Below are 72089 nucleotides of genomic sequence, written 5' to 3'. Positions count from 1 at the left end.
ATTTTTACTGCTCTAATTACGTTGGTAACCAGTTCATAATAGCAATAAGGCACCTCTGGTTTTTGTGGTAATGGTATTGATGTGAGCCATGACCAGCCTTTCAAAGCACTTCATGGCTACAGACGTGAGTGCTACGGGTCTGTAGTCATTAAGGCAGGTTACCTTAGTGTTCTTGGGCACAGGGACTATGGTGGTCTGCTTGAAACATGTTGGTATTACAGACTCAGTCAGGGACAGGTTGAAAATGTCAGTGAAGACACTTGCAAATTAGTCAGGGCATGCTCGGATTACACCTCCTGGTAATCCATCTGGCCCTGCGGCCTTGTGAATGTTGACCTGTTTAAAGGTCTTATTCACATCGGCTACGGAGAGCATGATCACACAGTCGTCCGGAACAGCTGATGCTCTCATGCATGCTTCAGTGTTGCTTGCCTCGAAGCGAGCATATAAGTAATTTAGCTCATCTGGTAGGCTCATGTCAGTGGGCAGCTCGAGGCTGTGCTTCCCTTTGTAGTCTGTATTAGTTTGCAAGCCCTGCCACATTCGACGAGCATCGGAGCCGGTGTAGTACAATTCAATCTTAGTCCTGTATTGACGCTTTATCCCACCATTATCCCAGAAACCCTAGACCCACTGCAATTTGCATACCGCCCCAACAGATCCACAGATGATGCAATCTCTATTGCACTCCACACTGCCTTTCCCACCTGGACAAAAGGAACTCCTACGTGAGAATGCTATTCATTGACTACAGCTCAGCGTTCAACACCAAAGTGCCCTCAAAGCTCATCACAAAGCTAAGGACCCTCCCTCTGCAACTGGATCCTGGACTTCCTGACGGGCCGCCCCCAGGTGGTAAGGGTAGGTAACAACACATCTGCCACGCTGATCCTCAACACAGGGACCCCTCAGGGGTGCGTGCTCAGTCCCCTGCTGTACTCCCTGTTCACCCATGACTGCATGGCCAGGCACGACTCCAACACCATCATTAAGTTTGCCGACAACACAACAGTGGTAGGCCTGATCACCGACAACGATGAGACACCCTATAGGAAGGAGGTCAGAGACCTGGCCATGTGGTGCCAGGATAACAACCTCTCCCTCAACGTGATCAAGACAAAGGAAATGATTGTGGACTACAGGAAAAGGAGGACCGAACACGCCCCCATTCTCATCAACGGGGCTGTAGTAGAGCAGGTTGAGAGCTTCAAGTTTCTTGGTGTCCACATCACCAACAAACTGTCATGGTCCAAACACACCAAGACAGTCGTGAAGAGGGCACGACAAAGCCTATTCCCCCTCAGGAGACTGAAAAGATTTGGCATGGGTTCTCAGATCCTCAAAAAGTTATACAGCTGCACCATCGAGAGCATCCTGATTGGTTGCATCAATGCCTGGTATGGCAACTGCTCGGCCTCCGACCGCAACGCAATACAGAGGGTAGTGCGTATGGCCCCGTACAACACTGGGGCAAAGCTTCCTGCCATCCAGGACCTCTATACCAGGCGGTGTCAGAGGAAGGCCCTAAAAATGGTTCGACTCCAGCCACCCTAGCCATAGACTGTTCTCTCTTCTACCACACGGCAAGTGGTACCGGAGCGCCAAGTCTAGGTCCAAAAGGCTTCATAACAGCTTCTACCCCCAAGCCGTAAGACTCCTGAACAGCTAATCAAATGGCAACCCAGACTATTTGCATTGTTTCATTTAGCCACATATAGAATATAATAATTTTTCTTGACATATGTGGTTCCTTTCTTCAAGCTATAATGGATAATAAATACATTAATTGAGCAAGGGGGTCAGGAAAAACACAAGAATTTCAATGAACCAAAATTAACACATTTGAAAATGTCAATATTTCTCTATGATCTGATATGGTATCAGTGTGAAGTTGGCTATAGCTATCCAAAATGATTTGGACATTTCTATCTGTAGAAAATCGGAATTTCAATGCACACTGCACTGATCCTGAGCCTGCATTTACACGCATGCGCATTTAACGAGGAAGCGCTACAGTGGGCATTGCTATACTGCTGTAATTAGAAACATTCAACTATCGCCCCATTTAGTTTCGCATCATAGGACAGCACAATCTAAATTCCGGGGGAAATCACTCGTAGGAAGCATTTGGAATACAGTAACGTAAGAGTTTTGTTGTACATGTAGAATCTACAAAGGCTTGTTGAAAAAAGTATAGGCTCTGAAACAAGGTCCAGTGATGAGTTTCTTTAGTTTTGGCCAAAGTGCAGAAATCGATATAGTTTTGAATGACGCCGAGACAAGAAAAAAAGCTGAGCATAAGACCGAGGATGGGAAAAAGGACAAATATTTTCTGTTATTTGATGGCGAGACAGTATCTGGAAAAGTCAACGTAACACTTAAGAATCCAGGGAAAAGACTCGAGCACCAAGGCATCAAAATCGAGTTTATTGGGCAGATTGGTAAGTGTGTGACACAGCAGGCCTGTCTTTGGGTTGTCACTACCAAAATAACTAAATAAGCTACAGAATTATCCATGGCGCAAAAATGAATTTACTTCGATTAAGAAGTCTCTATTCATGATGTTGTCATCCTAATGAATTGTCAAGCTGATTAAATTAACTATCTGTGTCGATTGATTGATCAATGTTGCAACTGTAGCTCGACCCAGACCCAAATCGTCTGACATTTATGTGCCCGTTGAGAGATAAATGCATGTTATCACCAGCTGGCCTTTGGCTTGCTTTGAGGATGTTACAATTGATATAAAACGTTTTAGTCGATGAGTGAAGCATTAAGCCATGCCATGCTCATTTGGCTATTCACTGCACGCTGCTTGGGCACGGGTTAAAACGTAGTGACCTGTGGTTGGCTGTGATATAAGTGATCAACAGAAGCACTATTGTGCCACAGAAACTCTCCTACAGTAGATTAGTTATCTGCCTGGTCAGAAGTTCAGAGATGTGTGAGAATCATGATACTAACTTCACCTGTCAGTTACACTTGAACTTAATTGTAGGCCTATATCATAGGTCCTTTATAGTTACATTGTAATAAACGTTATTACACACTTGTAAGATGCAAATCAAATCAAATCAAATTTTATTGGTCACATGCGCCGAATACAACAGGTGCAGACATTACAGTGAAATGCTTACTTACAGCCCTTAACCAACAGTGCATTTATTTTAAACAAAAAAGTAAGAATAAAACAACAACAAAAAAGTGTTGAGAAAAAAAGAGCAGAAGTAAAAATAAAGTGACAGTAGGGAGGCTATATATACAATAGAATAAAGTGACAGTAGGGAGGCTTTATATACAGGGGGGTACCGTTGCATAGTCAATGTGCGGGGGCACCGGCTAGTTGAGGTAGTTGAGGTAATATGTACATGTGGGTAGAGTTAAAGTGACTATGCATAAATACTTAACAGAGTAGCAGCAGCGTAAAAAGTATGGGGTGGGGGGGCAGTGCAAATAGTCCGGGTAGCCATGATTAGCTGTTCAGGAGTCTTATGGCTTGGGGGTAGAAGCTGTTGAGAAGTCTTTTGGACCTAGACTTGGCACTCCGGTACCGCTTGCCGTGCGGTAGCAGAGAGAACAGTCTATGACTAGGGTGACTGGAGTCTTTGACAATTTTGAGGGCCTTCCTCTGACACCGCCTGGTATAGAGGTCCTGGATGGCAGGGAGCTTTGCCCCTGTGATGTACTGGGCCGTACGCACTACCCTCTGTAGTGCCTTGCGGTCAGAGGCCAAGCAGTTGCCATACCAGGCGGTGATGCAACCAGTCAGGATGCTCTCGATGGTGCAGCTGTAGAATTTTTTGAGGATCTGAGGACCCATGCCAAATCTTTTTAGTCTCCTGAGGGGGAATAGTAACCAGTAGTCATTTGTAGCATTACCTTGAATCTATTTACACTATATGTAATGCCTTTTAAAGGGATAGAAAGTCATCTGTAAACTGTTCTAGATTCTCTTTCACCATTGAAAACTGGTGACACTAACAACCATTTCTCTCTTGTCAGAGCTGTACTACGACAGGGGAAACCACCATGAGTTTGTGTCTCTGGTTAAAGACTTGGCCAGACCGGGAGAGCTAACGCAGTCCCAGACCTTCGACTTTGAGTTCACACACGTGGAGAAACCATATGAGTCCTACACAGGCCAGAATGTCAAATTACGGTAAGCAAGTAGCTGGCAACAAACCATGCATGAACCATTTGGTGCACAACATTATAGGTCAAAATCAATTACCCTCACACACAATTTGAGTTCCATCACTAAATGCGATTTCACTGGTATTTCTATCGCCTAGTAATAAATGCATTATAGTTGTTATCTATAAGGAAATAGAAACAGAAATAATAGAATCTGAAAATAGAGATAGATTGGAGCCCAGTCTAGAGAATTGCCATTTCCGATGTCTCCAGTAGAGTGTATATCTACAGTAGCTTAACTTCTGTACATATGTCAAATATGTTAACTTGAGAGTATAATTTGTCTTTAGAGTGAAGTGCAAATACAGTTATATCAAAGCACAGACTTCACGTGATTTCTACTATGTCTCACCAGCTATTTGTGGTCTTTATGGGTAGAATTTGACTCCTATCAGCGTTATTGGAGACTTTCTGAATTGTTCTTTGTGCATCATACATTGATACCCAATAAGTAGATGAGTTGATTTTCTGGCTCTTCTCTTTCATATTTCAGCTACTTTCTGAGGGCAACGATAAGCCGGAGACTGAACGACATCAGTAAAGAGATGGACATTGTCGTGCACACGCTCAGCACATACCCAGAACTCAACTCGTCGATCAAGATGGAAGTGGGAATCGAAGACTGTCTACACATTGAGTTTGAGTACAACAAGTCCAAGTATGACTCTGTTACCATGGTTTATCATATTTGAAAAAATTGATTGGAAGGCTTGCGATATTCCTGTTTTTGAATGGTGAGATAGCAGAGCTTTAGTGATGTCAAACTTAAGTCTCCCTGGTTCAACTTCCCTAAACCCCTATGCTAATAGCGTGTTTATATTTTGTATTTATTATGGATCCCCATTAGCTGCTGCCAAGGCAGCAGCTACTCTTCCTGGTGTCCAGCAAAATTAAGGCAGTTATACAATTTTAAAAACATTACAATACATTCACAGATTTCACAACACACTGTGTGCTCTCAGGCCCCTATTCCACCACCACCACATATCTACAGTACAAAATCCATGTGTACGTGTGTGAATAGTGCGTATGTTATCGTGTGTGTGTATGCATGTGTTTGTGCCTATGTTTGTGTTGCTTCACGGTCCCGCTGTTCCATAAGGTGTATTTTTATCTGTTTTTTAAATCTAATTGTACTGCTTGCATCAGTTATTTGATGTGGAATAGAGTTCCATGCAGTCATGGCTCTATGTACAGTGAGGGAAAAAAGTATTTGATCCCCTGCTGATTTTGTACGTTTGCCCACTGACAAAGACATGATCAGTCTATAATTTTAATGGTAGGTTTATTTGAACAGTGAGAGACAGAATAACAACAACAAAATTCAGAAAAACGCATGTCAAAAATGTTATAAATTTATTTGCATTTTAATGAGGGAAATAAGTATTTGACCCCCTCTCAATCAGAAAGATGTCTGGCTCCCAGGTGTCTTTTATACAGGTAACAAGCTGAGATTAGGAGCACACTCTCCAGACCTTAATCCCATAGAAAATCTGTGGAGGGAGCTGAAGGTTCGAGTTGCCAAACGTCAGCCTCGAAACCTTAATGACTTGGACAAGATCTGCAAAGAGGAGTGGGACAAAATCCCTCCTGAGATGTGTGCAAACCTGGTGGCCAACTACAAGAAAGTCTGACCTTTGTGATTGCCAACAAGGGTTTTGCCACCAAGTACTAAGTCATGTTTTGCAGAGGGGTCAAATACTTATTTCCCTCATTAAAATGCAAATACATTTATAACATTTTTGACATGCGTTTTTCTGGATTTTGTTGTTGTTATTCTGTCTCTCACTGTTCAAATAAACCTGCCATTAAAATTATAGATTGATCATGTCTTTGTCAGTGGGCAAACGTACAAAATCAGCAGGGGATCAAATACTTTTTTTCCCTCACTGTAGTACTGTGCGCCTCCCATAGTCTGTTCTGGACTTGGGGACTGTGAAGAGACCTCTTGTGGCATGTCTTGTGTGGTATGCATGGGTGTCCGAGCTGTGCGCCAGTAGTTCAAACAGACAGCTCGGTGCATTCAACATGTCAATACCTCTCATAAATACAAGTAGAGATAAAGTCAATCTCTCCTCCACTTTGAGCAGGAGAGATTGACATGCATATTATTGATGTTAGCTCTCTGTGTATATCCAAGGGCCAGCCGTGCTGCCCTGTTCTAAGCCAATTGCAATTTTCCTAAGTCCCTTTTTGTGGCACCTGACCACACGACTGAACAGTAGTCCAGGTGCGACAAAACTAGGGCCTGTAGGACCTGCCTTGTTGATAGTGCTGTAGTGCTGTATCATATGATTTGTGAGGAAAAACCATCTGAATGTAATAGGACATTTGAAGTAGCTTATGTCACAAATTAAACAGTGACCAGTTTGAGTGAAACATTGTCAAAGTACTTGTTATGACAACTTCTGTCATTACTGTTTATTAGCATTTGATGAAAGTGGCTAGTTAATCAAAACCAAAATGTGGATTTCGGTCTCTCCTTGTCCATAGACTGCTTTCAAGGTAAGGAAACCAATACCTAAATATGTAATCTAAACAGTCCATTTAACTGTTAACTGTCCCTTTAATGCAGATACCACCTAAAAGATGTAATCGTGGGGAAGATTTACTTCCTGTTGGTACGGATCAAGATCAGACACATGGAGATTGACATCATCAAGCGAGAAACGACTGGCACAGGCCCAAATGTGTACCATGAGAACGACACCATAGCCAAGTACGAGATTATGGACGGAGCACCAGTGAGAGGTAAGTGGCATCGACAACCAGTGGAGGCTGGTGGAAGGAGAAATCAGAGGAAGGGCTCATTCTAATGGTTGGAATGGAACTATATGTTTGATAGTTTTCCATTCACTTTATTCCAGCCATTACAATGAGCCCATCCTGTGGTTTCTCTTTTTACTAGCCTCCACACTGTATTTACACAAACAATGGGCATGGGACGTGGACTGAAAACGTCTGACAAAAACATATATTTTACAATGAACTATCACTTTAATAGTATGGCTTTTGTCTTTCAGGGGAGTCCATCCCTATCCGACTATTCCTGGCTGGCTATGAGATGACTCCTACAATGAGGGACATCAACAAGAAGTACTCTGTGCGGTACTACCTCAACCTGGTGCTCATAGACGAGGAGGAGAGGCGTTACTTCAAACAGCAGGTACATGCAGACACACAGTAGAGACAGTAAAAACAGTAAACACATGGTAGAGATAGAATGGCAGGTATGTAGGTGCTGTTGTTCTATTTGATCTAATTGGTGACTAATTTCTGGTTCATATCAATGGTCAAGGTCAGCACATTGTTCATTTCAACTCTGTGTATGAGTGCTGTGTAACAGTAGGGCTGTAACAATACATTGATTTGTATTGTGGATGTAAAGAAAGGACACCAAATAGAGGTCCTATCATACCTGTATCACACCATACTGAATTGTAACATGAGGTGTACACCACTACAAGTAGGTTGTGTGTTAGTGAGTGCAGTAGTTAAACTGGGATGTGTTCATTAGCGCAACGGAAAATAACAATGAACATTCTTATTGGACAAGTCCAGGTAGTCTCTCCCTGTTTCATTCTGTTTTTGTCAGTTTGGTGCCTAATTAACACTGCTCTGTTTTATTGCCTTGTTCTAGGAGATCACTCTGTGGAGGAAGGGGGACATAGTGAGGAAGAGCATGTCCCACCAAGCGGCCATCGCCTCGCAGCGCTTCGAGGGCTCGTCCAGTGCAGAGAAAGCCCTTGCTCAGGCCCAGGCTAAGGAACAGGAAGAGGAACAGTAAAACTCCAGAATAGCCTACACTCCATCGCTTTGTACAGGTGTGTGTGTGTACAGTATGTGTGTGAGTGTGCGATGTAGTGTACATGTCTGTGAATCTATGAATGTGAGAAAGAATGCATGTGTTTTTTCACTGCATCTATGAATGTCTGTGTGTTTGTCAGAGCATCTATGAATGTGAGCATGTGTGTGTTGATGTTCAATATGTGAACATCAGCCATCTTAGGCATATATTTCTACCCTCGCCCCTTTCAATGTCACCATCTCACCACAAACACAGATGATGGCACTTTCTCCAACAACTGCAACTGAAAAGGGATGACACATTTCACTTCATAATTCAATGTTTGAAGAAATAAGGCATTCTCGTGGTATATTTTATTAACTTTTAGCCAGGTTTTTCTGCTGTACTGATATTGATTTCTTAACTCGAAGCAATGGTGAAAACAGCTGCTGTTGAGATAGCTTCCTTTAGGCATCTCTTAATTAATATTTGTCTTTGGCGGTTGGACTCAATGGACATGCAAGACCTCTTAAGTCCTGGTTACACCTTGCATTAACATGTGGTCGTCATCCGATCAAGATGATCAAATCACTATCTGATCAAGGTCTGTTCCGTCGACACAAAAATGTGTCTCTTATCCGTCCACTGTATGTAGACACTGGATGCATGTTAGCGCAAGGTATAAAGGTGGCTTTAGAATCAGATAAAATGCTAAATGTTTTTTTATCGAGCAAAATGTCATGCAAATGTAAATGCACAACTGCTTAGGGAAAATTACGTTTGAATTGTCAACTATCAACATTGCATTCCATTCCATCATCAAAAATAACATTCCATTCCAAGCTTTGTGTCATTATCGGTAGATGTAAACATAAATGTTTTATTTTTTAACAGGATATTTTTTATGTATTTGATCTTTTACCAACATTATACATGTTCTGGGTTCATCTATCTGTTAGAAATGTAAGCCAGGTGGCTTATGTCCATTAACATAGGCCAAGTTTGTTTTGCATGGCCCAGTGTGGTGACACTGATAGTTTCTTGGAACTAATGGCTTCCACGGTTGTGGCTAGATGGAGAATTAACGTAGCAGGTTAGGATAATTAACGTAGCAGGTTAGGAGAATTAACATGGCAGGTAATAATAATTAATGTAGCAGGTTAGGAGAATTAGGTTAAGGTTAGGAAAAGGGTTAGGCTTAGCTAAAATGTACTCCATCTTACCGTAGAAGCCATCAGTTCCGAGAAATCATCAGTATACCATGCCGGTTCCCTGGGTAGGCAGGGTTTTCTCATTTTAGACCATTCAATTGGTCCTAGTGAAATCTCCACCCACTCAAATCTAACTTACCCACTGCCACTGCTGCTAATACAAGTGAGGCAGATTTTGGTGTAACCTTTCCAACCTATGAACTGGATATAAGATCAATTTAATACCATAATTATTTATTTGCACTAGATCCAAATTATGCGAAATCAGTCTGTTTTCTGTCAGTAATTGGTTTGAAAAGTACATAGAAAACATTGCCAGCATTGGATGACTTTGTGCCTAAGGGTTAATTGCCAAATGGCTCTAGTTCAATTCTAGAAACAAAATCACAGCTTGTCTTTCCTGTCATCCAACGATTTTACACCAGGTAGATGACTTCCGGTGTGAATGCACTGAAGTCCTCATAACTTGTGCCTTCACTGTAGGGGCTCAGTGTAATTTTGATTGGAAATAATATGAAGAAACAGATAATGTGTCAGAGTAAGAGTAAATACATTTGTGTCAGAGCAAATAAATTTGAAAACATTTTTAAAAAAACTGTTTTTGCTTTGTCATTATAGGGTATTGTGTAGATTGATGAGGATAAAACAAATTTAATCAATTTTAGAATAAGGCTGTAATGTAACATAATGTGGAGAAAGTGAAGGGGTCTGAATACTTTCCAAATGCACTGTATTATGCTCTTTAACTAGACTTTGGGCTAGATTCAATCAGATCGCACTAGCCGACTTCCACATAGCTGTTGTTTTGACGTGTCGGAGGTGGAACTGGGTTAGAGCTGTCAAATACACAAGCGGCTCCTGGCATTATACCTGTCGCGGAAATTGTCATTGGCTGCACAGAGTCGCATTAGTATAAATCCCATGCAGCCATGTTATGCTTTATCAATGCTAAACAAAGGTTCTTAAACATATTAGAGAATGATGGATTTAATTCAAAATGACTCAAAAGAAAGGTACATTAATCAAACATAAATATACAGTGGGGAGAACAAGTATTTGATACACTAGCCGATTTTGCAGGTTTTCCTACTTACAAAGCATGTAGAGGTCTGTAATTTTTATCATAGGTACACTTCAACTGTGAGAGACGGAAAAACAAAAATCCAGAAAATCACATTGTATGATTTTTAAGTAATTAATTTGCGTTTTATTGCATGACATAAATATTTGATACATCAGAAAAGCAGAACTTAATATTTGGTACAGAAACCTTTGTTTGCAATTACAGAGATCATACGTTTCCTGTAGGTCTTGACCAGGTTTGCACACACTGCAGCAGGGATTTTGGCCCACTCCTCCATACAGACCTTCTCCAGATCCTTCAGGTTTCGGGGCTGTCGCTGGGCAATACGGACTTTCAGCTCCCTCCAAAGATTTTCTATTGGGTTCAGGTCTGGAGACTGGCTAGGCCACTCCAGGACCTTGAGATGCTTCTTACGGAGCCACTCCTTAGTTGCCCTGGCTGTGTGTTTCGGGTTGTTGTCATGCTGGAAGACCCAGCCACGACCCATCTTCAATGCTCTTAATGAGGGAAGGAGGTTGTTGGCCAAGATCTCGACAATACATGGCCCCATCCATCCTCCCCTCAATACGGTGCAGTCGTCCTGTCCCCTTTGCAGAAAAGCATCCCCAAAGAATGATGTTTCCACCTCCATGCTTCACGGTTGGGATGGTGTTCTTGGGGTTGTACTCATCCTTCTTCTTCCTCCAAACACGGCGAGTGGAGTTTAGACCAAAAAGCTCTATTTTTGTCTCATCAGACCACATGACCTTCTCCCATTCCTCCTCTGGATCATCCAGATGGTCATTGGCAAATTTCAGACGGGCCTGGACATGCGCTGGCTTGAGCAGGGGGACCTTGCGTGCGCTGCAGGATTTTAATCCATGACGGCGTAGTGTGTTACTAATGGTTTTCTTTGAGACTGTGGTCCCAGCTCTCTTCAGGTCATTGACCAGGTCCTGCCGTGTAGTTCTGGGCTGATCCCTCACCTTCCTCATGATCATTGATGCCCCACGAGGTGAGATCTTGCATGGAGCCCCAGACCGAGGGTGATTGACTGTCATCTTGAACTTCTTCCATTTTCTAATAATTGCGGCAACAGTTGTTGCCTTCTCACCAAGCTGCTTGCCTATTGTCCTGTAGCCCATCCCAGCCTTGTGCAGGTCTACAATTTTATCCCTGATGTCCTTACACAGCTCTCTGGTCTTGGCCATTGTGGAGAGGTTGGAGTCTGTTTAATTGAGTGTGTGGACAGGTGTCTTTTATACAGGTAACAAGTTCAAACAGGTGCAGTTAATACAGGTAATGAGTGGAGGGCTTCTTAAAGAAAAACTAACAGGTCTGTGAGAGCCGGAATTCTTACTGGTTGGTAGGTGATCAAATACTTATGTCATGCAATAAAATGCAAATTAATTACTTAAAAATCATACAATGTGATTTTCTATGATTTTTGTTTTAGATTCCGTCTCTCACAGTTGAAGTGTACCTATGATAAAAATTACAGACCTCTACATGCTTTGTAAGTAGGAAAACCTGCAAAATCGGCAGTGTATCAAATACTTGTTCTCCCCACTGTATCAACATAAGTCATCATACCAACCTTTAAGACTACAGTCCGCAAGTTAAAAAAAAAGAAGAAAAAAGTCCATTCTGCCACTTATTTTAATCAATTTTATCAGCTGAGGGATGGGAAAATATAACCCCACTCGAATGCATAGACAGCGCTCCAGATGCAAAGACTGACAGTGTTGAAGCTATACATTGTTTGTTTATAATGGCATTGTTTACAATCAATTGAGTAAAACAAGCTCATTTGTATTCTCCGAAAATGTATGACTATATATTATTCATTTATAAGAAGAAAATGCATGTCCCAAAATATTTTGACCTAAAATAAATGTAATTTCATAGCAAGCTATAAGGTACTACCCCATTTGTGAAATGGAATGTTAGTATACAGATTAAGCTGTAGGATAAATGCTCATACAGGATACAAGTACACACTGTTATCTTTTACCTTTAATAGTTGTATTTTGTGTTTCTGTTTTTGAAAATGTTTTTTAATCCTATTTCTCTGATTAAAAGAGAGCCTAAAATGATATGTTCTTATTCAATGCCTGGCTTGCAGCTCTCATGATGTGAAGCACAAACATGATCACTAGGGGGCAGGCTTGCACATACTCCTGGTTAGGTTAGACCAGGGGTGTCAAACTCATTTTAGCTCAGGGGCCACATGGAGGAAAATCTATTCCCAAGTGGGCCGAACCGGAAAAATCATGGTATATATAACTTAAAAACAACAACTTCAGATTGTTTTCTTTGTTTTAATACGATCAACATACAACATAAAGCTGGAGCCTGAGGACAGTGTCCCCAAAATAGTACAAGCACAACATCACTATTAATCATAAAACACGTCAAGTTTATTTGAAAATTCTAAAGAAAAAGAACAAACAAACACACAATGCCTCAGTGATTAACAGAACTGTTTCACAGATCACAGAACTATATCAGGGTGTCATTTCTCAGGCAGAAATGTAGATAAAAATAATGAAATCCTGTTCCCCAAACAAGTGCAAGAACCAGAGTCAAGAATAGGTTAAATATACAAATAAAATAAAATCAATTAAAAACAATAGCACATCAACATAAAAACATATAAACATAAATCTGAAAGCGTTGCTCAAACTCCCGTAACAGTCCAGTTATTTTATCTTTGAACCGCTTCATGTCTGCCACATGTTGGGTCGCGCACACATTTTTCAGACAGGGGAAGTGAGCTGCATCACCACCGGCAAGTTGCGTCTCCCACAATGACAGCTTCAACTTGAAAGAACGTATGCTGTCATAATACTGCGTGACAACTTTGTTGCGCCCTTGCAGCTGTTTGTTCAAGTTATTCAGGTGCTCTGTAACATCCACCATAAATGCAAGGTCCGGCATCCATTCTGCGGAATGAAATTCTAACACTGGTTTGCCCTTTTCTTCCATGAACTGTTCAATTTCTTCTCGTAAATCAAAGAAACGCCTCAGCACAGCACCTCGGCTTAACCATCTTACCTCAGTGTGGTATGGCAGGCCATAGATGTGGTCTTTCTCTCTGAGAAGGCTGTCAAACTGACGGTGATTCAGGCTTCTGGATCGGATGAAATTAACAGTTTGGATGACCACCTTCATGACGTTATCCATCTTTAATGACTTGCAACACAATGCCTCCTGGTGCAAAATACAGTGAAAAGTCAAAAAATCACGTCCTCCATTTGCAGATTGCACTTTCTCTCTGAACTTTGTCACAACGCCTGCTTTTTTCCCGATCATTGAGGGCGCACCATCTGTAGCCAGGCTGACAGCGCGGGACCAGTCCACTCCGACCCTGTCCAGCGCGCCGACAAGTGCGGTAAAAATATCAGCTGCTGTCGTTGTATCTGTCATCAGCACCAACTCCACGAACTCCTCGGTGACGGTCAATGTGTCATCAACTCCGCGGATGAAAAAATGGCCAGTTGTGCAACATCTGTAATGTCCGTGCTTTCATCAATTGCAACCGAAAACGCAATAAATTACTTTACTTTTTGCTTCAACTGGCTGTCCAAATCCACTGAAAGATCGGAAATCCTGTCTGCAACTGTGTTTCTTGTCAGGCTGATATTTGCAAAAGCCTGCCGCTTTTCAGGGCACACAATCTCCGCTGCCTTCATCATGCATGTTTTTACAAATTCACCCTCACTAAATGGTTTTGAAGCCACTGCGATTTCATTAGCAATGAGGTAGCTAGCTTTCACTGCAGCGTCACTGATGTCTCGGCTGTGAGTAAACACAGACTGCTGTTTCTTCAGACCCGCCAACAGTTCATTCACCTTCTCTCATCTCCGCTGTCCTTGAAAGTTGTCATATTTGTCGGCATGAAGACTCACATAGTGGCGACGAAGGTTATATTCTTTCAGCACTGCAACATGCTCTGAACACACCAAACATACATCTTTCCCATTCAATTCCGTGATTAAATAGGATGACCATTTTTCTTGGAACACTCTGCACTCTGCGTCCACTTTTCTCTTTTTTGACAGAGACATATTGGGGCAATGAGGGTGCCAAAGCACATAATGTTAAAAGTAGAAGCCGTAATAAATATCGCGGGCAAAACAAAGTAGCTCATTGGCTGCACGTGCTTGACCTACTTGCTCTGCCCCGGTATAAACAGTTTGCTTGCTTAACACAATTGCTATTGCGCCATCCAGTGGACGCAATTGGAACAGCAGTTTATTTTCTATAAAAATTGCAGCGCATTTTTATACTTAAAAAAAAAAAAAAAAATCTTTTTTTCGAAATCATCTCGCGGGCCGGATTAAACCCGTTTGCGGGCCTGATCCGGCCCGCGGGCCGTACGTTTGACACCCCTGGGTTAGACCTTCAATGTCTTTGAATACCTTATTCCCATCTCTTTGTGAGGGTCCGGGATAATATCTTTCCACCCATTCAAACACTGAGGGTGCAAGTAGTCTAAGTAGCTCCCTTTCATTTCCTTAATCTGTAATGGTGAAAGATGGTGAAAGGAAATTCAGGTGAAAGGAAATCCCTGATAGGCATCGACAATATTCCCACCTATCCTGTGACTCCATAGGAGTGTAAAGTAAGAAAAGGAGACAAGGGAAGGAAGCCACTGTAGACTATTAAGATGCACCCTAAAGTGCATGCACATTGTACTGTAAGTGAGCGTCTTTAGTCCTGGCAGAGGCTGGCTGCTAGATGAGATGGACAGTTTAGTAGATGCATTCTAAAAGGTTGCTGATGGAAGAGCAGTCAGTCAGTGGCAGCCTTATACAGTAACTCATCCATGCTAAGGTTATTTGTATTGATTGATTAGATGCTGCTGACCGATGTATTTTGATCAGCTGAGGAATCGTGAAAAAGTGTGCTGTGTTCTTCAGTGTTGATTATTTTCAGGCGAAGTCCACTTATCCACTGGGGCTGTTGAGCTAAAGCCATTTCACACACTATTAGTCTCCAGCCCAGGAACATGAACTGCAGCCATATTAACAAATTCTTAACCTTGAAAACCAACAGTGGAGGTGTATGGTCTTCCCCGGATCCGATTGCACGTTAGGGTTCTCCCTATTCAATCAAAACGGGTATCCAGGTGTTGCTGGTAATGTAGAAAATGAATTTGCTCTACTAGAAAAGAGAACCGTTTAAAGGCCCAAAGCTATTGCTATTTGTTTAAACATGATTTCCTTTACGTATGTGACCTTGCATCACCTATTGTGGTCACATTAAGAGTAATGTATCCTTGTGTTTTATGGTTTGTTTGATTTTACGTTATGCAGCTGCAGTGGCGATTTTAGCATGTATAGTCTTGGTGGGGCAAACAAAAGCCACTACACAACACTAAACAATACATTAACTGCACTATAATGGTGACAAACGGTGCCCACAAACTGTTAGGGCCTACATAAAGATGTCCCAACAACAGAGCTTTCTTTTCAGCTCCATGGAGTGAATCCTTACCACCGCTACACCTGGCTATCAGTGGAGCCTTGTCTGGCAGCGAAACAGTTCATTCAGCCTCATTTTAAAAAACATAGCTGATATGGCTTACTTGCTTAAACATTAATGAGCGAGCTAAGACGGACGTAGTAAATATAACTATTTGTTCAGCGCTTTTGAAATGTGAGCGACAGAATTCAGAACATGGGCTGTTCTTACAGTATTCTTTCTCCCTGTACACCAAGTCATAACCGTAGGATAAATAAAGGGGGCATATAAGCAGACAATGAAAGCTCTTACATACAGTTGAAGTCGGAAGTTTACATACACTTAGGTTGGAGTCATTAAAACTCGTTTTTCAACCACTCCACAAATGTCTTGTTAACAAACTATAGTTTTGGCAAATCGGTTAGGACATCTACTTTGTGCATGACACAAGTAATTTTTCCAATAATTGTTTACAGACAGATTATTTCACTTATAATTCACTGTATCACAATTCCAGTGGGTCAGAGGTTTACATACACTAAGTTGACTGTGCCTTTAAACAGCTTGGAAAATTCCAGAAAATGATGTCATGGCTTTAGAAGCTTCTAATAGGCTAATTGACATAATTTGAGTCAATTGGAGGTGTACCTGTGGATGTATTTCAAGGCCTACCTTCAAACTCAGTGCCTCTTTGCTTGACATCATGGGAAAATAAAAGGAAATCAGCCAAGACCTCAGTAAAGAAATTGTAGACCTCCACAAGTCTGGTTCATCCTTGGGAGCAATGTCCAAACGCCTGAAGGTACCACGTTCATCTATACAAACAACAGTACGCAAGTATAAGCACCATGGGACCATGCAGTCGTCATACCGCTCAGGAAGGAGATGCGTTCTGTCTCCTAGAGATGAATGTACTTTGGTGCGAAAAGTGCAAATCAATCCCAGAACAACAGCAAAGGACCTTGTGAAGATACTGGAGGAAACAGGTTCAAAAGTATCTATATCCACAGTAAATCAAGTCCTATATCGACATAACCTGAAAGGTCGCTCAGCAAGGAAAAAGCCACTGCTCCAAAACCGCCATAAAAAAGCCAGACTACAGTTTGCAACTGCACATGGTGACAAAGATCGTACTTTTTGGAGAAATGTCCTCTGGTCTGATGAAACAAAAATAGAACTGTTTGGCCATAATGACCATCCTTATGTTTGGAGGAGAAAGGTGTTGGCTTGCAAGCCGTAGAACACCATCCCAACCGTGAAGCACGGGGGTGGCAGCACCATGCTGTGGGGGTGCTTTGCTGCAGGAGGGACTGGTGCACTTCACAAAATAGATGGCATCTTGAGGAAGGAAAATTATGTGGATATATTGAAGCAACATCTCAAGACATCAGTCAGGGAGTTAAAGCTTGGTCTTCCAAATGGACAATGACCCCAAGCATACTTCCAAAGTTGTGGCAAAATGGCTTAAGGACAACAAAGTCAAGGTATTGGAGTGGCCATCACAAAGCCTTGACCTCAATCCTATAGAACTGAAAAAACTTACAAACCTGACTAGGTTACACCAGCTATGTCAGGAGGAATGGGCCAAAAGTCACCCAACTTATTGTGGGAAGCTTGTGGAAGGCTACCCGAAACGTTTGACCCAAGTTAAACAATTTAAAGGCAATGCTACCAAATACTAATTGAGTGTATGTAAACTTCTGACCCACTGGGAATGTGATGAAATAAATAAAAGCTGAAATAAATAATTCTCTACTATTATTCTGACATTTCACATTCTTAAAATAAAGTGTTGATCCTAACTGACCTAAGACAGGTAATTTTTACTAGGATTAAATGTCAGGAATTGTGAAAAACTAAGTTTAAATGTATTTGGCTAAGGTGTATGTAAACTTCCGACTTCAACTGTACACTTAGTATTACTTTCTTAGCTACAGTATACATATCTCCCTGGCATATTACATCATTTATGCAACAGCATACAATAAATATTTTGACTCACCTTGTTGTGCTGTGCTCACTTGAACAGGAAGGTGGCGCGGCGGTCCTTCTTGTGGGCAAATTTTGTCATCAAACAAAATTTGCTTTCAACACAACTTGGAAAAAACAAGGTTGAATCATGACGTCAGTGATCTTCAGGTCGGAGCTCTAGAATGAGGCCAGAGTTCCCGACTTGGAATTCCGAGTTGGATGACCGTTCAAAACGTATTTTCCCAGTTGAAGCTCTTTTTTTTAGAGTTCCCAGTTGTCTTGAACTCGCTGAAGTCGAGATTTCCCAGTTTCGAGTTTCCTGTTGCTTTGAATGTGGCAGAAGTCATGCTGGATTGACAGCATGGCCAATGTATTCAACCTTTCCTTTTAAGCTTGGAAAAGAGACCCTTAAACCCAGACTTGGACCACACACACTCTCCACGGAATAGCAGGCTAGTGATTTCTTTGCAACACTTGCAGTTAGCCACTGATTCCTTCCAAACCACTCATTGATGAATTTGCGATTTCCAACTTGTTGTGTAATGTTTATGTGCACCGATAAGTTTTATCTATAATTTCTCTTCATATGAGAAGGATTGAAAAGGATTTGCCAATAGATTGTCGACGTGATTTCATGATGATGACTGCTTGTCTAGCTTGCTAGCTAAGATTTTGAAAGTATGATGTTGACAATCTAAGCTATGGTAGATATAACGTGATTTGACGTTATTTTATCTGTGGCCAGTGACCTTAAGCCTTCTTGGATGGGCACTTCTAATGTAAATATATGGCAGCACCCAAGGGGCTTGAATTTTCGAGCTCTCCCCGTAGACTTTGCGGTGACGTAGTGTCACCATGAGTGACAGAACACTGAGCCAATCACGGCGCAACTAGAGAACATTACCAACCCCTACGCTCTGTATTTTCCGCTGGCTGCCCAACCACCACAGAAAGCTGCCTTACTCAAGAAAGCAAAAAGAGACCATGTTTGTATGCAGCTTTTTTAACTCAATGATTATTATTTTGTACATTGTTTGCAAACTGATATTTGACACGTATTAATGCCAAAAGAACATGCAAAACAGGTGGGGCTCAAAACCTGCCCTGAATGACGGGTCACCACTGTGGGTCCTCTCACAATTATAACCACCTCTAGTGCAACCCAGCTAGCACATTTGGTTCCTTGGAATTTGTGGGAACATACATGTTTGTTTTCCCATTGGTTCTGGGAACGAAGCCATACGTTTTTTAAACATTCTGAGAATGGAAGTGAACATGTCTGTTCTGGGAACTTACATTTTTTAGCCTGCAGGGAGGTTCTGAGAACTTTTACTATTGTTCCCTGAAAGTTTTACTGGGAGGTTTTATTATTGTTCTGAGAACGGAAATTATATGTTATTTGCAGTTTTTTTTTATAACTTTCTTAAAGTTCAAGAGTTTTGGAGAGAAAAGAAAGAAGGGATACTGGTCTGTAGTTGTTGACATCGGAGGGATCGAGTGTAGGTTTTTTGAGGAGGGGTGCAACTCTTGCTCTCTTGAAGACGGAAGGGACACAGCCAGCGGTCAAGGATGAGTTGATGAGCGAGGTGAGGTAAGGGAGAAGGTCTCCGGAAATGGTCTGGAGAAGAGAGGAGGTGATAGGGTTAAGCGGGTAGGTTGTTGGGCGGCCGGCCGTCACAAGTTGCAAGATTTCATCTGGAGAGAGAGGGGAGAAAGAAGTCAAAGCATAGGGTAGGGCAATGTGAGCAGGTCCAGCGGTGTCATTTGACTTAATAAATGAGGATAGGATGTCGTCAACCTTCTTTTCAAAATGGTTGACGAAGTCATCCACAGAGAGGGAGGAGGAAGGGGGAGGAGGATTCAGCAGGGAGGAGGAGGTGGCAAAGAGCTTCCTAGGGTTAGAGGCAGAGGTTTGAAATTTAGAGTGGTAGAAAGTGGCTTTAGCAGCAGAAACGGAGGAAGAAAATGTAGAGAGGAGGGAGTGAAAAGATGACAGGTCCGCAGGGAGTCTAGTTTTCCTTCATTTCCGCTCGGCTGCCCGGAGCCCTGTTCTGTGAGCTCGCAATGAGTTGTCAAGCCACGGAGTAGGAGGGGAGGCCCGAGCCGGCCGGGAGGATAGGGGACATAGAGAGTCAAAAGATGAGGAGGCAAAAGGAGGAGAGGAGGATTGAGGAGGCAGAATCAGGAGATCGGAGGGAGAAGGATTTAGCAGAGGGAAGAGATGATAGGATGGAAGAGGAGAGAGTAGCGGGAGAGAGAGAGCGAAGGTTGCGACGGCACATTACCATCTGAGTAGGGGCAGAGTGAGTAGTGTTGGAGGAGAGCGAGAGAGAAAAGGATACAAAGTAGTGGTCGGAGACTTGGAGGGGAGTTGCAGTGAGATTAGTAGAAGAACAGCATCTAGTAAAGATGAGGTCAAGCGTATTGCCTCATAATGACAAAGCGAAAACAGGTTGTTTATAGTTTTTAGCAAATTTATTGAAAATAAAAAACAGAAATACCTTATTTACATGAGCATCAGACCCTTTGCTACGAGACTCTAAATTGAGCTCGGGTGCATCCTATTTCCATTGATCATCCTTGAGATGTTTCTACAACTTTATGTTTCTACAACACCTGTGGTAAATTCAATTGATTGGAAATGGTTTGGAAAGGCACACACCTGTCTATATAAGATCCCACAGTTGACAGTGCATGTCAGAGCAAAAACCAAGACATGAGGTCGAAGAAATTGTCCGTAGAGCTCAGAGACAGGATTGTGTCGAGGCACAGATCTGGGAAAGGGTACCAAAACATTTCTGCAGCATTGAAGGTCCTCAAGAACACAGTGGCCTCCATCATTCTTAAATGGATGAAGTCTGGAACCACCTAGACTCTTCCTAGAGCTGGCCGCCCGGCTAAACTGAGCAATCGGGAGAGAAGGGCATTGGTGAGGGAGGTGACCAAGAACCCGATGGTCACTCTGACATAGCTACAGAGTTCCTCTGTGGAGATAGGAAAACCTTCCAGAAGGACAACCATCTCTGCAGCACTCCACCAATCAGGACTTTATGGTAGAGTGGCCAAACGGAAGCCACTCCTCAGTAAAAGGCACATGACAGCCCGGTTGGAGTTTGCGAAAAGGCACCGAAAGGACTCCCAGACCATGAGAAACAAGACTCTCTGGTCTGATGAAACCAAGATTGAACTCTTTGGCCTGAATGCCAAGCGTCACGTCTGGAGGAAACCTGGCACCATCCCTACGGTGAAGGATGGTGGTGGCAGCATCATGCTGTGGGGAAGTTTTTCAGCAGCAGGGACTGGGAAACTAATCAGGATCGAGGGAATGATGAACGGAGCCAAGTACAGAGAGATCCTTGATGAAAACCTGCTCCAGAGCGCTCAGGACCTCCGACTGTGGCTAAGGTTCACCTTCCAACGCAGGACTGGCTTCGGGACAAGTCTCTGAATATCCTTGAGTGGCCCAGCCAGAGACCGGACTTGTACCCGGTCTAACATCTCTGGAGAGACCTGAAAATAGCTGTGCAGCAACGCTCCCTATCCAACCTGACAGAGCTTGAGAGGATCTTCAGAGAAGAATGGGAGAAACTCCCCAAATACAGGTGTGCCAAGCTTGTAGCGTCATACCCAAGAAGACCCGAGGCTGTAATCGCTGCCAAAGGTGCTTCAACAAAGTACTGAGTAAAGGGTCTGAATACTTATGTAAATGTGATATTCCCATTTTTTATTTGTGATACATTTACAAAAATGTAAAAAACCTGTTTTTGCTTTGTCATTATGGGGTATTGTGTGCATGTTGATGAGGGAAAAAACAATTTAATCCATTTTAGAATAAGACTGTAACGTAACAAAATGTGGAAAAAGTCAAGGGGTCTGAATACTTTCCGAATGCACTGTATATACTGATCAGACATTTATTTGATCATTTACAATAGGCCAGCATACATATGTAGGATCTTAATTTGAGCCAGTTTGCTACAGCAGGAAAAGAATCCTGCAGCAACAAGAAATGTGAATTATGTGGATTATAATGAATGGTCATTTTTTGTAGGGGTTGATACATTTTTTCGTTAGGGCAAATCAAGTCTGAAATTAAAAGTGGAAATGTCAAACTTTAGAAGCCTTTTTAAAAACTCCATTACACTACAAGTTTGCATTTCCTGCCGTGCAGAAAAATTCTCAGCAACAAAATAATGATAAAATGAAGATCCTACATCTGTAGCCAAAATATTGATCAACGTGTTGTTGAGACATAATTTGACAGAAAAAAAAATGATTAGAGCCATAAGCCTAATATAGGCACCCGGCCGCCCTACAGTGTGCAGGACCCTATTGATTCATACAATTTGTAACACTCATCTCCCATCCGAATGCTTGAAAAAAACAATAGAAAGTAACAAAATGTGATATCATATCACGTAAAAGTTAATTACTTAGGCTTTAGGAAATGCAACCAACTACAGAGATTGATGGGGAGGGGAATGGGAGTGGAGGGGGACCCATGTACCCCGCTTCAATCAAGCAGACTTCAGTCACCCACTTGGCTTCAGTCATCCCCAAGATTGAAGCGGGAGACTCATCCAGCTATGGCCTCCTCCTTGTCAGGCATCTCACACTGGGCAGACAGGGGTCCTAGGATGGACAGCTCGCACAGCTTCCCCATATACGGCACTGGATCAAGGGTGACCTCGTTGAAGAGGAGATCCAGGAGCCTGTCTATGTAGCCTGTAATGTTTTTGAAAAGGGAAATGTTTGTTAAATGGGTAATCAATTTAATTATTATGTTATGATGCAATCAATTCGTTTATGTAGTGATCTACTCATTCTACAATGTGTTTTCTGGTATTTTTGAAGTACTCCATTTTAAATATGCAATATTTGGTTGTGCCCTTTTTGGTCAAACTTTTAAATGTTTGTATTTGGAATGTGTGTGCCTGAAATGCTCAATTGATTTTAAATGAATAACTATGACTTACAGTAGATGTTGGGTCTGTCTTCACAGCATATCCCTCCTTCTTTGGTCTGTCTTCACAGGCTTCACAGCATACCCCCCCTTCTTTGGTCTGTCTTCACAGGCTTCACAGCATATCCACCCTTCTTTGGTCTGTCTTCACAGGCTTCACAGCATACCCCCCCTTCTTTGGTCTGTCTTCACAGGCTTCACAGCATATCCCCCCTTCTTTGGTCTGTCTTCACAGGCTTCACAGCATACCCCCCCTTCTTTGGTCTGTCTTCACAGGCTTCACAGCATATCCACCCTTCTTTGCACTGGGAAAGCTGATTTTGTATCACAGCATTCCTGCTATGGTGGTTGCCTGAAAAGCTGTGCAGATAGAGTAGATTTTCTAAAATGTCTATCATTACAGCTTGATGATAGTGGAAAGACAAAAGGAGATGGAAAGTGAAATAATAATAACCCACACCCACTAATCATCATGATTAGCTCCAATGACACAAGCTACATCAACTGTAAGACAACAACCCACACAATGTGTTATGATGAGTTTCTGGTATTGAGAAGTTCAAGATGCAATAATTTATACCAAGTATTTATTGGATCAAGAGCTTGTGGGTTCATCTAACAAACGGACATGGCTTTGCCCATCGTCAGTTGAACTAACTTGAACAAAGGAAACACTCTACCTTCTATACCTTCTATTACCCTCTTCTTGGCATACATCTGGTAAGTCTCCATGGGCACTCGCTGTCTTTGATGTTCATCACTCTTTACCCCAAGTCAGTATCCTGCCCATCACTCATGCTATCCTAAACATCACTAATCTACCTTGACATAAGGAATGTAGACTTCATGACACCAAACCACTTATCTCGTAACTCTACCTCTGTCCTCACAATACTATGACATCATTACAATCCATTTTTTTATTTTTTATTTTGTGGTAAGTGACATGACTTAACCCCAACAATTCACGTACAGTGAGGGAAAAAAGTATTTGATCCCCTGCTGATTTTGAATGTTTGCCCACTGACAAAGAAATGATCAGTCTATAATTTTAATGGTAGGTTTATTTGAACAGTGAGAGACAGAATAACAACAAAAACATCCAGAAGAACGCATGTCAAAAATGTTATAAATTGATTTGCATTTTAATGAGGGAAATAAGTATTTGAGCCCCTCTCAATCAGAAAGATTTCTGGCTCCCAGGTGTCTTTTATAGAGGTAACAAGCTGAGATTAGGAGCACACTCTTAAAGGGAGTGCTCCTAATCTCAGTTTGTTACCTGTATAAAAGACACCTGTCCACAGAAGCAATCAATCAATCAGATTCCAAACTCTCCACCATGGCCAAGACCAAAGAGCTCTCCAAGGATGTCAGGGACAAGATTGTAGACCTACACAAGGCTGGAATGGGCTACAAGACCATCGCCAAGCAGCTTGGTGAGAAGGTGACAACAGTTTGTGTGATTATTCGCAAATGGAAGAAACACAAAAGAACTGTCAATCTCCCTCGGCCTGGGGCTCCATGCAAGATCTCACCTCATGGAGTTGCAATGATCATGAGAACGGTGAGGAATCAGCCCAGAACTACACGGGAGGATCTTGTCAATGATCTCAAGGCAGCTGGGACCATAGTCACCAAGAAAACAATTGGTAACACACTACACCGTGAAGGACTGAAATCCTGCAGCGCCCGCAAGGTCCCCCTGCTCAAGAAAGCACATGTACAGGGCCGTCTGAAGTTTGCCAATGAACATCTGAATGAAAAGACTTCAACAGCATTCAAATTACCATATCCTCCTAATCTTACTATAATAGCATCCACTGCTATGTGATTATCAATTACACATTCTAATGATTAACATCTCCGACCCAATTCTTAAAAACCCATGATTGTTAAAATATACAATATTCAACTCCGACTTTGTTCTCCTATTATTCCTAATATGACATACACATTATAACACTCTATTATCACTCCCTGTTAAATCATTACATCCCTAAACTATTCCTGCTTTAATAATTCAACCAAGTTCAGATCATATGAAAATGTCATAACCCCATGATAATAACCAATTAAGTACTTGCCTATCAACATAAATATTTACCACTTTAAACATCCATATCAATATCACCCAATACTTCAAATCGATATCATTACTAATATGTTAATACTTTAACCCAATTAATCAACATATTCATGATTTAATTCACAATCCTCACCTCAACTTCCATTACAACTTTCAGAATGTATACATTATAAACATTCATAATTCAATTATGACTTTCCTCATCCTGATAATAATTACAGATAATTATCTCAATGCATTACTAATACTATTAATTTAGCAGTGTATATACCTACTACCCAAATTATCAAATTTAGATAAATCCAATTTTATTATCAACAAGCAACCCCTTTATTCCTCCCGGCACTTAAATCTTCTGGCGTCTCTTCATTATGTTCTTCAGACAGCTTCATAGTTCAAAATGACTTGCCCATGACAATGTCACAACTACAATGTCTCATTCGATTCACCACCAACTCCACAACCTCAATGTCATTTCCATTTGCCAACCATTATACCAACAACATGAGAAATGTTGCATTTGAACAGATCTTTCTCCATTCTCACTCAATGGTGAACTCCTTTCCCACTCCTTCGATATAAAAACATGAGAAAATCCTTTGATATCTTCGATTGGTTGTTGTAAACCAGTTGCATGTAGAAGTGGTATTTTACAAAAACATCTTGAATGCCTCTGATATTCATCTTCAGCTGGTTCATAATTTGTTACTTTTATTTACATATAGGTACACACCATTCTATGCCAAATTATCCCGTATTATGCATCAAGATACCATCTGTATTTACCTCACTAGAAGACAAAAACACAACAGTTTAATTGATTTCATTTCTAAACCAATACTCCATATAAACATTCACCATATGACAAATTATTATGCTTTAACAATTATTCCTAATACCAATTCCTAATATACTTCCCAATTTCTATTAGATAAACCTTTTAAATACATATAACCAAATGGAATGACAGCCAGTTGATTCCTGAAAAAATCTGGAAAATCTTGAAATTATTGGAGGTCTATAGCTCTGTTCCTCCACTGAGGTAATCAGCCATAACCCACATCTCATCAGTATCATTCCTCAAACCTCGTCCTCCATCACCTGATAATTGTCATCAACAGTATCCTCATCTCTAATCGTCAGTTTCCTCGTAGCCATCTGTTGCAGTGGTTGACCTGATACCTGTTCAATCTCCCCTCTATCCATACCTCCGTTGGTGTAGACTGTGTGATGATGCATGAACCTTCTTCCTTCGCTAGTTCTATGATCATGCAGAGTCCTTTTCCATTTATCACCATCTCTCTGTGGATTGTCTCCTATCAGCGTACCAATATTCCCTGCTTCCAAAAACACACAAACAAAACAAAACAATGCTCCGCCGAAGCGGTGCCATCTTCCTCCTCTGCGTTAGAAAAGTCCTACAATGGTACATACAGATCTAGGAATCTCTCTCTCTTACTTGCCCCTCCATCAAGGTAGACATCAACACCTACAGTGGGGAAAAAAAGTATTTAGTCAGCCACCAATTGTGCAAGTTCTCCCACTTAAAAAGATGAGAGAGGCCTGTAATTTTCATCATAGGTACACGTCAACTATGACAGACAAAATGAGAAAAAATTATCCAGAAAATCACATTGTAGGATTTTTAATGAATTTATTTGCAAATTATGGTGGAAAATAAGTATTTGGTCACCTACAAACAAGCAAGATTTCTGGCTCTCACAGACCTGTAACTTCTTCTTTAAGAGGCTCCTCTGTCCTCCACTCGTTACCTGTATTAATGGCACCTGTTTGAACTTGTTATCAGTATAAAAGACACCTGTCCACAACCTCAAACAGTCACACTCCAAACTCCACTATGGCCAAGACCAAAGAGCTGTCAAAGGACACCAGTAACAAAATTGTAGACCTGCACCAGGCTGGGAAGACTGAATCTGCAATAGGTAAGCAGCTTGGTTTGAAGAAATCAACTGTGGGAGCAATTATTAGGAAATGGAAGACATACAAGACCACTGATAATCTCCCTCGATCTGGGGCTCCACGCAAGATCTCACCCCGTGGGGTCAAAATGATCACAAGAACGGTGAGCAAAAATCCCAGAACCACACAGGGGGACCTAGTGAATGACCTGCAGAGAGCTGGGACCAAAGTAACAAAGCCTACCATCAGTAACACACTACGCCGCCAGGGACTCAAATCCTGCAGTGCCAGACGTGTCCCCCTGCTTAAGCCAGTACATGTCCAGGCCCGTCTGAAGTTTGCTAGAGTGCATTTGGATGATCCAGAAGAGGATTGGGAGAATGTCATATGGTCAGATGAAACCAAAATAGAACTTTTTGGTAAAAACTTAACTCGTCGTGTTTGGAGGACAAAGAATGCTGGGTTGCATCCAAAGAACACCATACCTACTGTGAAGCATGGGGGTGGAAACATCATGCTTTGGGGCTGTTTTTCTGCAAAGGGACCAGGACGACTGATCCGTGTAAAGGAAAGAATGAATGGGGCCATGTAACATGAGATTTTGAGTGAAAACCTCCTTCCATCAGCAAGGGCATTGAAGATGAAACGTGACTGGGTCTTTCAGCATGACAATGATCCCAAACACACCGCCCGGGCAACGAAGGAGTGGCTTCGTAAGAAGCATTTCAAGGTCCTGGAGTGGCCTAGCCAGTCTCCAGATCTCAACCCCATAGAAAATCTTTGGAGGGAGTTGAAAGTCCGTGTTGCCCAGCGACAGCCCCAAAACATCACTGCTCTAGAGGAGATCTGCATGGAGGAATGGGCCAAAATACCAGCAACAGTGTGTGAAAACCTTGTGAAGACTTACAGAAAACGTTTGACCTGTGTCATTGCCAACAAAGGGTATATAACAAAGTATTGAGAAACTTTTGTTATTGACCAAATACTTATTTTCCACCATAATTTGCAAATTAATTAATAAAAAATCCTACAATGTGATTTTCAGGATTTTTTTTTCTCATTTTGTCTGTCATAGTTGACGTGTACCTATGATGAAAATTAAAGACCTCTCTCGTCTTTTTAAGTGGGAGAACTTGCACAATTGGTGGCTGACTAAATACTTTTTTTCCCCACTGTATGTTTGGGGCAAATTCAACACATCACTGAGTACCACTCTTCATATTTTCAAGCATGATGGTGGCTGCATCATGGGTATGCTTGTCATCGGCAAGGACTAGGGAGTTTTTTATTATACAAATTAACAGAATAGAGCTATGCACAGGCAAAGTCCAAGAGGAAAACCTGGTTCAGTCTGCTTTCCACCAGATACTGAGAGATGAATTTATCTTTAAGCAGGACAATAACCTAAAATTCAAGGCCAAATCTACACTGGAGTTGCTTACCAAGAAGACAGTGAATGTTCCTGAGTGGCCGAGTTACAGTTTTGACTTAAATCTATTTGGAAATCTATGGCAAGACATGAAAATGGTTGTCTAGCAATGATGAACAACCAATTTGACAGAGCTTGAAGAATTTTGAAAAGAATAATGGGCAAATGTTGCACAATCCAACATTTAGAGACTTACCCAGAAAGACTCACAGCTGTAATTGTTGCCAAAGGTGATTCTACAAAGTATTGACTCAGGAGTGTAAGTGAGATATTTCTGTATTTCATTTTCAAAAAAATATTTAAAAAATCAAAAATATGTTTTCACTTTGTCATTATGGGGTATTGTGGGTAATAAAATAAATATTTAATACATGTTTAATTCAGGCAGTAACACAGCAAAATGTGGAATAAGTCAAGAGCACTGTATCACGTTTCTTAGAGCTTGGTGAGAGGGTGGTTGTCCTATGGTTATTTTGCATACAACCTTCCCACAACGTTATGGGAATGGTGCAGGATAGTTGCTTGGGTTTTGAAAATTCTCACCACATTTAAGGAACTTTACAAAAAAAGTTATTTTCTCTGTATTTCATTACTTTGACAGAATGTTTCCTAAAAGGTAAAACATGGTTACACTTAATTACATGTTTGGTAATGTCCAAGGAATGTTCTCCAACTGGTTTGAAATTGGGAATGTTCTCAAATAGTTCAGAGAACATTAAGAAACAACGTTCTTCTGTGGGAATTTCAGTACTTCAGCATAACGTTTCCACTAGGTTTCATCAGGGTTCTATTTAAAGTCATATTCTCAGAATGTTCAGAGAACATTAAGAAACAACGTTCTTCTGTGGGAATTTCAGTACTTCAGCATAGCGTTTCCACTAGGTTTCATCATGGTTCTATTTAAAGTCATATTCTCAGAATGTTCAGAGAACATTAAGAAACAACGTTCTTCTGTGGGAATTTAGTACTTCAGCATAACGTTTCCACTAGGTTTCATCATGGTTCTATTTAAAGAACTTGGGCTCCTGTGTGGCGCAACGGTCTAATGCACTGCATCTCAGTGCTTGAGGCGTCACTACAGAAATGGATTTTTTAAAAAGAAACATCCTCAATCTACACGCAATACCCCATAATGACAAAGTGAAAACAGGTTTTTAGAAATGTTTGCACATTTATAAAAAAACAAAAACAGAAATACCTTATTTACATAAGTATTCAGACCCTTCGCTATGAGCCTCGAAATTGAACTCAGGTGCATCCTGTTTCCATTGATCATCCTTGAGATGTTTCTACAACTTGATTGGAGTCCACCTGTGGTAAATTCAATTGATTGGACATGATTTGGAAAGGCACACACCTGTCTATATAAGGTCCCACAATTGACAGTGCATGTCAGAGCAAAAACCAAGCCATGAGGTCGAAGGAATTGTCAGTTGAGCTCCGAGACAGGATTGTGTCGAGGCACAGATCTAGGGAAGGGTACAACAAACATTCTGCAGCATTGAAGGTCCCCAAGAACACAGTGGCTTCCATCATTCTTAAATGGAAGAAGTTTGCAACCACCAAGACTCTTCCTAGAGCTGTCCGCCCGGCTAAACTGAGCAATCAGGGGGAAGGGACTTGGTCAGGGAGGTGACCAAGAACCCGATGGTCACTCTGACGGAGCTCCAGAGTTCCTCTGTGGAGATGGGAGAACCTTCCAGAAGGGCAACCATCTCTGCAGCACTCCACCAAATCAGGCCTTTATAGTGGCCAGACGGAAGCCACACCTTAGTAAAAGGCACATGACAGCCCGCTTGGAGTTTGCCAAAAGGCACCTAAAGGACTCTCAGACCATAAGAAACAAGATTCTCGGGTCTGATGAAACCAAGATTGAACTCTTTGGCCTGAATGCCAAGCGTCACGTCTAGAGGAAACCTGGCACCATCCCTACGGTGAAGCATGGTTGTGGCAGCATCATGCTGTGGGGATGTTTTTCAGCGGCAGGGACTGGGAGACTAGTCAGGATCGAGGGAAAGATGAACGGAGCAAAGTACCGAGAGATCCTTGGTGAAAACCTGCTCGAGAGCGCTCAGGACCTCAGACTGGGGTGAAGATTCACCTTCCAACAGGACGACCCTACGCACACAGCCAAGACAACGCAGGACTGGCTTCGGGACTAGTCTCTGAATGTCCTTGAGTGGCCCAATCAGAGCCCGGACTTGAACCCGATCGAACATCTCTGGAGAGACCTGAAAATAGCTGTGCAGCGGCGCTCCTCATCCAACCTGACAGAGCTTGAGAGGATCGGCAGAGAAAAATGGGAGAAATTCCCCAAATACAGGTGTGCCAAGCTTGTAGCGTCATACCCAAGAAGACTCAAGGCTATAAACGCATCCAAAGGTACTTCAACAAAGTACTGAATAAAGGGTCTGAATACTTATGTAAATGTGATATTTCCGTTTTCTATTTTTAATACATTTGCAAAATTTTCGAAAAAACAGTTTTTGCTTTTTCATTATAGGGTATTGTGTGTAGATTGATGAGGGGGGAAAACAATTTAATACATTTTCGAATAAGGCTGTAACGAAACAATATGTGGAAAAGGTCAAGGGGCCTGAATACTTTCCGAATGCATATTTTTTAATGAAACATTGAATTTGGCCTTACTGCTATTAGCTCATAGAAATGCATTGAATAACAGCTTCATACATGGATAAACAGATAGTCCCCCCCAAAAATCAAAATAAAGTTTGTTCTTTAGTGTTTGTCCTATATCTGAGAGATATCAGAAAGATCAGGAAAATATATACAGTGGGGAGAACAAGTATTTGATACACTGCCGATTTTGCAGGTTTTCCTACTTACAAAGTATGTAGAGGTCTGTAATTTTTATCATAGGTACACTTCAACTGTGAGAGACAGAATCTAAAAAATCCAGAAAATCACATTGTATGATTTTTAAGTAATTCATTTGCATTTTATTGCATGACATAAGTATTTAATCACCTACCAACCAGTAAGAATTCCAGCTCTCACAGACCTGTTAGTTTTTCTTTAAGAAGCCCTCCTGTTCTCCACTCATTACCTGTATTAACTGCACCTGTTTGAACTCGTTACCTGTACAAAAAACACTTGTCCACACACTCAATCAAACAGACTCCAAACTCTCCACAATGGCCAAGACCAGAGAGATTTGTAAGGACATCAGGGATAAAACTGTAGACCTGCACAAGGCTGGGATGGGCTACAGGACAATAGGCAAGCAGCTTGGTGAGAAGGTAACAACTGTTGGCGCAATTATTAGAAAATGGAAGAAGTTCAAGATGACGGTCAATCACCCTCAGTCTGGGGCTCCATGCAAGATCTCACCTCGTGGGGCATCAATGATCATGAGGAAGGTGAGGAATCAGCCCAGAACTACACGGCAGGACCTGGTCAATGACCTGAAGAGAGCTGGGACCACAGTCTCAACGAAAACCATTAGTAACTCACTACGCCGTCATGGATTAAAAGGTCCCCCTGCTCAAGTCAGCGCATGTCCAGGCCCGTCTGAAGTTTGCCAATGACCATCTGGATGATCCAGAGGAGGAATGGGAGAAGGTCATGTGGTCTGATGAGACAAAAATAGAGCTTTTTGGTCTAAACTCCACTCGCCGTGTTTGGAGGAAGAAGAAGGATGAGTACAACCCCAAGAACACCATCCCAACCGTGAAGCATGGAGGTGGAAACATCATTCTTTGGGGATGCTTTTCTGCAAAGGGGACAGGACGACTGCACCGTATTGAGGGGAGGATGGATGGGGCCATGTATCGCGAGATCTTGGCCAACAACCTCCTTCCCTCAGTAAGAGCATTGAAGATGGGTCGTGGCTGGGTCTTCCAGCATGACAACGACCCGAAACACACAGCCAGGGCAACTAAGGAGTGGCTCCGTAAGAAGCATCTCAAGGTCCTGGAGTGGCCTAGCCAGTCTCCAGACCTGAACCCAATAGTAAATCTTTGGAGGGAGCTGAAAGTCTACACTGGCCAAATCTACACTGGAGTTGCTTACCAAGAAGACAGTGAATGTTCCTGAGTGGCCGAGTTACAGTTTTGACTTAAATCTATTTGGAAATCTATGGCAAGACATGAAAATGGTTGTCTAGCAATGATGAACAACCAATTTGACAGAGCTTGAAGAATTTTGAAAAGAATAATGGGCAAATGTTGCACAATCCAACATTTAGAGACTTACCCAGAAAGACTCACAGCTGTAATTGTTGCCAAAGGTGATTCTACAAAGTATTGACTCAGGAGTGTAAGTGAGATATTTCTGTATTTCATTTTCAAAAAAATATTTAAAAAATCAAAAATATGTTTTCACTTTGTCATTATGGAGTATTGTGGGTAATAAAATAAATATTTAATACATGTTTAATTCAGGCAGTAACACAGCAAAATGTGGAATAAGTCAAGAGCACTGTATCACGTTTCTTAGAGCTTGGTGAGAGGGTGGTTGTCCTATGGTTATTTTGCATACAACCTTCCCACAACGTTATGGGAATGGTGCAGGATAGTTGCTTGGGTTTTGAAAATTCTCACCACATTTAAGGAACTTTACAAAAAAAGTTATTTTCTCTGTATTTCATTACTTTGACAGAATGTTTCCTAAAAGGTAAAACATGGTTACACTTAATTACATGTTTGGTAATGTCCAAGGAATGTTCTCCAACTGGTTTGAAATTGGGAATGTTCTCAAATAGTTCAGAGAACATTAAGAAACAACGTTCTTCTGTGGGAATTTCAGTACTTCAGCATAACGTTTCCACTAGGTTTCATCAGGGTTCTATTTAAAGTCATATTCTCAGAATGTTCAGAGAACATTAAGAAACAACGTTCTTCTGTGGGAATTTCAGTACTTCAGCATAGCGTTTCCACTAGGTTTCATCATGGTTCTATTTAAAGTCATATTCTCAGAATGTTCAGAGAACATTAAGAAACAACGTTCTTCTGTGGGAATTTAGTACTTCAGCATAACGTTTCCACTAGGTTTCATCATGGTTCTATTTAAAGAACTTGGGCTCCTGTGTGGCGCAACGGTCTAATGCACTGCATCTCAGTGCTTGAGGCGTCACTACAGAAATGGATTTTTTTAAAAGAAACATCCTCAATCTACACGCAATACCCCATAATGACAAAGTGAAAACAGGTTTTTAGAAATGTTTGCACATTTATAAAAAAACAAAAACAGAAATACCTTATTTACATAAGTATTCAGACCCTTCGCTATGAGCCTCGAAATTGAACTCAGGTGCATCCTGTTTCCATTGATCATCCTTGAGATGTTTCTACAACTTGATTGGAGTCCACCTGTGGTAAATTCAATTGATTGGACATGATTTGGAAAGGCACACACCTGTCTATATAAGGTCCCACAATTGACAGTGCATGTCAGAGCAAAAACCAAGCCATGAGGTCGAAGGAATTGTCAGTTGAGCTCCGAGACAGGATTGTGTCGAGGCACAGATCTAGGGAAGGGTACAACAAACATTCTGCAGCATTGAAGGTCCCCAAGAACACAGTGGCTTCCATCATTCTTAAATGGAAGAAGTTTGCAACCACCAAGACTCTTCCTAGAGCTGTCCGCCCGGCTAAACTGAGCAATCAGGGGGAAGGGACTTGGTCAGGGAGGTGACCAAGAACCCGATGGTCACTCTGACGGAGCTCCAGAGTTCCTCTGTGGAGATGGGAGAACCTTCCAGAAGGGCAACCATCTCTGCAGCACTCCACCAAATCAGGCCTTTATAGTGGCCAGACGGAAGCCACACCTTAGTAAAAGGCACATGACAGCCCGCTTGGAGTTTGCCAAAAGGCACCTAAAGGACTCTCAGACCATAAGAAACAAGATTCTCGGGTCTGATGAAACCAAGATTGAACTCTTTGGCCTGAATGCCAAGCGTCACGTCTAGAGGAAACCTGGCACCATCCCTACGGTGAAGCATGGTTGTGGCAGCATCATGCTGTGGGGATGTTTTTCAGCGGCAGGGACTGGGAGACTAGTCAGGATCGAGGGAAAGATGAACGGAGCAAAGTACCGAGAGATCCTTGGTGAAAACCTGCTCGAGAGCGCTCAGGACCTCAGACTGGGGTGAAGATTCACCTTCCAACAGGACGACCCTACGCACACAGCCAAGACAACGCAGGACTGGCTTCGGGACTAGTCTCTGAATGTCCTTGAGTGGCCCAATCAGAGCCCGGACTTGAACCCGATCGAACATCTCTGGAGAGACCTGAAAATAGCTGTGCAGCGGCGCTCCTCATCCAACCTGACAGAGCTTGAGAGGATCGGCAGAGAAAAATGGGAGAAATTCCCCAAATACAGGTGTGCCAAGCTTGTAGCGTCATACCCAAGAAGACTCAAGGCTATAAACGCATCCAAAGGTACTTCAACAAAGTACTGAATAAAGGGTCTGAATACTTATGTAAATGTGATATTTCCGTTTTCTATTTTTAATACATTTGCAAAATTTTCGAAAAAACAGTTTTTGCTTTTTCATTATAGGGTATTGTGTGTAGATTGATGAGGGGGGAAAACAATTTAATACATTTTCGAATAAGGCTGTAACGAAACAATATGTGGAAAAGGTCAAGGGGCCTGAATACTTTCCGAATGCATATTTTTTAATGAAACATTGAATTTGGCCTTACTGCTATTAGCTCATAGAAATGCATTGAATAACAGCTTCATACATGGATAAACAGATAGTCCCCCCAAAAAATCAAAATAAAGTTTGTTCTTTAGTGTTTGTCCTATATCTGAGAGATATCAGAAAGATCAGGAAAATATATACAGTGGGGAGAACAAGTATTTGATACACTGCCGATTTTGCAGGTTTTCCTACTTACAAAGTATGTAGAGGTCTGTAATTTTTATCATAGGTACACTTCAACTGTGAGAGACAGAATCTAAAAAATCCAGAAAATCACATTGTATGATTTTTAAGTAATTCATTTGCATTTTATTGCATGACATAAGTATTTAATCACCTACCAACCAGTAAGAATTCCAGCTCTCACAGACCTGTTAGTTTTTCTTTAAGAAGCCCTCCTGTTCTCCACTCATTACCTGTATTAACTGCACCTGTTTGAACTCGTTACCTGTACAAAAAACACTTGTCCACACACTCAATCAAACAGACTCCAAACTCTCCACAATGGCCAAGACCAGAGAGATTTGTAAGGACATCAGGGATAAAACTGTAGACCTGCACAAGGCTGGGATGGGCTACAGGACAATAGGCAAGCAGCTTGGTGAGAAGGTAACAACTGTTGGCGCAATTATTAGAAAATGGAAGAAGTTCAAGATGACGGTCAATCACCCTCGGTCTGGGGCTCCATGCAAGATCTCACCTCGTGGGGCATCAATGATCATGAGGAAGGTGAGGAATCAGCCCAGAACTACACGGCAGGACCTGGTCAATGACCTGAAGAGAGCTGGGACCACAGTCTCAACGAAAACCATTAGTAACTCACTACGCCGTCATGGATTAAAAGGTCCCCCTGCTCAAGTCAGCGCATGTCCAGGCCCGTCTGAAGTTTGCCAATGACCATCTGGATGATCCAGAGGAGGAATGGGAGAAGGTCATGTGGTCTGATGAGACAAAAATAGAGCTTTTTGGTCTAAACTCCACTCGCCGTGTTTGGAGGAAGAAGAAGGATGAGTACAACCCCAAGAACACCATCCCAACCGTGAAGCATGGAGGTGGAAACATCATTCTTTGGGGATGCTTTTCTGCAAAGGGGACAGGACGACTGCACCGTATTGAGGGGAGGATGGATGGGGCCATGTATCGCGAGATCTTGGCCAACAACCTCCTTCCCTCAGTAAGAGCATTGAAGATGGGTCGTGGCTGGGTCTTCCAGCATGACAACGACCCGAAACACACAGCCAGGGCAACTAAGGAGTGGCTCCGTAAGAAGCATCTCAAGGTCCTGGAGTGGCCTAGCCAGTCTCCAGACCTGAACCCAATAGTAAATCTTTGGAGGGAGCTGAAAGTCCGTATTGCCCAGTGACAGCCCCGAAACCTGAAGGATCTGGAGAAGGTCTGTATGGGGGAGTGGCCCAAAATCCCTGCTGCAGTGTGTGCAAACCTGGTCAAGACCTACAGGAAAAGTATGTTCTCTGTAATTGCAAACAAAGGTTTCTGTACCAAATATTAAGTTCTGCTTTTCTGATGTATCAAATACTCCTTTTTTTTATCTCATGCAATAAAATGCAAATTAATTACTTAAAAATCATACAATGTGATTTTCTGGATTTTTGTTTTAGATTCCGTCTCTCACAGTTGAAGTGTACCTATGATAAAAATTACAGACCTCTACATACTTTGTAAGTAGGAAAACCTGCAAAATCGGCAGTGTATCAAATACTTGTTCTCCCCACTGTATATTTGATGTATTTAACCCCTTATTTTAGGCACTATACTATCTCCATATATACTTCCATTCATTTTTTAAACTGGTAGCCGGCTACCTTCAGACTAGTCTTGTGGGGCTTGTGAGAGACTCAGCTTTCCACAGAGGGGTATTAGTGTGTAGCCCAAACGGTTCAGCCAGACAGGAATAAATATCTCACCGGGAAGCAAAAGGGCTGAGGTGTGTGTTTCATGATTAACGACTCATGGTGTAATTGTAGTAACATACAGGAACTCGAGTCCTTTTGTTCACCCGACCTAGAATATCTCACAATCAAATGCCGACCGTATTATCGGCCAAGATAATTTTCTTCGGTTATAGTCACGGCCGTGTATATCCCCCCTCAAGCCGATACCGCGACGCCCCTCAAAGAACTTCACTGGACTTTATGCAAACTGGAAACCACATATCCTGAGGCTGCATTTATTGTAGCCAGGGATTTTAACAAAGCAAATTTGAGGACTAGGCTGCCGAAGTTCTATCAACATATCGACTGTTGTACTCGCGCTGCCAAAATCCTCGACCATTGCTATTCGAACTTCCGGGATGGTTATAAGGCCCTCCCCCGCCCTCCTTTCGGCAAATCTGACCACGACTCCATTTTGCTCCTGCCTTCCTATAGGCAGAAACTCAAACAGGAAGTACCCGTGCTAAGGACTAGTCAACGCTGGTCTGACCAATCGGAATCCACGCTTCAAGATTGTTTTGATCACGCGGACTGGGATATGTTCCGGGTAGCTTCCGAAAATAATTTAGACGAATACACTGAAACGGTGACTGAGTTTATCAGGAAGTCTATAGGTGATGTTGTGCCAACTGTGACTATTAAAACCTACCCTAACCAGAAACCGTGGATAGATGGTAGCATTCGCGCCAATCTGAAAGCGCAAACCACAGCATTCAACCATGGCAAGGTGACTGGGAATATGGCAGAATACAAACAGTGTAGCTACTCACTCCGCAAGGCAATTAAACTGGCAAAACATCAGTATAGAGACAAAGTGGAGTCGCAATTCAACAGCTCAGACACAAGACGTATGTGGCAGGGTCTACAGACAATCACGGACTACAAAAGGAAAACCAGCCACGTCGCCGACACTGACGTCTCGCTTCCAGACAAGCTAAACACCATCTTCGCCCGCTTTGAGGATAACACAGTGCCACTGACGAGGCCCACTACCAAGGACTGTGGCCTCTCCTTCTCTGTGGCCGACGTGATTAAGACATTTAAGCATGTTAACCCCCGCAAGGCTGCCGGCCCAGATGGCATCCCTAGCCGCGTTCTCAGAGCATGCGCAGACCAGCTGGCTGGTGTGTTTAGGGACATATTCAATCTCTCCCTTTCCCAGTCTGCTGTTCCCACATTGTTCCTGTACCCAAGAAAGTAAAGGTAATTGAACTAAATGACTATTGCCCTGTAGCACTCACCTCTGTCATCATGAAGTGCTTTGAGAGTCAAGGATCATATCACCTCTACCTTACCTGTCACCCTAGACCCACTTCAATTTGCTTACAGCCCCAATAGATCCACAGACGATGCAATCGCCATCACACTGCACACTGCCCTATCCCATCTGGACAAGCGGAATACCAATGTAAGAATGCTGTTCATTGACTAGAGCTCAGCATTCAACACCATAGTACCCTCCAAGCTCATCATTAAGCTTGAGGCCCTGGGTCTGAACCCCGCCCTGTGCAACAGGGTCCTGGACTTCCTGACGGGCCGCCCCCAGGTGGTGAAGGTAGGAAACAACATCTCCACTTCGCTGATCCTCAACACTGGGGCCCCACAAGGGTGCATGCTCAGCCCCCTCCTGTACTCCCTGTTCACCCATGACTGCGTGGCCAAGCACGCCTCCAACTCGATCATCAAGTTTGCAGACGACACAACAGTAGTAGGCTTGATTACCAACAATGACGACACCGCCTACAGGGAGGAGGTGAGGGCTCTGGGAGTGTGGTGCCTGTCACAATCGTCTAAGGAGGAGGACCAATGCGCAGCGTTGAAGGTGAACATATTATATTTATTAGGGTATGATCACACGATCAAAATAACAGACGAAAACGTGATGTCTCTGGTTACATAAACAAACCAAATAAGAACAAGAAACCACAAACACAAAGTGAAAGACAGACAGTTAAATATGGCTCCCAATCAGAGACAACCAGCTGACACTCGTTGCCTCTGATTGGGAGTCACTCAGGCCAACATAGAAATACAAACATAGAATTACACACCCTGGCTCAACATAACAGTGTCCCCAGAGCCAGGGCGTGACAGTACCCCCCCCTAAAGGCGCGGACTCCGACCGCGCCAACTAAATACCACAGGGGAGGGACCGGGTGGGCACTCCGCCTTGGCGGCGGATCCGGCTCCGGGCCTGATCCCCACTCCCTCTCCAACCCCCCAAAGTACCCCTGGTCCGGTCTGGCCCCGCTGGCCGGAGCTGGACTGCACACTGATGGAGCGGATTGCTCTAGCTCCGGCGTAACGCATCTGACCGGTGCCGGACCAGGCACCAGTGGAACAGGCACGGGCCGTGCCGGACCGACGACGCACACCACTGGCTTGGTGTGGGGAGCAGGAGCGGACCGAGCCGGGCTGACGAAACGCACCACTGACTTGGTGCGGGGAGCAGGAGCGGGCCGGACCAGGCTGACGAAGCGCACCACTGACTTGGTGCGGGGAGCTTGGATGGGCCGGACTGGGCTGGCGACGCGCACCACAGACTTGGTGCGGAGAGCAGGAACGGGCCGGACAGGGCTGGCGACGCGCACCACAGACTTGGTGCGGAGAACAGGAACGGGCCGGACAGGGCTGACGAAACGCACCACTGACTTGGTGCGGGGAGCAGGAATGGACCGGACCGTACTGGGGACACACACCACTGGCCCTACACCGGGATCTGGAACGGGCCGGACCGGACTGGCAACACACGCCAGTACCTCTCGCCGTGCCTCTACATCTTCCACCCCCTCTTCGACCAGTGGCCCCCGTAACCTGGCGGCCTCCTCTGCCAATCCGCTGGGCCGCTCTGCCGCGGTCTCCTGTTGGCCCGTCGTCCACGGCGTTAGCCCCCCCCTAAACATTTTCTGGGGGTCTCTCTTCCCCGTGGGCCAGGCCTCTATATTTCTCGCCCAACTCTCGCTCTCCTGCTTCCAACTCCAGCCATTCTGCTCCTCCTTTGGCTTGACCCAGTCGAGACTCTTCCTCAACTGTTCCCAAGTCCATCCACTCTGCTCTTTACAAGGCTGGACCCAGTCGAGGTTGCCACAGAGATCTGCAAGCGATTCCCCTGGCGATGGCTCCTGGACACGCTGCTTGGTCCAGTTTTGGTGGGTTTTTCTGTCACGATCGTCAGGGAGAGAAGTAGACCAATGCGCAGCGTGTTGAACGAACATTGTATATTTATTATCTTCAGTGATAAAGTATACAACAAACAAAACAACAAACGACTCGTAACGTCCTTGGTAACAATGACCAACACGGAACAAAAACCCACAAACCCAAAGGGAAAACATACAGTTTAAATATGGCTCCCAATCAGAGACAACCAGCCAACAGCTGACACTCGTTGCCTCTGATTGGGAGTCACTCAGGCAAAACATAGCAATAGACGAACTAGAACCCCCAACATAGAAACACACCACATAGAACAAACACACCCTGGCTCAACAACTAGAGTCCCATAGCCAGGGTGTGACAGTGCCAGGAAAATAACCTCTCACTCAACGTCAACAAAACAAAGGAGATGATCGTGGACTTCAGGAAACAGCAGAGGGTGCACCCCCCTATCCACATCGACGGGACCGCAGTGGAGAAGGTGGAAAGCTTCAAGTTCCTTGGTGTACACATCACAGACAAACTGAAATGGTCCACCCACGCATACAGTGTGGTGAAGAAGGCGCAACAGAGCCTCTTCAAACTCAGGAGGCTGAAGAAATTTGGCTTGGCACCTAAAACCCTCACAAACTTTTACAGATGCATAATTGAGAGCATCCTGTCGGGCTGTATCACCACCTGGTATGGCAACTGCACCTACCGCAACCGCAGGGCTCTCCAGAGGGTGGTGCGGTCTTCTAAACGCATTATCAGGGGCAATCTACCCGCCCTCCAATACACATACAGCACCCGATGTCACAGGAATGGCAAAAAGATCATCAAGGACATCAACCACCCGAGCCACTGCCTGTTCACTCCGCTGTCATCCAGAAGGTGAGGTCAGTACAGGTGCATCAAAGCTGGGACAGAGAGAATGAAAAATTAACTCAAGGCCATCAGACTGTTAAATAGCCATCACTAGCACATTAGAGGCTGCTGCTGCCTATTGAAATCACTGGCCATTTTAAGAAATGGAACACTAGTCACTTTAATATTTTTTTTTACATTGTAGTCATTTAGCAGACGCTCTTATCCACAGCGACTTACAGTTAGTGAGTGCATACATTCTTTTTTTTATTTTTCATACTGGCCTCCCGTGGGAATCGAACCCACAACCCTGCCGTTGCAAACGCCATGCTCTACCAACTGAGCTACATCCCTGCTGGCCATTCCCTCCCCTACCCTGGACGACGCTGGGCCAATTGTGCGCCGCCCCATGGGTCTCCCGGTCACGGCCGGCTACGACAGAGCCTGGATTCGAACCAGGATCTCTAGTGGCACAACTAGTAAGGAATGGAATTTAAGAAAATATACATATATGGACAAGCAATGACCACTGCGCCACTCGGGAATCCAAGATATATTTACATATCTTGCACTACTCATCTCATATGTATATACTGCATTCTATTCTATAATATTCTGCTGTATCTTAGTCCATTGCGCTCTGTCATTGTCATTGCTTGTCCATATATGAATATTTTCTTAAATTCCATTCCTTACTAGTTTTGTGTGTATTAGGTATATGTTGTGAAATTTTAGATATTAGTTGTTAGATATTTGTCACGATCGTCGGATACAGAGGACCAAGGCGCAGCGTTGAAGGCGAACATACTTTTATTATTTATTAGAATGAACACACGAACAAAAACAACAAACGATAACATGACGTCCTCGGTTCTAACACAAACCTATACTGGAACAAGATCCCACACCAAACAATGCCAAACGGCTACCTAAGTATGGCTCCCAATCAGAGACAACGAGCTACAGCCATCTCCGATTGGGAGCCACCCTGGCCAACATAGAAATACTAAACTAGAACAAAACCCAATGAAAACTCACACCCTGGCTCAACATACTAGAGTCCCCAGAGCCAGGGCGTGACAATATTACTGCACTGTCGGAGCTAGAAGCACAAGCATGTCGCTACACCCGCTATAACATCTGCTAAACACATGTATGTGACAAATAAAATTTGATTTGATACAGAAGTTGGCAGATCGGATGTAACGACTTTCCATAGAGTGGTCATAATAGTTTATGGGACAAACTGTTCAGACGCAACAGACGTTTTTGTGAGAAGACCAACTTTCGGGATGTCTCATGGTCTGACAAACACCGCTCTAGCTCTGCCACCTTTCACTGCAGATGCAGAAGGGCGACATCGGCGGATGCAGTTGATAGAGACGCAGCCAATGGAAAAAAAAACATATCTCTAGTTTAAACTGACAGATTTTGATGGGGATTTTTGTATTACGCTAATTCGATTTTAGCAGGGCCACGGACATCGTTTCTAAGGTTCTTTAATAAAACCTCCCAGGAAAACATTCAGGGAACCATAGTAGTTCTCAGAACATTTAAAAAACATTCAGTTTTACTGGTCATTGGCTTCCTTCCCAGGACCAATGGGAAACCAAAATCGTACGTTCCCACAACTTCCAAGGAACCAAATGTGCTAGCTGGGAGGTCTCTGACCTCCTCCCTGTATACCGTCTCATCGCCGTCGGTGATCAGGCCTATCACTTTCATGTCGTCAGCAAACTTGATGATGGTGTTGGAGTCGTGCGTGGCCACGTAGTCGTGGGTAAACAGGGAGTACAGGAGAGGACTAAACACACACCCCTGAGGGGCCCCCGTGTTGAGGGTCAGCGTGGTGGAGGTGTTGTTGTTGACCCTCACCACCATTTGAAGCAAATGAAGTCGATTTGAGCGACTAAGATGGTGTCTCATGGGGAGATTTATGTAGACATAACATGCGCAGTTTGAGCTACTCCAGGAAGTGACATTGCAGATTAGCTCAGTGCTGCCCTCTGTCATTGAGTAACTCAAGTTGATGGCCGACCAGGGTACTGCAGACTACCAGTAGCAACTGAATTATCCTTATAACTTCTTCAGTGTGCGATTTAAAAATAATCAGTTCAAGGACATACATCTGGTGTAATAGAAGCTATTATTGGTACCATGATCTTCTTCAAAATATGTATTTACACAAAGATCGACCACGAAGATTGCCATTTTCACATTCACTATAATGGGGGAATGCTGTTTTCGGAAAACAATGGGCTCTATTTTCGGTAGGTGTTAAGGGGGGCCTAGAGTCAAATGCACATTAGTTTGCAATTTCCAGCCCTAACGTCAGGTTCTGCAATTGACCTGTCTTATATCAGCTCGTATGCGCTAATATGGGCGGGGTGGATATATTTTAGGTGTCCTTAAAAACATGATCCAAAGTGCTAATTTCAGGCAGCGCCGATAGGGATATTCAAGACCAACCAAAAGCTGGTTTTAGCAGTAACGCAGTTGGTTATGGTATGCATTTTGACAGAGGAAACGCAGCCTATCCAGCCGTGACGTACACTGCCCATATGCACATGGAACAAGAGTAGCCTAATGTGCTTTTGGTGCCTTTGTACTTCCTATTTAGAAACATAAAAAACTAATGTTTTTTTCAATTTCGTTTTATTTGATTAAAAACCAAGCATAGCCTCCCCTCCTCTCAATTAAGGCTTATTTTTTGTCTGCCCAATGCAATTGCAAAGTAGTCAAGACTGTCAATAAAGGGATAAAATGATTGTGCCTGTAAGTGTGACAGCATATTTAAAACAAGTTGTTTTGTTTAGAATTTGATTAGAATTATTCGTATCTTTTTAGGCCTTATCAATAATGAATTTAATCTTGCTTATTGACTATGTTTGGCATGTCCATGCTCAGCCATAATGCACTTTACAGTAGGCCTAGCCCCTGTATCAGTGTGAATGCTATTGAAGCCATGCAATTACTTAGAACAATGTGGACTGCAAATGGGTTCAAGTTAACGTATTTAGCAAAGATAGCTCTACATTTTGTTATTTCGTTTCTGTAAGCCATTTAACAAACTATAACGGACTAACATAAATATAGAACCATTCTATCACATCAATAATGCATGCTAACAGCTGGATATTTTATAATGACATAAGACACTATCCACTCTACAGTTTGTCCTGTAAAATTTCACCCAAGATTGGCAATATATTGACAGTAATAGACATTTTCGTACACAAAAGACACATCTTGCCCCTCAAACGGATTAAGTGTGGAGCCCTCTAATAGAAAAATTACAGGATTTATACGTGTAATGTGTCTGTCTGTCTCTGTTTGTCTGTCTGATGTCGTGCCTCACACACCCCCTTCTACCCCAGCAGGTGGGCACAGCGCCTCCTGAGTGATGATGTCATTTCTGCCATTGAGCTTGGCAAAGATCTCTGTCTCTCTCTCACACTCTCCCGTCTGCCTGGTTCCAACCACTCACACCATTTTGCACACTCTCTCTTTTGCTTTTTTCTCTCTCTCTTTTTCTCTTTCTCTCTCCCTCTCTTTCTATCTCCCTCTCCCTATCTCCCTCTATCTCCTTCTCCCTCTCTTTCTATCTCCCTCTCCCTCTCTTTCTATCTCCCTCTCCCTCTTTCTATCTCCCTCTCCCTATATCTCCCTCTCTTTCTATCGCCCTCTCCCTCTCTTTCTATCTCCCTCTCGCTCTTTCTCTCTCTCTCTCCCTCTTTCTTTCTATCTCTTATATAGCTCATTTAACTCACTAATTTACACTCGCAATTCAGCTCCCTTCACGCAAGACAGTTGTTGAAGATGAAATAAGTGCCACTCATAACTCGCTGATGTGGAAGCCAACAGAATAGCAATCATTTTGAAACGCTAACTAGATTCACTCATTGTCAAAAAAGTAGTGTTCAACAAAGCAGTTACTCACAAACCGAAACGAATAATAGTTGATTGATAATTAAGGTGATGATCTTTAACTCCACAGATGTTTAAATGATTTTCCAATTTCTTCACATTCAGGTGGATTTTCTAAAGTTTCTTATCTGATTATAAAGCAATGTCCATAATCTTCTGGCTAGCATTTTTGGAGAATGTGGAAACAGATTGTATCAGCTATCAGTTAGCGATGCATTCAACAAGTGAACTATCCATTTAAAGGCGGGGAACCAAGGCCCCTGGAAGCCATTGAGACTGAGTCCAAACATTTGTGGTAGGCAACATTTTAAGGAAACTCAACTATCAACTGTCATACCATTATCCCATATTTTCATAGAAAAGTAAAACATCTAAATCTAAACTTTCACAGAAATTGCATAATGGAAGAATCCCAAAGAATGAAAAAAAATTGAGGGTATTCTTTGGATATGTCAAATCCTCCAAAAACAATATCCAATCACAGGACTGTAGGAGAACAATCAACATTATGATCAAAAGAAGTGTTGAGTCAAGAGACACCTTAGTTTAGGGAGAATCTCAATTGGATTCACTTGATTCTCGTAGGGTTGCAAAATTCCAGTAACTTTCCCTAAATTCCCTTGTTTTCCACAAATCCCGGTTGGAAGATTCCCGGAATCGTGAGGGAATAAGCAAGGAAATCCAGCATCCTCCAACCAGGATTTCTGGAAAATCTGTGAATTTTGGGAAAGTTAATAGAATTTTCCAACCCTTATTCCTTGTGTCCTATCCTCCGTTCTCTCCTCGCCTCCTTTTGAAAAAGGTAAAAGGTAAATGAGGAGACGAGGCGAGGAGGCGAGGAGAGGAAACGTGGAATCAAATGTGCTCGTATGAAATTAGAATCTCCACTAACGTTATCAGGCAAATTACGTTTACAGAGGAGGGTCCCAAAATACAAAAGAAATGTAGTTAGTTGTGCTAGACATTTTATAGATAGAAGGATAAGTAGTGTATCGTTTTTAAATGTGTGCATGCTTTTCTCCTCCGAGAAAACCACAGTTGATTCAAAGGGGGTGTGGCGGATTTCAAAACTCTTCTGCGGTAGGATACATCTGTGTATCCTCCACTGGAGGAGGCAGTCAAGGAGAGGAGCAAACTCCTTCGTTCACCTATTAACAAACTGATACTCTCCTACAGTGACCACTTATCAGTTTCCGGGTCAGGGAGGAGAGGAGGACGGAGGAGTCGAGGAGAGGACGGATGTAAGCACAATTGAGAAAAGGCCATAGCTTTCAGATTAATTTGGAGTGATGTTTGGGTGTCTTGGAGTTTGGAAATATATTTGAACTTTCTTTCCTTCCTTCCTTTTGAAACAAAGTATATTTCATATGTTCTGGGGAGTATTCATTAGTGCACACCGTAGTAAAATGTTTTGCAATGAAAATTAGAGTTTCTTATTGGACAAATTCAGGAAAGTCCCTCTCCGTTTCGGTCCGTTTGTTTCTGTTTGGTTCCAAGTGAATACACCCCAGGTCATATCAGGGAAAGAAACTAAGATATATTTATTGCTCATATTTGTCTAGTTTCAAATAAGCACACTAAATCACACAATAAAAGCTCATTGTCACTTGTATGACTTTGCCACAGTGGGTAGGGGAACATTGGAACTGTGTAACCTAAGCACTAGGTGACCATTACCAGGTTCTGATCGATAAGTTACGGTGATGATGTTACGCTTAGACACTCAACTCCATAACATTACATCAAGTCATCGACAATACACACTGTGCATTAGCCCCATAACAGATTTATGCTAATCTGATATGGGAAACCAGCTAGGGTGCTAGCAGAAGAATATAGCCCAACTGTACAAGAGAGAGATCATGGCATGGCCATATGTGTCTGTATCTGTGCTCACATGGTTTTATAATAGTGTGTGAAGCCATTACATGAGCACGTGTTTCTATTCCTATGTCGGCTATGTGGCTTTCAAAGGGGATTTCATCTCCACCACAGAATCAGATTAAACCCAGTCAGGGATTAGGGACAGGGAACAGGCCAGGGACTGACGAGGAGCTCAGTGGGTTTACGTTGTGTGGGTGTGTGTAAAGCCATCTGTAGCTCACAGGGTGACAAAAACCAAGTTGGCAGCAATCCCTCCACAACCGTCTTTGTCTTCTGGCATGGTGGACTGAATGCCACAAGGTGTATTGCTGCCTGTTTGACATTTTCTCAATCTGTCACTGCCTTTCGGTCTCACTCTTTCTCCCTCTGTCTCTCTCTGTCGCATTAAGAACACCGTCCTAATATTGAGTTGCCCTCAGAAAAGCCTTAATTCATCGGGGCATGGACTCTACAAAGTGTCAAAAGCGTTCCACAGGGATGCTGGCCCATGCTGATTCCAATGCTTCCCACAGTTGTGCCAAGTTGAATGGATGTCCTTTGGGTGGTGGACCATTCTTGATACACACAGGAAACTGTTGAGCGTGAAAAACCCAGCAACAAGGCAGTTCTTGACACAAACCAGTGCGCCTGGTACCTACTACCATACCCCGTTCAAAGACACTTCAATCTTTTGTCTTGTCCATTCAACCTCTGAATGGCACACATACAGTGCCTTCGGAAAGTATTCAGACCCCTTGACTTTTTCCACATTTTGTTATGTTACAGCCTTATTCTAAAATTGATTAAATACTTGTTTCCCATGAGCAATCTACACACAATACCCCATAATGACAAAGCGAAAACAGGATTTTAGATTTTTTTGCAAATGTATTAACAATAAAAAACAGAAATACTATGAGACTCGAAATTGTTCTCAGGTGCATCCTGTTTCCATTGATTATCCTTGAGATGTTTCTACAACTTCATTGGAGTCCACCTGTGGTAAATTCAATTGATTGGACATGATTTGGAAAGGCACACACCTGTCTATATAAGGTCCCACAGTTGAGCAAAAACCAAGACATGAGGTCGAAGGAATTGTCCGTAGAGCTCAGAGACAGGATTGTGTCGAGGCACAGATCTGGGGAAGGGTACCAAAAAATGTCTGCAGCATTGAAGATCCCCAAGAACACAGTGGCCTCCATCATTCTTAAATGGAAGAAGTTTGGAACCACCAAGACTCTTCCTAGAGCTGGCCGCCCGGCCAAACTGAGCAATCGGGGGAGAAGGGCCTTGGTCAGGGAGGTGACCAAGAACCCGATGGTCACTCTGACAGAGCTCTAGAGGTCCTCTGTGGAAATTGGAGAACCTTCCAGAAGTGCAACCATCTCTGCAGCACTCCACCAATCAGGTCTTTATGGTAGAGTGGCCAGACGGAAGCCACTCCTCAGTAAAAGGCACATGACAGCCAGCTTGGAGTTTGCCAAAATGCACCTAAAGACGCTCAGACCATGAGAAACAAGATTCTCTGGTCTGATGAAACCAAGATTGAACTCTTTGGCCTGAATGCCAAGCGTCACGTCTGGAGGAAACCTGGCACCATCCCTACGGTGAAGCATGGTTCCATTCCCGTGGCAGCATCATGCTGTGGGGATGTTTTTCAGCGGCAGGGACTGGGATACTAGTCAGGATCGAGGCAAAGATGAACGGAGCAAAGTACAGAGAGCTCCTTGATGAAAACCTGCTCCAGAGCACTCAGGACCTCAGACTGGGGCTAAGGTTCACCTTCCAACAGGACAACGACCCTATGCACACAGCCAAGACAACGCAGGAGTGGCTTCGGGACAAGTCTCTGAATATCCTTGAGTGGCCCAGCCAGAGCCCGGACTTGAACATCTCTGGAGAGACCTGAAAATAGCTGTGCAGCAACGCACCCCATCCAACCTGACAGAGCTTGATAGGATCTGCAGAGAAGAATGGGAGAAACTCCCCAAATACAGGTGTTCCAAGAATGTAGCGTCATACCTTAGAATACTCTGTAATCGCTGCCAAAGGTGCTTCAACAAAGTACTGAGTAAAGGGTCTGAATACTTATGTAAATGTGATATTTCAATTTTTTTATTTTAATAAATTAGCAAACATTTCTAAAAACCTGTTTTTGCTTTGACATTATGGGGTATTGTGTGTAGATTGATCAGGGGGGAAAAAAACAATTTAATCCATTTTTGAATAAGGCTGTAACGTAACACAATGTGGAAAAAGTCAAGGGGTCTGAATACTTTCCGAAGGCGCACTGTATACAATCCATGTCTCAATTGTCTTAAGGCTTTAAAAGCCTTCTTTAACCTGTCTCCTCCCCTTCATCTACACTGATTAAAAAGTGGATTTAACAACTGACATTAGTAAGGGATCATAGCTTTAAGTTGGATTCACCTGGTCAGTCTATGTCATGGAAAGAGCAGTTGTTCTTAATGTTTTGAATATTCAGTGTAGTACATTTACATTTTAGTCATTTAGCAAATGCTTTTATCCAGAGCGACTTAGTTAGTGCATAATTTTTTTTTCATACTGGTCCCTCGTGGGAATCGAACCCACAACCCTGCCGTTGCAAGCGCCATGCTCTACCAACTGAGCTACACGGGACTAGTAGCACTACAAGGGCAGGTTTCTTTGATGTCCTTCCCCTTACTGCTCTCATAGAGGTGGGACCAAAAATGGCAAGCTTCTTCCTTCACAGGCTAGCAAGCAAGCTAACCATCACCACCAATCTCAGGGTCCCTCCTTTCAGCTCTGTTCCGCTCCAGCAGCACTCTGTCCCTGTCAAAATGTTAATCAGCCAAATGCTAATCAGCCTAGCTAACGTATTCACAGGCTCTGGTCAATGAAGCTAGCTTCCCTGCCATTCTACCCATAGAATGATAAGTAGCAGGTTACAGGACAACCTAATAATGTAGCCATGGCGGACACATTCTGCCTGGTCTCTACAGTACACACATGGTGCAGCTGCTTCTCCCTTCACCTCCTCACCTTCCCCCTGCCCTTTTCCTCATTAATATTGAGGGCTTTGAGCCTTGGAAGGAGGGGGGAAGGGAGGGGGAGGAGGGAGGTATGGACAAAGGGAGAGGGGGAGAAGAAGGAGGAGGGGAGAGGGGGATGACGATTCCGTCATGCAGACAGGCAGGCAGGTGCTGTAGCGAGAAAGCAATGCACAGGCTCTCTCTCTCCTCTCTAAGTAAGGTTGAGGCTGAGGCTGCTTACTGATTCGAAAACAACGGGCTGCTGCCAGCGGAAAGAGATAAGCAAGGGGGCTGTGTGTTAGTGGAGGAGAAGGGACGGACAGAACAGCACCGGACATTGTCATTTTTCTTTCTCTCTCTCCCTCTTTCTTTTCTCTCCAGTCTCCAGAATGACTGTAGTTGCTGTTGGTTGGCCAGTGTTGGGATTTGCAGAGGAAGGTGGCGTAGTGCAGATCTGCCTTGCCTAGGAGGGACCGTCTCTCTGTTTCTAAGCCATATTACAGGAGGCACAGTTACTGCAGGTAATCTATCATTCTATCTATCCTTCTCCACCTCCCTCCATCATTGTTTTCCATCATCTCCCTCCCTCCCTCTTATGTAACCATGGTCTTGTCTTCCATATCTTCGTCCCCTCATCCTCTCCCTCTCTCTTCTCTTCCTCCCCCAAATCCATTTTCTTCCATAATGGCTATGGGAACTGACAAACATGTTCTCATGTAGCCAATGAAAGTAATAGATGTAAACATCTTCATATTATGGGAGAGGCTTCGGCAGGCAGCCACACACCCATATTAATATGAATAGCAGAAGATGTGTTTGTATTGTTCTGAGATAAATGCAACCATATGACCCACCCATCGCTATATCAATTGAATTGTCCCAAATATGTCTAAAAATCTATTATATATTTTTATTTTATAGCCATAAGATCTTATGGAATGAAATTATGGCAATGGATTTGGCATAACAACAAATATTGATTTGTTCTCCAGTCAGTGTGCTAGCGTTGTTTTTGCAAGTGTAAAATGGGGACAGCTATTTGGTTACATTGTATTGAAGGACATCTGATGAGATTCTGTGATTGGTTGTTTTTGGTCTTGGTGGTTTGTGGGTGCTTTGGCTCCAGGCAGGGAGCAAAATAGTGGTAGGATAACATCTCCATCACCTGGGTCCATTGGTTAAGGTGAAGGTCAAATGTCACATACAGTGGATATAAAAAGTCTACACTCCCCTGTTAAAATGCCAGGTTTTTGTGATGTAAAAGATTGAGATAAAGATAAATCATGTCAGAACTTTTTCCACCTTTAATGTGACCTATAACGTGAACAATTCAATTGAAAAACAAACTGAAATCTTTGAGGGGGAAAAATAAAAAATAAAAAACTCACAACCTGGTTGCATAAGTGTGCACACCCTTAAACTAATACTTTGTTGAAGCACCTTTTGATTTTATTACAGCACTCAGTCTTTTTGGGTAGGAGTCTATTAGCATGGCACATCTTGACGTGGCAATATTTGCCCACTCTTCTTTGTAAAAGTGCTCCAAATCTTGTCAGATTGCGAGGACATCTCCTGTGCACAGCCCTCTTCAGATCAACCCAGAGATGTTCAATTGGATTCAGGTCTGGGCTCTGGCTGGGCCATTCCAAAACATTAATCTTCTTCTGGTGAAGCCATGCTTTTGTGGATTTGGATGTGTGCTTTGGGTCATTGTCGTGCTGAAAGGTGAATTTTCCTCTTCATCTTTCTAACGGACGCCTGAAGGTTTTGTGCCAAAATTGCCTGGTATTTGGAACTGTTCATAATTCCCTCCACCCTGACTAAGGCCCCGGTTCCAGCTGAAGAAAAACAGCCCCAAAGCATGATGCTGCCACCACCATGCTTCACTGTGGGTATGGTGTTCTTTGGGTGATGTGCAGTGTTGTTTTTGCGCCAAACTTAACTTTTGGAATTATGGCCAAAAAGTTCAACCTTGGTTTCATCAGACCATAACACATTTTCCAACGTGCTTTTGGGGGATTTGATGTTTGTTTTTGCAAACTTCAGCCGGGCTTGGATGTTTTTCTTTGTAAGAAAATGTTTCCGTCTTGCCACCCTACCCCATAGCCCATTCATATGAAGAATACGGGAGATTGTTGTCACATGTAGCACACAGCCAGTACTTGCCAGAAATTCCTGCAGTTCCTTTAATGTTGCTGTAGGCCTCTTGGAAGCCTCCCTGACCAGTTTTCTTCTCGTCTTTTCATAAATTTTGGAGGGACGTCCAGTTCTTGGTAATGTCTCTGTTGTGCCATATTTTCTCCACTTGATGATGACTGTCTTCACTGTGTTCCATGGTATATGTAATGCTTTGGAAATTATTTTGTACCCTTCTCCTGACTGATATCTTTCAACAATGAGATCCCTCTGATGCCTTGGAAGCTCTCTGTGGACCATGGCTTTTGCTCTGAGATGCAACTAAGAAAATGTCAGGAAAATCCTACTAGAACAGCTGAACTTTATTTGTGATTAATCAGAGTCACTTTAAATGATGGCAGGTGTGTAATGACTTCTATTTAACATGAGTATGAATGTGATTGGTTAATTCTGAACACAGCCACATCCCCAGTTACAGTGGGGGAAAAAAGTATTTAGTCAGCCACCAATTGTGCAAGTTCTCCCACTTAAAAAGATGAGAGAGGCCTGTAATTCTCATCATAGGTACACGTCAACTATGACAGACAAATTGAGGGAAAAAAATCCAGAAAATCACATTGTAGGATTTTTAATGAATTTATTTGCAAATTATGGTGGAAAATAAGTATTTGGTCACCTACAAACAAGCAAGATTTCTGGCTCTCACAGACCTGTAACTTCTTCTTTAAGAGGCTCCTCTGTCCTCCACTCGTTACCTGTATTAATGGCACCTGTTTGAACTTGTTATCAGTATAAAAGACACCTGTCCACAACCTCAAACAGTCACACTCCAAACTCCACTATGGCCAAGACCAAAGAGCTGTCAAAGGACACCAGAAACAAAATTGTAGACCTGCACCAGGCTGGGAAGACTGAATCTGCAATAGGTAAGCAGCTTGGTTTGAATAAATCAACTGTGGGAGCAATTATTAGGAAATGGAAGACATACAAGACCACTGATAATCTCCCTCGATCTGGGGCTCCACGCAAGATCTCACCCCGTGGGGTCAAAATGATCACAAGAACGGTGAGCAAAAATCCCAGAACCACACGGGGGGACCTAGTGAATGACCTGCAGAGAGCTGGGACCAAAGTAACAAAGCCTACCATCAGTAACACACTACGCCGCCAGGGACTCAAATCCTGCAGTGCCAGACGTGTCCCCCTGCTTAAGCCAGTACATGTCCAGGCCCGTCTGAAGTTTGCTAGAGTGCATTTGGATGATCCAGAAGAGGATTGGGAGAATGTCATATGGTCAGATGAAACCAAAATAGAACTTTTTGGTAAAAACTCAACTCGTCGTGTTTGGAGGACAAAGAATGCTGAGTTGCATCCAAAGAACACCATACCTACTGTGAAGCATGGGGGTGGAAACATCATGCTTTGGGGCTGTTTTTCTGCAAAGGGACCAGGACGACTGATCCGTGTAAAGGAAAGAATGAATGGGGCCATGTATCGTGAGATTTTGAGTGAAAACCTCCTTCCATCAGCAAGGGCATTGAAGATGAAACGTGGCTGGGTCTTTCAGCATGACAATGATCCCAAACACACCGCCCGGGCAACGAAGGAGTGGCTTCGTAAGAAGCATTTCAAGGTCCTGGAGTGGCCTAGCCAGTCTCCAGATCTCAACCCCATAGAAAATCTTTGGATGGAGTTGAAAGTCCATGTTGCCCAGCGACAGCCCCAAAACATCACTGCTCTAGAGGAGATCTGCATGGAGGAATGGGCCAAAATACCAGCAACAGTGTGTGAAAACCTTGTGAAGACTTACAGAAATCGTTTGACCTGTGTCATTGCCAACAAAGGGTATATAACAAAGTATTGAGAAACTTTTGTTATTGACCAAATACTTATTTTCCACCATCATTTGCAAATAAATTCATTAAAAATCCTACAATGTGATTTTCTGGATTTTTTGTTCTCATTTTGTCTGTCATAGTTGACGTGTACCTATGATGAAAATTACAGGCCTCTCTCATCTTTTTAAGTGGGAGAACTTGCACAATTGGTGGCTGACTAAATACTTTTTTTCCCCACTGTATGCAACCAGGTTATTGTAAGGTTTTTATTTTTCATTTTTCCCCCTCGAAGATTTCTGTTTCTTTTTCAATTGAATTGTTCACATTATAGGTCACATTAACAGTGGAAAAAGTTCTGACATGATTTATCTTTGTCTCATTCTTTTACATCACAAAAACCTGGCATTTTAACAGGGGTGTGTAGAATTTTATATCCACTGTACATACACACATGCGTGCACACCATTACACTCAATGCATATACATTCACATGCGCATAAACACACAAACACTCATATTGTCACTCTCAGCCTGCCTTCGTGATTTCATGGCAGTCTATCAGAACAAAATTATTTTCTGCTGTTTTCAGTCTTTTCTTTGTATCCACCTGCAAGATGTTCATTAGTACATGGATTAGGAACTAACAAAAGCTGAAAGCTTCTTATGTAGCCATGAAAAGCTGCAAATATCTCTTACAACATTTAATGTCTCTACCATAAGCCGCCTCCAACGTCGTTTTAGAGAATTTGGTAGTACGTCCAACCGGCCTCACAAAAGCAGACCACGTGTAACCACGCCAACTCAGGACCTCCATATCCGGCTTCTTTATCTGCGGGATGGTCTGAGACCAGCCACCTGAAAGCTGATTACACTGTGGGTTTGCACAACTGAAGAATTTCTGCACAAACTGTCAGAAACTGTCTCAGGGAAGCTAATCTGCGTGCTCGTCGTTCTCACCAGGGTCTTGACCTGACTGCAGTTCAGCGATGTAACCATCGATGGCCACTGGCACACTGGAGAAGTGTGCTCTTCACGGATGAATCCCGGTTTCAACTGTACTGGGCAGATGGCAGATAGCGTGTATAGCGTCGTGTGGGCGATTGGTTTGCGGATGTAAACCCCATGGTGGCAGTGGGGTTATGGTATGGGCATGCACAACGAACACAATTGTATTTTATCAATGGCAATTGGAATGCACAGAGATACCGTGACGAGTTCCTGAGGCTCATTGTTGTGCCATTCATCCGCCGGCATCACCTCATGTTTCAGCATGATAATGCACAGCCCCATGTCGCAAGGATATGTAGAAAATTCCTGGAAGCTGAAAATGTCCCAGTTCTTATATGGTCTGCATACTTAACAGTCATGTCACCCATTGAGCATGTTTGGGATGCTCTGGGTCGACGTGTATGAAAAGGCCAAACTTATCCTACATCAGCATTCCAACTCTGAGATGCTATATGAATAAATACTCAGAGGCTACTCTGCAGAAAATAACGGTGGGTATGATGGGAGAAAGAGACAGAGAGACAAAGAGAGAGAGGAGAGGCTAAAGAATCTGTCTTTTGATGAAGTGGCACTTTGCTGAGTAATGTGATGGAGAGAAAGGAAGACGCTTACACAATCTTGGTTTAAATGGATTCCTTTTCACGCCACTCCCTGGCTATAGGCAAAGATCCAGGAAAAACGTTAGTACCTTTAGCCCTCACTCCTATAATTGCACTGTGTCAGAACTTGGACTGAAACACAACTTTCATCCAACAGTCTTCCACAAGAATCAACTGTTGTTGTTAATTTCGTACAGATCACTCCATTCTTACCAGGATAGTAAGAACAAGAATTACATACAGAGTAATTCATCATTGAGGATGTCTGATTATTATAGCTACAGTGGGGAGAACAAGTATTTGATACACTGCCGATTTTGCAGGTTTTCCTACTTACAAAGCATGTAGAGGTCTGTAATTTTTATCATAGGTACACTTCAACTGTGAGAGACGGAATCTAAAACAAAAATCCAGAAAATCACATTGTATGATTTTTAAGTAATTAATTTGCATTTTATTGCATGACATAAGTATTTGATCACCTACCAACCAGTAAGAATTCCGGCTCTCACGACCTGTTAGTTTTTCTTTAAGAAGCCCTCCTATTCTCCACTCATTACCTGTATTAACTGCACCTGTTTGAACTCGTTACCTGTATAAAAGACACCTGTCCACACACTCATTCAAACAGACTCCAACCTCTCCACAATGGCCAAGACCAGAGAGCTGTGTAAGGACATCAGGGATAAAATTGTAGACCTGCACAAGGCTGGGATGGGCTACAGGACAATAGGCAAGCAGCTTGGTGAGAAGGGAACAACTGTTGGCACAATTATTAGAAAATGGAAGAAGTTCAAGATGACGGTCAATCACCCTCGGTCTGGGGCTCCATGCAAGATCTCACCTCGTGGGGCATCAATGATCATGAGGAAGGTGAGGGATCAGCTCAGAACTACACGGCAGGACCTGGTCAATGACCTGAAGAGAGCTGGGACCACAGTCTCAAAGAAAACCATTAGTAACACACTACGCTGTCATGGATTAAAATCCTGCAGTGCACGCAAGGTCCCCCCGCTCAAGCAGCGCATGTCCAGGCCCGTCTGAAGTTTGCCAATGACCATCTGGATGATCCAGAGGAGGAATGGGATAAGGTCATGTGGTCTGATGAGACAAAAATATAGCTTTTTGGTCTAAACTCCACTCGCCGTGTTTGGAGGAAGAAGAAGGATGAGTACAACCCCAAGAACACCATCCCAACCGTGAAGCATGGAGGTTGAAACATCATTCTTTGGGGATGTTTTTCTGCAAAGGGGACAGGACGACTGCACCGTATTGAGGGGAGGATGGATGGGGCCATGTATCGCGAGATCTTGGCCAACAACCTCCTTCCCTCAGTAAGAGCATTGAAGATGGGTCGTGGCTGGGTCTTCCATCATGACAACGACCCGAAACACACAGCCAGGGCAACTAAGGAGTGGCTCCGTAAGAAGCATCTCAAGGTCCTGGAGTGGCCTAGCCAGTCTCCAGACCTGAACCCAATAGAAAATCTTTGGAGGGAGCTGAAGGTCCGTATTGCCCAGCGACAGCCCCGAAACCTGAAGGATCTGGAGAAGGTCTGTATGGAGGAGTGGGCCAAAATCCCTGCAGCAGTGTGTGCAAACCTGGTCAAGACCTACAGGAAACATATGATCTCTGTAATTGCAAACAAAGGTTTCTGTACCAAATATTAAGTTCTGCTTTTCTGATGTATCAAATACTTATGTCATGCAATAAAATACAAATTAATTACTTAAAAATCATACAATGTGATTTTCTGGATTTTTGTTTTAGATTCCGTCTCTCACAGTTGAAGTGTACCTACGATAAAAATTACAGACCTCTACATGCTTTGTAAGTAGGAAAACCTGCAAAATCGGCAGTGTATCAAATACTTGTTCTCCCCACTGTATATGACCTCATATACTGTAGATTTAAGTGTTTAGGATTTGTGCTTAAGTTGGTAAGTGTCCGTCTTGAACAATGTTCCCCAAGTTTCATGGTGCTTAGTACCATCTTGCTGTGACACAGAATTCGCCACAGCGATAAAATCTATAATTAGCACATTGTCTAAATTTAGGGCTAGATATGCCCTTTCTTTTGTTGAGTTTCGCTCTTAAGACAACATAATGGGTGGCCACTGTATTGTCTTTATAATGACTATCAGTCCCTGAATCCCTTTCCTCATCAATTAAAATCCCACCAGTATTGCTTAATTAACTGCAGTTAACCAGGAAACCCGACTACCATTTTGGCTCCCTGGGGGACTGTGTCTTTCCTGGTCCAGCTGAGTCCCTTCCTCTTTGTCTGGGGGGGGACTTTGCCATTCTAGACTTGCTGCAACATTTATATGTGTATTTTATTGGTAAATGTCCAATTGAAATTACTCCAGATACCAAAAGTGTGAATTTAGCATGTAGTCAAGTATTTTTACTCCAGCCCTGCACTAGCACACCTGATTCAACTAACCACCAAGCCATTATTTGCTGAATCAGATGTGCTACTGCTGATGTAGCAGATGGCCGAGTTAGCATCGCTACTGTCTTCCTGAGACCTGAAGTGCTGGTGTCTGGGCTGGGACCCAGAAATGCTTTGTCTTTTCTGGGTCAGTGGTATTGACAATGTTTCTGGAGAATGATTTAATGACACAAATTGAAAAAAGCAACCCCCTGTAAAGTCCATGTTGTTTTCAATTTTTTGTCCCTTCCTTTCCTATCCTAGGGCTCCTTCCTCTGTCATTGACTTGTGATTGGGGACACCCACCATGGAGGCCCCGCTTGTGTGCCTGGATGAGGAGTTTGAGGACCTCAGGCCTTGCCGGGTAGAGGACATGCCCATCAGCCGACCCCCCTACAGCACCGTCCCCCTGGCCCCCATGGCCCCCCTAGCCCCCATCACCCGTGAGGACTTCTCCGAACTGGAGAACTTCTCTGAGATGATGAGCTTCAAGTCCATGGAGGACCTGGTCAATGAGTTTGACGAGAAGTTGAATGTCTGTTTCCACAACTACAACACCAAGACGGAAGGCCTGGCCCCCGTGCGCAACCAGTCCCACACCGAGGAGGACGAGGAGCGGCTGCAGGATGAAGAGTGAGTATCGTCCACCACCTTTGTGGTTTTTAAGCATAAGTCTGACCTCAGCATAAAGGGTCTGTGCTTTTGTGATAAGAGTGAAAGATACAAATGGTGTATCACAGGGAAATTATTTTTCACTTCAGCTGCTTGCCTTTTGGGTTGTACAATGCACCCCAGTATTCTTTTTATAATATGGCACATCCTTTGCAGCAATCTTCTGAACAAATCATTGGTCAATGCTTGCTTGTTTAGGTAGTCCATCATTTCTGATGATGTCTTCCTCTTCTGTCTTCACACTGCATACTTTTGTGACCATGCAATCCCATTCAAGGCACACTATTTACTGCAAACAGAGCATTTCAAGTCTGGGTATGGTGTGAAAGGAGCAGCTATTTTTTTACATTCTAGTCATTTAGCAGACGCTCTTATCCAGAGCGACTTACAGTTAGTGAGTGCATACATTTTTCATACTGGCCCCCCGTGGGAAACGAACCCACAACCCTGGCGTTGCAAGCGCCATGCCCTACCAACTGAGCTACAGGGGAGTAGCTATGAACACTACACCTATGCATTCATTAAAGTTTAGATAGAATACCAAAAGTCATCACAGCTATCAGCTAAACAGAGCATTGGCTGATATACCACTACTTTAATAACGATACCACTAGATATCTCATGACCCGGCTCTCAGATCCTGATACTCAGCCCACCTCACAGCAACCAAATCGTCCACCAGCAAAAAACACGAAAACACAAACCACCCGTGTGACACTGCCCATCCCAGCAGTCTACAGTCGGTATAGGCCTTGAATTATTAAATGTATTTTTTAACGCTCTTTTGGTCTGTCGCTGCCTCTACCAGCAGGCAGCTAGCACTCCCATTCGCCAACTGCTTCTGAAGCGGAAACATAGACATTCTCGCATTGGGTGGAAATAAACCCTCTTGCTAAAAATAGCTTGGTTGTAGGTGCCCTTGGGTATGCCAATTGATCCATATTCAGAGTGCATAGGACCGAAGGACAAAGTATTGATGATAAAAATCAATGACATACAAGATGTATGTTGGGGATACTATTGTTAGCATGTGGGCGTGCATTAATGACCTTGTTTTGCATTTGATGATCTACTGTATTCTACAGTACACTACAGAGTTAGAAACCGCATCATATGATGCGTCTGATTTGAATGTTTTGAAATTGGTTCCCCTATCCTTATCCTTGTAGTGATGCAAGGAACAAATGCACATTTATCTATTGTAAGCTTTATTTGAGTTTTAATTTGATAGTTTATACATTATTTATGTTATGCAACACAGTTGATAGAATGATTGGTTCAATCTAAGGGCCAGATTAACTAAAGGTTTGCAAACATTTGGGACGGTGCTGTACCAGCTAGTGTCTGTGTGTGTGTGTGTGTGTGTGTGTGTGTGTGTGTGTGGACAACACATCAGGCATGATCTCTGAGGTCATGAGTCCCGATGAATGGCTGCTTGTTTCCTGCATGGCGCATTGCTGGGCAGTGCCACTAAGAGGAGGGTAGGGTGTGGGTGCCATGCCAAGCTGGGGGAAAAACAAAGAAAGGGGAAACAAAGGGAGAGTTCTACTCTGGTCATTTTCACAAGGCTAAAGCCTTGATTGGACCGAGGTTCTTATAGTTGGAGGAGGACCTGCACAATGCTGTAAGGGGCTGTTTTTATCTATACTTATTCACATTGGACACCTGTAAAAAATGTGTAAACTGAGTTTTTATTTTATTGTTAGTTGACTGTGTGCATTGCAGCCTGGAGTGCAATAGGGAGGATTTTGATGTGCATTTTGATTTGATTAATTATGTTGACAAGTTCAGGGACATAATTGTTGAGAGACCGCCCAAAACAGAGTGAAGTAAAAGAGCAACAAATGAGAATGAAGCACAATAATGTCATGTGAACACCTCTTACTCTGCATTCACTCTCTGCGAATGTTCAACGGAACACTGATAGAAGGAAATAGCTGCAGATATACAATTGACAATTTCTATCAAACATGATTTTGGGTAGAGGAGGGTCATCTAGGGAGGAAGAGAAGGATGGTCCTCTTCATGATGTAATCCATCCTCCTCCTCATTTTTTTAAAATCACAAGCCACCACTGGATTTTGGATTATTATGGAATTACCATTTTATGCCCCCAAAAAGAGCCTATTTCCTGATAGTTACAGCCTTGAGGACTGATAGTGTTTTGTGCTGTGTTGTGTGTGGGATGTCCTGATCGTTCCAATGTTGGTGACTGAGTGTTTGTCTTGTGTTGCAGTGTATGAGATGTCCTGTTACAATGTTGGTGGCTAAGTGTGTTTGCATCTCTGTATTTTTGTTGTGTTGCGGTGTTGGTGACTGAATGTGTGTTTGTTATGTCCATGTTTCAGTGTGTGGGATGCGCTGATGGATAACTACGTCCCTTCCTCTGTCTCCAGCTGGGACGACCCCAACTCAGAGGGATTCAACGACAACCTCTCCGATCAGGAGGTAACGCTCTACAATATACTCCAAAATACTTGAAGGTCATCGTAAGAATCATGTTTCTCCATTTTCCAACCTCCTTTCTTCTCAACTGGAAAGACCTGAAACATTCTGAGACAACATCTTGGAAATACATTTTTTCATTAGATCTTTAGACTTATTTGAATGGATATTAGAACACCTCTTTCATGTGTGACTGACTGCAGTGTGTTCTTTAGTGAGGCAATGTGGGACGACATGCTGTAAGAGATCAAGTTTTAGCAAACATGCTAGCTAGAGTGTGCTGGCAGGCTGGCTGGCTGGCTGGCTGGATGTTCATTCATGCCTTGTGGTTGTGGCGCTGACGTCACCTGACCTGACACCAAAAATCAAGGCTGAGCTGCCTTGACTGCGTGCTACTTAGTATCCGTCAATCAACCACCCTCCTCCTCCACCCTCTCTCCCTCTCCTCCCCTAGTCTGCTGTCGCATGCAACTGCAGGCACTGGGTCAGGGTCAAGGCACAGGGCTGGGTCAGGGTCAAGGCACAGGGCTGGGTCAGGGTCAAGGCACAGGGCTGGGTCAGGGTCAAGGCACAGAGCTGGGTCAGGGTCAAGGCACAGGCACTGGTCCCCAGCAGGAAGCTATAAGCGACTCTCCAGACATAGAAAAGCAGTCCATCAGCATTTAGTCTTCCATGCCCCCGGTTTAGTTTATTACTGAATTATATCCTTGTAGGGATTAACTGGGGTGAGGCCAATGGCATAAATGAGCATCAAAAGCAGTCAATTAGTAAATAGAAAGTCAATGGTCAATAGATAGAATTGGGGCAATTTGAGTGTGACTAAGCATAACTCAAACACTTTCAAATTTGCTTCCAAACTCGAGGGTAATAAATTGTATTTTCAGATGAAAAGCAGAGGGGGATAATGGGGTCATATTTGGACCATGTTCACTAGCTTCCTAAACGCCAATGCTAATATTCTAAAGATAAATCCAACATGGGTGAATGGCTTTTCTGTACTCTTATTTATAAACCTTGTTTCCATGGTTTCTGTTTCCAATACTAAGAAGTTAAGCTAGCACAAATGTGGCTGAATGGGTTTCCATGGTTTCATTCGTTCTCTCTTGCATTCTCCAGATTCATGAAAAAGAGGAGGAGGAGATGAATGAGAAGAACGACAATGCCAACTGCCTGAGTGAGGAGCCTCTCCTCACTGCTGATCAGGTGACTACAGACACATGTACTTCCTGTTATGCAAAGGACTTGGTAGGACTTCCAGTTAAGTATATTACTAGGTTTAGTTAAAGTAACTGTCTACTGTTTCCAGATTTCTATGAAATATGACCCATAATTAATTACAACACAAGTTAAATAGTTTTCCTTCCAAAACATTGTAATTAAGTATGTTAAAAAGCAGCTTTTCTGTGTTGGTATGGTGCGGGCATACCCCAACAACAGAATGGTGTTGGCATATACCGGTCATTAAAATTATTCATGCGAGTAGACCGCTTATTGGCCATCATCATCTATGAGGAAATAGCAAGCATTTTTTAAATGGTCTGTTTGAGATATAAGCTTGAGGTGGGATTTTGTAAGTATTTTTTCTCCAATTTATGCTTTGGCCACAAATATGAATAAAGGATGAGTCAACAACATTATTTGGGTATGAGTTAACAGAATATTAACTTTTAAATGTGAGATTCTCTCTGGACAGTTACTTTAAGCTAATTTAGACAGTTTAAAACATACAAAAGTAGAATACATTAACTCCCCCATATACTGTAATAACAGTGGTTAAAAAGGCCAAGGCGAAAAGTATAGCAAGACTATTTATTTCAAGTAGCTCCCTTCTGCATTATAGCATAGGCTACTGTACATGAATAATAAATGCCTGACGACCATTCGTTTTTTACTTATTGGTGACTCAGAGTCTGACTGCTGTTCATGAGAGTGTATGTATTAATCTACCTTCCCTCCCACCCTCCCTCCCTCCATCTCTCTCCAAGGTCATTGAGGAGATAGTTGAGATGATGGAGAACTCTCCGGACCCTGGTGAGACAGAGGAGGAGGACGAGGAGGAGAGTGGACACTCCTCACCCAAGACCAACCCATCCCTTCTGGAAGAGATCAGACAGCTGTCCCAGGCCTCCAATAACAACATGCCCTCTTATGAAGGTTAGTGTACAAAAACTAAGGTTGAATCAAGGGTTAAACACCAAGTCACATATACAGTGGATATAAAAAGTCTACACACCCCTGTTAAAATGCCAGGTTTTTGTGATGTAAAAGAATGAGACAAATAAATCATGTCAGAACTTTTTCCACCTTTAATGGGACCTATAACGTGAACAATTCAATTGAAAAACAAACTGAAATCTTTGAGGGGGGGAAATAAAAAACTCACAATAACCTGGTTGCATAAGTGTGCACACCCTTAAACTAATACTTTGTTGAAGCACCTTTTGATTTTATTACAGCACTCAGTCTTTTTGGGTAGGAGTCTATTAGCATGGCACATCTTGACGTGGCAATATTTGCCCACTCTTCTTTGCAAAAGCGCTCCAAATCTGTCAGATTGCGAGGACATCTCCTGTGCACAGCCCTCTTCAGATCACCCCAGAGATGTTAAATTGGATTCAGGTCTGGGCTCTGGCTGGGCCATTCCAAAACGTTAATCTTCTTCTGGTGAAGCCATGCTTTTGTGGATTTGGATGTGTGCTTTGGGTCATTGTTGTGCTGAAAGGTGAACTTCCTCTTCATCTTCAGCTTTCTAACGGACGCCTGAAGGTTTTGTGCCAAAATTGCCTGGTATTTGGAACTGTTCATAATTCCCTCCACCCTGACTAAGGCCCCGGTTCCAGCTGAAGAAAAACAGCCCCAAAGCATGATGCTGCCACCACCATTATTCACTGTGGGTATGGTGTTCTTTGGGTGATGTGCAGTGTTGTTTTTGCGCAAACATACCTTTTGGAATTATGGCCAAAAATTTCAACCTTGGTTTCATCAGACCATAAAACATTTTCCCACGTGCTTTTGGGGGACTTGATGTTTGTTTTTGCAAACTTCAGCCGGGCTTGGATGTTTTTCTTTGTAAGAAAAGGCTTCTGTCTTGCCACCCTACCCTATAGCCCCTTCATATGAAGAATACAGGAGATTGTTGTCACATGTAGCACATAGCCAGTACTTGCCAGAAATTCCTGCAGTTCCTTTAATGTTGCTGTAGGCCTCTTAGAAGCCTCCCTGACCAGTTTTCTCCTCATCTTTTCATACATTTTGGAGGGACGTCCAGTTCTTGGTAATGTCTCTGTTGTGCCATATTTTCTCCACTTGATGATGACTGTCTTCACTGTGTTCCATGGTATATGTAATGCTTTGGAAATTATTTTGTACCCTTCTCCTGACTGATATCTTTCAACAATGAGATCCCTCTGATGCCTTGGAAGCTCTCTGCGGACCATGGCTTTCGCTCTGAGATGCAACTAAGAAAATGTCAGGAAAATCCTACTAGAACAGCTGAACTTTGTGATTAATCAGAGTCACTTTAAATGATGGCAGGTGTGTAATGACTTCTATTTAACATGAGTTTGAATGTGATTGGTTAATTCGGAACACAGCCACATCCCCAGTTATAAGAGGGCACACTTATGCAATCAGGTTATTGTAAGGTTTTTATTTTTCATTTTTCCCCCTCGAAGATTTCAGTTTGTTTTTCAATTGAATTGCTCACATTATAGGTCACATTAACCGTGGAAAAAGTTCTGACATTATTTATCTTTGTCTCATTCTTTTACATCACAAAAACCTGGCATTTTAACAGGAGAGTGTAGACTTTTTATATCCACTGTACCAAGGAGTTAAATTAACAGAAGAAAGTGACAATTTAAGCAATTCAAGGTCCAATTCAGATTTCAATTGAAGTTGTGGACAGACACCTTTTCCAAAATCAATTTCCTGTTCATAGAACAGTGTATAAAAATTAAGTGACCTTTGATATATCTTGTAGCGGCTAATGAGAAACCTTGTCCGAGACAAAAAATGTAAACTTGCTTGAGTTAATGGCAAGGGTTTAGCTCAGTAGACTACCGCCCTGCTTATAGGACTTTGATTGGGTGAGGGGTCATAGTTCAGACAATATGGTTGTCTTATCAGTTTACCAGAGTAAACATCTGGATCTTTCATCAGTCTTCAGCCTCTATGGTGAATATAGGATGAATAACTGGACAAACCTGCAGCAGACATTTTTTGTATGAGTCGATCATTTGAGGACCATGGCACACACTCAATATGCTTCCCTGTGTTCCCTGTGGAAAGACATATTGTGTGACCATGTGGCTCCCCTGCATGAGACATATTTGTATTTGTCCTACTTAGTGTGTGTGTGTGTGTGTGTGTGTGTGTGTGTGTGTGTGTGTGTGTGTGTTGACTTCCAAAAATAGTAGTAATATTGGACAGCATCACCCAGTCACAGAAACAGTCAAAGGCTAGTTCCTCTTCTCAGAATGTAATGTCAAGGCTAATGAAAAACGTAATAGGTGACATACAGGTGATATCATCCCACTTTCCTCCCATTTATGTCATCTATTCATATACTGTATGCAGTAGCGGTGCGTGAGTAAAATCACTGGGGAAGCCAAGCACCCCCCCCACAAAAAAGACATACTACAACCTATGTGTTGTGATAATTGCGTTGTTTGCTCTATAACCTATTAATTCATATGCCTTGCGACTGTGGTATATAGGCCTAAAGGCCGAGAAATAAGAAGACACAGTGGCAGAATAAATTCAACCACACCTTTGTTTTATCAGAAAACCGGATAGCAACCTCTGTCCAGTGAAGTCCACAAAGCATATTGCATGTACAGCATGATCAAGCAAGTTAATGTTGCCGACATTTTCGGACCACTAAACAACTATTGATTTAGAACCGCAGAGAGTTACTGCAAGTCGCATAAAACAGCAGCTGCCTTCACTATTCCAGCACCATTTCAACTTGACACTTTTTTGGGTGCGCCAGGACCATTCACAGTTGAGCTCACTCAGTTTAGCTCAACGCTGATTGGCAAATAGTTTATACTTTTTTTTTCAAGGGAGACCAGATACTCGCTGGCTTCCCTTGCCTTCAATGCTACGGCGGCAACAATTTCATAGTTGTTTGGACCAGACAGCATCAGATAAATGGCCTACATGTAGAGAGACAGAGGGGCGCTGTTTCGCTCGCTCGTCGGATGCTTTCTCCTCTTGCGAATTGAAGGAAAATTATGAAACACAGAGAGACGAAAGAAAAACTATTATTAGTAATTTTTATTTTATTATTGGTCAATTGTTTTGGGAAGCCTGGCTTCCCGTGGCATCCATGAATATACATCACTGACTGTATGTATACAGCCGGACTATTCAATTCCTGCCCTTGAGGCCTGAAGTGGTACTGGGCCCGTATTCATAGTGTCTCAAAGTATGTGTCTCAAAGTATGCTGATCTAGGATCAGTATTGCCTTTTATATATCAATGAATATGATTACATTGACAGGGGGAACCTGATCCTAAATTAGCACTGCTACTCTGAGATGTTTTATGAATACAGGTTTTCTTTTTTCCTTAGCAGTTTATGTCATTGTTTGGCCAGAGAGTTCACTTCTTCCTAATGCCCCAGGTCTGAGGTCAGATTGTAATGAAAACCAGCAGTACTTTGTCCCTCAAGGGAAGGAATTTGATATCCCTTCTACAGTATATAACATTATGCATATTGAATCTCTGTTCACCTCTATGTACAATTAGCCTGGTCCCAGATCTATTAGTAACAACGACTGTAAGAGTTGGTTATACAGCACAAACAGATCTGGGATCAACTGGCTAATGTAGCGTAGCTCCATACCTGATTACAACCAACGTCTCCTCCCCTCCTCCCTTCTCTCTCCAGGCCTATGTCAGTTTGCCTGGTCCCAGGTCTGTCTGTTTGTGACAATGACCATAGGATTTGGCTATTCAGCTAATGCAGAGCTGGGCTCCAGGCTAATGTAGCTCCATACCTGACCTCCATGCCTCTCTCTCCCTCCAGGCCTGAGTGTGATGCCCAGCTCGGCCCTGGTGGAGCTGCTGTGCCGGGTGGAGGGGGCCATCAGGGAGTACTCAGAGGAGCTGGTCACCCAGCTGGCGCGCCGTGAAGAGCTGGAGTTTGAGAAGGAGGTGAAGAACACGTTCATCACGGCCCTCATGGAGGTGCAGAACCGCCAGAAGGAGCAGCGGGACACGGGCAAGCGCCGGCGCCGGGTCGACAAGGGCCTCAGTCTGCAGGGTAACGCGATAACCACGACCGTGGTTGGTGGTACTACTACTACGACCACCACCTGCACAGACCCCAAACCCGCCTCCATGCCTACGAAGGTTAGCACTGAGGGAGGGAGGCTTACGCATGAGTGTCTGTGCGTTAATGTCCATTCACATGCATTTCCAAGCCAGACAGCTCTCTCTCTCTCCCTCACACATCGACATGGATAATGGACCTAGAGACCATTAGGCCCTAACTAACTGCACTTACGGGAAGAACAACAGACAGAGTACTCACAGAGGAAGTGACCATATGATTTCTTACAGTTCCAGCATAGACCAGCCCGTCCATATCCAGGAACAGATTATTAACCAACATACCTGTCCAATACCATGGTAGTTCTATCTATTTAGTAATGACAATGTAGGAATGGAGGCTAGAGTCAATTACTGTAGCCCTCATCATAATGCACAACCAGTCAATATACCATTGACCTGTGGTGATGTCTGATTTTAATATCATAAGCATTCATAACTGCTCCTTTTAAATTAACAGCCTTTATAAATGCTGTTGGGTTACATCCATTACAAAACAGGCTAATATGCAAACTATATTCATAATAGCTCCGTATAAGCTGTATAAATGCATAGAGAAATGCTATAATGTATTTAGAATGTATCACAAGAAAGCTGTCTCATAGAAAGTGTTACTAAATCTGTTGTGATGACAGAGGGTTGTTGTTCCTCACCGCTAGTGATTGTCTGTGTTCCAGCGTTTCAGTATGGAGGGTCTCTCCAACATCCTGCAGACAGGCATCAGACAGACATTTGGCAGCACAGGGACGGACAAACAGGTCAGACACTTAAGCATTTACAGCTCTTAGCCACCAAGTATATCAGTGTTTTAAATCTACAATGAAGCATGTGGGTTCAACACTGCTACGTTTCTTCCCTAACCGTCTCTCTTTGTCTTCGTTGTTTAGTATCTAAACACGGTAATTCCATATGAGAAGAAAGCAACTCCTCCAACTGTGGACGACCTTCAGATGATCACCAATAGTAAGTAGGCAGGGAAATAAAATGTAATTCTAAGCTAATGGGTAGTTTTCCTAGTTTTGGTTTTTACCCGAGCACAACACAGCTGATTTAAATAATCAAATCTTGATGAAGAGTTCATTATTTGAATCAGCTGTGTAGTGCTAGGGCAAAAAACGAAACATGAACCCCTTGGGGTCCCCAGGACCGAGTTTGGTAAACGCTGTCTTAGATACATTTACCCTTAAAGTTAGTTTTGCTCATATAGTTTGGTACAAACATAATTTTCAATTTGGTTAGTCTGTGTGCTGTCTGTTAGGTAACTTGTAGGTCAATACCTACAGTGCTCAAAGAACTCCAAAAGTGTGTCAATGCCCAGCAGTGCTATACTCAGTGCTAAGAGCCACCTTGCTTTGTTTTTCTCCCCACAGTTCTTTATGCCATGAAGGAGGACAGTGAGAAGGTGCCTACACTGCTAACTGACTACATATTAAAAGGTAACTATTGCTTTATTAGGTTTATAAACACTTAAAATTACATAGGTATTACTTTAAGTGTAAGGGAATGCATTTACAGTGTATTGTCCAAGTAAGGGTCAACAAAAGTGTACACAAAAGTGGAAAATACAACATAACCTGATACATGGTACCTAAAGGGGCTATTCCACTGGTATAATAATTAATAATTAAGCCAGTTCAGATGGGGAACTCGAGTGTTTACATAGAGTGTTTGCATTCATTTTTTTCCACCATTCATTTTTCCCCATAGTTTGTTTTAGAAACCCTTAAGTAAGGGCTGTGTTTCGTGTAGGCTTACCCTGGTGTGGCGTTTTAATAATCGTATAAATCTCTCTAGGACAAATAGACTTTTATCAATATATTCACCAAGCATTTTGATCCCGTCAGGGGGATTGTTATATCTCGCTCACTGCCTGTATTTTAATGGTAATAATGGACACATGGATCTGGCAGTGAGCTCCCCTGAAGGAGCAGAGCCTAACGCCAAGACCACGCGTTGCCATCTATTTTCTAATACATTGTTAAATGAATGTGTTTCCTGTCTGAACTTGTGAAATGTGTCTGAATAAATATACAGGCTCATGATAACGTTTTTCTAATTTGATTAGCACAGTTGACAAAGAACATTGATAATTATTATAACGATGATTGAAGTATCCCTAATTATCAATCATTTTTTCTTCTCCAGTGCTATGTCCTACTTAAAGAATTCAAGCCATGGGCTGCTGTCTGACAGAAACTTTGGAGAGGACTCTCCAATCTGGCAACCCTCCACCCCTCCTCCCATCCAAGTTGCATGAGCTCCCCCTGCTTTCATTGTCAGCCATGGATCGTTACCATCTAAAACATTGTACCTTACTCATCTAATAAAACTACTGCCTTTTGCTGAGCTCACCTTGTCCTTCCTGCATACTAAGATCCGTCCAGAGCCAAAATGGCTGCCTCCTGAATACTACTGTATGGGGCCACTGTACCCCCACTGAAGAACTGACTAACTGATCTCTATTCAGAGCATGATAAGCAAATACTGTCCAGTGACCACACAGTTATACAGGGATGAGTGTGTTTTATTTTAATTTTTTTACAGATGATTTGATGTTATCAGATATTCACACAGCTAAGTTTTACTTCACTGTACCTCAGGCCCGAAGGGGTTTGGTTCTGATGCCATTTTGTCTGTCGACCCAAATGCCACATTGTAAAGATTATAAAGGAGTGATGGGTTTCACTTACATGTAGGAAATTTGGCCTGAACAGTTCTCTCATTATTCGAGGACATAAACCTAACTCATTTGAATAAAAAAGCCATTTACCTTTTCTGCCATGCTAGTACTGTAGCTTATTACGGGTGCTGTATATTTGAATGTTTTTGTTATTTCAGCCAATAATGTTTGAATATCCAGTGCTCTTTTGATAATTTATTTTACTGTGATCTTATATTTGATATAGGTCATGATACTGTTTTGTTCATTTTATACTTTTATTTAATGAATAATCAGAGTATGTGTCACCCCATTCTGCCACATGGAGTTATATCATGGAGTTTGTCACTGATGAGATGGGCTCATTTGAATAAGGCATACATATTTATGAATTCCTTTGAGCCTTGTAGGAGAATACTACATTGCTGATCACAAGTTCAAATAAACATGCTACCCTGAAACTGTGTGCCAGAAGTGCTTTTTTTGTCCCTCCCCTCTGCTGACAATCAAGGCAACACAATGCAATGAAGGTCGGTTTCCCAGACACCGATTAGTCCTGGACTCAAAAGCTCTTTCAACTGAGAATCTCCTTTGAGAATAGTGGTCCTGAGTGTTATATTTGAATCCATTTCAGTATGTTTTCATATCTAGTCATACCTGGTCTCATCTTTGAATCCATACAATTTGATGTCTTCCCCTACCCTTTTCATGCAATAATCTTTACAACCCATAGATGGCAGGAGTGAACGCAAACTGCAATGTTATTTAGGCCACAGGGTGGTGACACTCACCGTCAACAAAATCATACTCCATGTCAAGATTCAGCCCATCATTTTGTAAGCCTTCAAACAACTGGGATCTGCATACAATACATAATAATAAGTCATTTTGCATTGTTACTCTTCCTGTTTGAGATTTGGTTATTGGACCATACAATTGTAATGCTTTCTCCAGGAGGTAAAATAAATCAATTATATAAATGTTTTATTATACACAATTCATATTTTAATAAAATTGATAAACTTTTATGTATATAAAAGTTTCTTGTAACTCAAGAAATTCATGCACATAGTGGTCTATGGTTGAGCATATATACGCAAATTAGCACAACTTTGGCCATCAGTGTCTCCATGTTCCATTATCAGTTAAAACTAAGCTAGTATTTATAAAATGTTCTGTACCTTTCAATGTTTATTTAATTAATTTCTCTTTTTGAATTCTATTCTTGTGTTACATAATGCATATACATTACAATATCACAAAATAAAAAGGCCAGTCTTTATATTTTCCCTTTAATACAAAATCATTTGTCATTGAATACTACTACATATACTGTATGTTGTTTTGAGTCTGAGCAAGTCTCCTACTCAAAGTTACAGCACACACATCTGATGTTGTGGATAATCCTTTTTGGCATATGTATTTTTTTTCTTCCCAGCCTGACCTTCTGTGTGCATAAAACGGACACAAGACAGTGTCTCTCTCTGCTCCAGTTTACTGACAATAGCTATTCTCAAGTGATAGAGGTTGATGTTGAGGGTAGGGTTAGAAGCAAAAACGACATGCTTCATTGAAACTGTTGTATTAATTTCAATCCAGCCATTAATACAAACCAGTCCACTGATTTAGTGACACAAACCTCCACTTCCTCATATTTAAAGGGTAGTCTTGAGTGTAACATTTAGTTTCTTGGATCGCTTACAAGTGTCTTGTTCATAACCTTGCTACACACAGACATGTCTGAATACAGCAATCAAGACAAAAGGGTAAAAACTTGACAGTAGAGTCTTGCAAAAGTAAATGCTATCAAAGAACACCAGATTGACTCAAGGGTAGTTTGATCAGTGACATAGCCAAATCACTTTATCAAATCAAACTGCAGGGTCAGGTTGGTAGCAGTCAATAATATCTACGAAACTGAACCTAATCATCGTTGAACAATAAGGGAGAGTTGGATGTTCAGCAAAAGGGGTAAGTTGAACTAACCTTGTTTCTAGGAAACCCTACACAACATGTATCACTTGAACAAATATTTAAGAGGTCATAATTTCATGGAGTCTGAAGGAAGAAACCACATGGAAAAAGTGGAAAGTTATGTCCAATTTATTGTGTTAGAGGTTTCATAATTCTTGTATCTGAACCAAAGTAGATCATTTTTATATTGTTCTATAAATCAGCTGGGGTCTCTATAAGCTTCAATATGAGGTCCTAAACCTAGCATGAAAATGCATCCTTGAAGCTGTGTGGGCTAATATAGTCAAAATGTTTGCTTTGGGGTAAATTGAGCCAATGGCCATGGGGTAAATTGAGGCAATGGTGGAGCCAATGGCAAGTTTAAGTGTTTCCTTCCCAGGCGTAATGCAAGGCATTATCGCTGGGATATGAGGTGACAGGAACTGGCCTATGTAAAAATTTTTTTGGCAAAAAGTGTTTGTT

General features: G+C 42.7%; 3 protein-coding genes across 3 annotated transcripts; all 3 read left to right on the top strand.

Moving 5' to 3' along the window:
* The first annotated feature begins 2012 nt into the window (after positions 1 to 2012).
* Positions 2013 to 9780, top strand: LOC311142321 (vacuolar protein sorting-associated protein 26B-like). Its single transcript, XM_084177948.1, has 6 exons — positions 2013 to 2441; positions 4003 to 4159; positions 4688 to 4852; positions 6770 to 6945; positions 7218 to 7360; positions 7835 to 9780. Exons 1-6 carry the CDS (start codon positions 2219 to 2221, stop codon positions 7979 to 7981), a joined length of 1011 nt encoding a protein of 336 aa, XP_084034074.1. The 5' UTR covers positions 2013 to 2218; the 3' UTR covers positions 7982 to 9780.
* Positions 9781 to 57845: 48065 nt separating this feature from the next.
* On the top strand, positions 57846 to 58175 carry LOC311142739 (fasciculation and elongation protein zeta-1-like; the record flags this gene model as incomplete). Its single annotated transcript, XM_084178400.1, has 1 exon — positions 57846 to 58175. The coding sequence occupies one exon, from the start codon at positions 57846 to 57848 to the stop codon at positions 58173 to 58175; it is 330 nt and encodes a 109-aa protein (XP_084034526.1).
* A 1595-nt stretch (positions 58176 to 59770) lies between these two features.
* LOC311142738 (fasciculation and elongation protein zeta-1-like) lies at positions 59771 to 70111 on the top strand. The gene is made up of 9 exons (XM_084178399.1): positions 59771 to 59834; positions 60559 to 60658; positions 61772 to 61858; positions 62641 to 62809; positions 66690 to 67015; positions 67672 to 67752; positions 67882 to 67957; positions 68365 to 68430; positions 69140 to 70111. Exons 1-9 carry the CDS (start codon positions 59830 to 59832, stop codon positions 69154 to 69156), a joined length of 927 nt encoding a protein of 308 aa, XP_084034525.1. The 5' UTR covers positions 59771 to 59829; the 3' UTR covers positions 69157 to 70111.
* Positions 70112 to 72089: the final 1978 nt, after the last annotated feature.

Source organism: Coregonus lavaretus, assembly GCF_964263955.1.
Source record: "Coregonus lavaretus genome assembly, chromosome: 15".
In the NCBI taxonomy this organism is placed as follows: Eukaryota; Metazoa; Chordata; class Actinopteri; order Salmoniformes; family Salmonidae; genus Coregonus; species Coregonus lavaretus.
The sequence above is the reverse complement of the archived record's forward strand: the minus strand, read 5'-3'. Positions and strand labels throughout refer to the sequence as shown.

Excerpts from the sequence above, each read along its gene's own strand:
- LOC311142738 (XM_084178399.1), top strand. Across the intron at positions 60,659-61,771 it reads ACAACCTCTCCGATCAGGAG|ATTCATGAAAAAGAGGAGGA; the intron begins GTAACGCTCTAC and ends TGCATTCTCCAG. Across the intron at positions 62,810-66,689 it reads CAACATGCCCTCTTATGAAG|GCCTGAGTGTGATGCCCAGC; the intron begins GTTAGTGTACAA and ends CTCTCCCTCCAG.
- LOC311142321 (XM_084177948.1), top strand. The coding sequence starts at position 2,219 with ATGAGTTTCTTTAGTTTTGGCCAAAGTGCAGAAATCGATATAGTTTTG. Across the intron at positions 4,853-6,769 it reads TTTGAGTACAACAAGTCCAA|ATACCACCTAAAAGATGTAA; the intron begins GTATGACTCTGT and ends CCTTTAATGCAG. Across the intron at positions 7,361-7,834 it reads GGCGTTACTTCAAACAGCAG|GAGATCACTCTGTGGAGGAA; the intron begins GTACATGCAGAC and ends GCCTTGTTCTAG.